The following is a 51,045-nucleotide window of genomic DNA, read 5'->3' on the forward strand; positions in this document are numbered from 1 at the left end:
TGTCAGCTCGTTCTCCTTTCCTAGATGTCTCTAAATTCTTCAGCTTCCTAATTCTACAATTGTCTCAGCTTTCCCAGCCTCTTCTCTGACAAACTGAATTCAGTTCATTGCTGACAGTCACCTGTGTTCAGCCTACAATATGGACTACTTCATTTGATTAAGATTAGTGTAATAATTGCCAACTAATGGGTCAGAGAGATAGTTACAGCAGGTAGGGCACTTGCCTTGCATGTGGCTTCCTGGGTTCAATCCCTGGCACCACATACGATCCCAAGCCCCACCAGGAGTGATCTGAGTGCAGATCCAGGAGGAAGTCCTGAGCACTGCTGAGTGTGTGCCAAATATAAAATGTAAGATGGAGGAGAAAAAGAATTTTCTACTTATTATAAAGTCTTACAGGAATCTACAGTTAAAATCATAATAAAGATTTTTTTCTTGATTATAAAAGTCTCAGATGTGATGATTCAATAGTCTACTTAGAATTGATCAACTGTATTCAAACAGTATGTTCAAAGGGAATCAAAAGGTACCTCCTACCTAAAACAAAGGTCCAAAACATTCACATGATTAAAAGTAGAAAACAAAACTTTATTTGATGAAAACTTCTTAAAAGTTTCAGTATGAAGTAACAAAATCAACAACCTACAAATCGGTCAATCCTTCGCATTCCAAGCAAAATACTGTCTTCAGGAAAAAAAGACCATTTCATTATATATTTCTCCTTCTATAGGCTAGGCATGTCTGAATGGAGATGGATATAAAATTCAAAGAGAATAAAATGAAAATATTTAAAAAATAAAAATCTGAACCCTCTCCTTGAGGTGTATTGAGGTACGCTCACCACCATACCCAGCACCTGGTAATCATCAAGTTACTGACTTGAGTCTCAGAAAAAGATCCTTAAATGAAAGAACAAGAGATCCTAGTTGTCTGCGAATCACAGGGAGAAAAAAAACGATGGTACTAGTAAAGTGTTCGGTCATTTCGGCTCACCATCTACATGAAGAAAAAGCTCAGGAAGTTGGGAGAATGACTCTGGAGGAAATTTCTAACTCATCTTTCATGCTATTATCAACACATGACCTCCCATTGAAGGCCATCAGATAGCAGAGGATCTCATTTATCAGAACACCTGGGGTAGAGAAACTTGTTCTTTTACTCTGCTCCTAAAAACTAGGTCCATTCTGAACTTGACAAGCCTTTGAAGTCCTAAAATTCTTGCCAATATCTGACTGTAGCATACAAAGTCAAGAAAACCAAGAATAGCTTGAATCAGTGCTCCAAAACCACCCATTTGCACAATGGAAAAGATCAGTTTCTGGAGCCTTTCTCTCTCGCCTCTTTATTAAGGATCCTGAGAGACTTAAGCAGGACACAGTGAGGCTGGCGAGAAACTGCCGCAAGTAAAACAATGAGTAGACTAGCTAAACAATTTCAAATGAGCTTTCACCATGAGAGAAAATGAGAACAGCCCCATTTTCTGAAAAGGGCCGAGGGTGCTTTAATACATCTTGAGCTTACAAATGAAATCTAGGCAACAAGTGGGAATCGAGCCGTAGGAAATCATGCTGAAGGATTTCAAATTGCAATCTATTAAATGAAATTGTGTTTGACTGATCTGTCATTTACTGGAGTTTGTGAAATTGTCCAGAATATCTACATACTCCAAACTTTAAAAGGACGATAATCTGTGCTTATCTGCTCATATATCTGCAGTCACATCACCGTCACCCTATACAAGCTTATTAACCGGAGAACTACAAGGTTATGTTTCATCCCGCATGATCTGTTCCTACTGAAGGTAGCCTTAGTTAGCTCGCCTACTGTCTTAGCATGGTCCAGGCCAGGACCATTGTGGACATGACAACGGTTGCTCCGTAGCAGCAACTCCATCATTTGGTCAGCAGCCGGTAGGCTCAGTCAGTCATTGCCCTCATAATCACTGTAGCCCTGGTAAGCACTGTTCCTCCGCTCGTGGATGCTGGACATCTTCTTCCACGCCGAATCCTGATGGAAACTCGCGCTGAAAGAGCGGCCCAGCCGCCCGTGCGGCTTCTTGGAGATGTTGTCTTCGCTCTCCGACTTGGCCATTCCCTGGCTGTGTGTCGGAGGTTGTGACTCTGCTCTGATGGTTCCAAATGGAAAATTCCAAAGGCCAAACCGCTGCCAATGAAGTTTCTGGAATGCTATGATACAATGCAAATTTCCGCCAACCTGACAAGGGGAAAAGAATTTTGGTAAAGAAAATGATAGGAAATGAGCTATACTATTAAGTAGAGTCCTTTGATTGCATTTGTTATTTCCTCCTTGCCTCAAGAGTAGTGTGTGTGTGTGTGTGTGTGTGTGTGTGTGTGTGTGTGTGTGTGTGTGTATAGCAAGGTAGGTTTTAGTGAAGGAAACTTGATTAGAAAGATGTGAGAGGAGAGAAAGGGGAAATATGTGTTCAAGAGAAAACACAGGCTTCTTTAGTGTGAAAAAGAGCAAGCAAGGAAACAAACAAGTGAAGTACATGTGCAAGCAAGAATGCAGCTTCAAGAGCATCTCAAACCTCCAGGACTCTGTTGGCTTTCACACCTACTATCCCCTCCTCATCGGCTGGACCCAGAACTCAGATCATTGCTCATCCTCTCCACTGGACACTCTGTGTATGTCGTGGGATCATATCAGCTAGGCATTTACTCGGTGCACAGACGCGTTACTTGACCCATGCTAGGCCAGAGCAGAGGCCGAGACAGACCTGCCTTGGATTAGAATGCCTCTATGGAAGGAGACAGCATGTGCTGGATGGAGATTTTCAGGGAGTAAATAACCAGGCAACCAGGTAAGCACAACACAGAACACCAGATGAATGAGGGTTATATGGCTCCTACTGCCAGGGTGTGACCTGCTTCTAGTCCCGTAGGATTCCAGACTCTACTCCCTGCCCCTCCCTGATGAAGGTACCCCAGGATCCTTAAAATAATTTCCCCTTTCCTTCTAAGGTCTGAACTGGGTTTCCACTATTTACCACTGAACAGATACAGACTAAATGACTTCATTTTGGTCAGACTGGAAATGCTTCCCATGGTGATGCTCGCACTGGTGTTCTTACCTTCTTTGTTTTTCGGTATTGTAGCCCCCTCTCTAAGTGCCGGATATCTAGAAATTCTGGATTCTGAGTGTTTAGATCAGTAACAATATCCGCCCATCTATAGTTAAGAAGTAAAGATAAAACACAGTTTTTCATTTAAGTACAAACTTCCATCACATTGGAACTTCTCACACAAGCAATTTGCTATAATACTACCAGGAAGTAATTCTCTAATCCCTGGATTGATTCTTCCACCTATAAACTCTAATGGAGTCTTGCTGTTAAGACGATTCTACATATCCAAGGGTCTCAAATTTTAAAATGGTTACTTTTCTATGAAATAAATATAGACTTGCTAGATGCCACCTACAAGTAGAAACATCCCATATTTCCTTTTAGAATTAAATACATTTTCCAAATATTTGGTAGGCAAAATCTATATTCACAGGCAGTATGACTGTCCAAAGAAATTACAAATTTTTTCTACTATTACTAGAATTGATAGGTGAATTTGATATAAATGTAATATTCAAGATCTATAAAGAAAAATCTATTGTATTTTTTGTACTTTACAAGAATGTAATTGGCAATTATTTTTTAAATCAATTGATAAGGGCATCAAAAAACATACCACACTTAGTGGTCTATACAGCAAAATCATTATATTGTATATTATAGTGTACTCAAAATTTATTGAGTAGGTTCTTTTCTTTGGAGTGGGGGGGCAGGGGGCACACTCAGAGATTCTCAGGGCTTACTCTTGGCTCTATGCACAGGGTCACGCTTGGTGATGCTCTGGAGAACCTCCATAGTTACAGGAATTGAACCAAAGATGGCTACATACAAGGCATATGTTTAACCCTGGTACTGTCCCTCCAACTCCAGAGAGTAGATCCTAAGTGTCCTTACCCACACACACACAAGGTAACTGTGAGCTGTTTAGCATATTACCAGCAGATTGTGGCAATCAGTTTTCAATATAAACACATCAGCAAATTTAGGCTTTAAATATACATATTTTATCAAATATAGCACTGTAGCACTGTCCTCCCATTGTTCATCGATTAGCTCAAACAGACCCGGTAATGTCTCCATTGTGAGACTTGTTACTGTGTTTGGCCTGTCGAATACATCACAGGTAGCTTGCCAGGCTTTGCTGTGCAGGCAAGATACTCTCAGTAGCTTGCTGGGCTCTCCGAGAGGGGTGGAAGAATCGAACCCGGGTCACCTGGGTCGGCTGCATCGGCTGCGTGCAAGGCAAACACCCTACCTGCTGTGCTATCACTCCAGCCCAGTATACCCCAATAAAACTGAGATAATAAAATTTCAGTAAAACTGTTAAAAGAATGACATTATCAACACTATAAAGATGAAGAAAACAATTGGAACATTCATTCATTGCCAGTCAAGATATAAAGTGGTACAACCACACTGGAGAACTTTCATTTTCTTAAATATGCAACTAGTCTATAAATTAGTTCATTTCTAGGTATCTATCCATCGAAAACAAAATCTGTACATACATGTCCTCAAAAGACAAAAAGAAAAACATGGCATAGCCATACAAAGAAATATCCTGGCCATCTAAAGTATTCTTTTTTTTTTTAAGTATTCTTAATCACAACATGAAGGTATGCTAAAAACATTGTTCTAAGTGAAAAAATAGAGACACAAAATGCCATATATTGTGTGGTTCCATTACCTGAAATATCCACATTAGGCAGACCCACAGAGACAGAAAGTAGATTAGTGGTTACCAGGGGTTGGGGGAAAGACCATCAAGAGTTTCTGCTAATGGGGTCTGGGGTTTGCTGAGGGATGATGAAAATGTTCTGGCATTAGAGAGTAATGCTCAACTCTCTGAATCTACCAGAATCCATGGTTTAAAAGACTGAACTTTATGAGATAAGTCAAAGAAATTCAAATGCTTGTAATAAATAACACGCTACACAACTCAATTTTGATTCTACTCACACACAACTCAATACTACTTAGCAACTGCATTTTTTTTTTCAAAGTAACTATTGGTACATATGAAACAGTAGGTGAGTCTCACAGACTGTTTAAACAGAAGATGTCACACACAAAAAGAATATTTCATGATTATGAAATTCAAAGAAAAGCAAAGCTGCTCTCTGAGAGGAAATCACACTCCATGTCCCTCCATGAACACTGACAGGCAAGGAGCAGGTGTTCTCCATGGTCCTGAAAATGTCACGCAACTCAATGGCATGTTACTCACTTATTATGATCTCCCCAGGTAAGACCTGTGATTCACTCTGCGCATCAGATTTAACAAAAGAGAAGTCAACATACTTTTTGCAGTGAATAGCAGGATGTTTTCGACTAGATTCTCCAATTAGGATCCAGTATTCTACTTCCTGCGATGAGAGAGGCCCCCTGCTGAATATGAAATGCATTCACGGTAAGCTTGACCAGACAATTCATTCCCTGGGACATTCTGCTTTGAATATGTTAATAAAATATGTACTTAAGTCTACTCAAATAAACATGGTACCTCTTAGTGCTAGAATCGGCTTTTGATTGAGCTGATTTCTGAAGGTCATTAAAAGGAAGTAAAAATTAAATTTATACTTATATGCCCAACTATTACAAAATTTCAGGCTAAAAAATGTATGAAGTTTCTAGCATCTAAGAAGAAAAGGAAAAACTCTTACCTGCTTCCAAGGTCACTGTCTAGTTTTCTCCTTTCAAGTGCATTCAGGAAGGTCAGAATATATTCTAAAAATAAACCCTGAAAGCTGTGTTTTGTCTGGGGAACTTGGAATCATTCTGATACCTGCATCCCTTCTCTGAGGACTACAGTTTAAGTAGGTCTGGAATCTGCCCAATTTTCAAAGCATCTTGGAGATTTGCAGGTGCAGGCAGAGGTGTAGAAAGTAGCAGGACCTACTTTCTCACGATTTGCATTTTGACAGATATTCAGAGTAAGGGGGGAGCGTTAGGATGAAACTAGAGAATAAAGTGTGCAAAGAGGAGTCTAATATGATGTAAGGAAAAGTAAATAACAATAACGAAGTCTTTGAATGTGTAAGTGACTGTTCCCTGAACACTTTCCCCAATACATTTTCCTGATGTTTTGCCACTCAAAACCCAGAAACACTTACCTGAATGCTTTATTTGCTTTAACGGGAGTTGCTTCAAAGCCAATGGGGCAGAAGTAATGGTTCTGGCAATGATAGATATAAGCCAGAGATTCCTCTTTCAATCCATGTGTTAACTTGGACAAGGCGCCTGATGCTACAAAAGAACAAACCCACACACTCAGGAACCAAAAACACCACCTGTAATCCCCACAACCCCGCTGCTTAGGACGGAAGGACGGGCGCATTCCAGGGGGTGGGGGGAGACACTGACAGTTTGGGGGAATGAGACACTACTGCACTACTGACAGATTTGGTGGGGGGGGGGGGAGGAACTAAGGAGTTTGCTTTTCATTTGACCCTGGAGACTGAAGTTCAGACCCACCTAGTAACAAACGGAAGTGCCAAGGCTGCATCCTTGCTTACCAAAACTCCCAGCACACACACAGTCATGAAATGTCAGCACTGCAGAAAGCCCAGTGCCCTATGCAAGCGACTACGTCACCAGCTATGCCACTCTGCCACTAGAACTTTCTGAGTGAGCAATTTTGCCCCTTCATTATGAAAATGTATTAGGGGACTAAGCTGCCAACATGAAAGATGTACATCGACACAGTGGAATACTATGCAGCTGTTAGAAAAGATGAAGTCATGAAATTTGTTTATAAGTGGATGGTCGTAGAGAGTATCATGCTAAGTGAAGTAAGTCACTTATTTCACTTAGAAAGAGAAGAACAGACACAGAATGACTGTACTCATTTGTGGAATATAAAATAACGTAATATGAGACTGACACCCAAGGACAATAGAGACAAAGGCCAGGAAAACTGCTCCACGGTTGCAAGCCTGCCTCATGAGTTGGAGGAGAAGGCAGCTGGAATACAGCAGGGATCTCTAATTCAATGATGGTTGGAGGAATCGCTCAGGATAGGAGATGTGTGCTGAACTTAGATAAAGGACCAAACATGATGGCCTTAGTATCTGTATTGCAAACCATATCTTAGTATCTGTATTGCAAACCGTAATACCCAAAATGACAGAGAGAGTATTGGGAAAATTGTCTGCCACAGAGGCAGAGGGAGGGATGGGATGGGGCGGGGGCCAAGGGGAACTGGGGACATTGGTGGAAATTGTGTACTGGTGGAGGGATAGATGTTCAATCATTGTATGATGGAAACTCAAACATGAAAGCTTTGTAACTGTATCTCACGGTGATTCACACAAAAAAAAAATCATTAAAAGAAAAAAAAAGATGTATAAGAACTAGGAATCGTTTCATTAGATTCTCAAAGATGGATTTCTTCCCACTCCAGAGACCATCCTGCAGGGTTCCCAGAATGCATGACCCCCACCCACAAGGCAATGAATACTAATATTGACAGATATAAAGAACCCAAGTTCTCAGAACACAAACTGGCCCCTGCCCCCTGAATGCACACACCAAAGGGAGAAAATGCTCTAGAGACACAGGCTGGCCAGAGACGCCTCACACCCACCCTCCAGTCCTGTGTCTGCACTACTAAGAGCCATGGGCTCTTCCACAAAGCCCTGCCCAGAGCAGCAATCCACGATTCAGGTCATGGGCGAGGTTTCCTCAAAAAGCATCTCCTGGAAGAAACTAAATTATTCATCATCAATGAATAATGGCCCAGGAAGATTAGAAACTAAAAATAGGGCAGCGCTGGCAAGTCTGAGTGTCTCTGCAGGCCACAGTCCCACTGACTGGACTACATACCCACCTGACAGCACCCACCCACCCCCCGCCGCTGAGCACAGAGCCAGGAGTCAGCAATGAGCACAGCCAGGTGTGACCGGGAATCGAACCTGAGCATCCCAGCTTGCAAAGCCTGGGTTCAGGCCTTTCGGCTCTTTTTGACTTTTTGGATCACACCTGGTGATGCTCAGGGGTTACTCCTGGCTCTGCACTCAGGAATTACTCCTGGCGGTTCTCGGAGGACCATATGGGATGCTGGGGATCAAACCCAGGTTGGCCACATACAAGGCAAACTCCCTCCCCACTGTACTATCGCTCCGGCTCCCCATGCAATTTTCTTTAAAAAAAAAAAACTATTTCACACTTCCGTCCTTTCTTAAGTTCAGTGGAATCCAAAATCACATATGTGACATAAAGGGACAATGGGTTCATTTATTCATGGGGGGAGGGGCAAACTCTCAAGTGAGGCTCAGGAGGTCCAGTGCCACCCACTGGTGATTCTCCATCAACTTCAGACACTTCTATACAAGGGGACAGGGAGGCCTTGAAGCTTGTGTCCCAGAGTGCTGGGGATTACCGCGGCCACCAGGACCACACCTAGCAGGGCTCAGGGGAACAGGTAGTGCTGGAGTCAAACCCGGGTCAGGGCACACTAAGAGCTGGACAGTCACTCTCAAAGGCCTGAAGCGGGGCTGGGGACTGGGCGGGGTGGAGGGGTGGGGCCAGCCCATGCCACCCCAGCAGTCACAGACCCCCCAGGTGCCACCAGGAGTGAGTGCCAAGTGGCACACTCAATATAGCCCATATTACAAAGTTTATATACATAGAATTAGCAAAAGAACAGTCGTGGAGTATTTTCAGGGCTTAGGGGGAAGCTGAAGTAGGTGAGAACATTTTCTCTCACCAGAATTCACACCCCTCTGCAGCTCACAGGCTTGTTTCCTAGAAGTCAGGAGGCAAGTTTTTCTTCCACAGTGTCCTGTGTGTGAACTCAGTGTGACTCTGGGAATTTTCCCTCTTTTATTTCAAAGCACCTGGGCACTCTGAGGCCAGGTGGCCTTTCCTTAAGGGACACCTTAAGGACACCCTGTACGGGCCGGTGGCCGCAGGTCTCAGGCCTGTGTGCCCAGCAGCGTGGACGCTAATGCACCCCAGACAAAAACTCACTGCTGGCCGTGGGCTACAGTTCGCCAAACTCTCGTTCACATCAATCATTCCTCCACCCCAGCCTTTCACACAGGTCTGCAGGAAAGCACATAGGACACAGGCCATGGAAAGGACCCACGCAGAGCTGTTCTGGCTGGGAAGAAAGGAGGGAGTTTAGGTCTCAGCTTCTCCACCAGCAGCCCTGGGGCACCAGCTCCAAATCCCAGGTTACCCTGTGCCCCCTAAAAATCCCAGACTCCCCTGCACCCCTGAAAATCACTGAACTCTCTGCCCTGGGAGAAGGAAGCAGCTCCAGATAAAGAGGCTGGAGAGTGCCGGAGTGGTAGCACAGTGGGGAGGGTGTTTGCCTTGCATGTGGCCAACCCGGGTTCGATTCCCAGCATCCCATATGGTCCCCAACAATTCTTAGAGTAATTCCTGGGTCCAGAACCAGGAGTAACCCAAAAAGTACAAAAAAAAATTAAAAAAGGAGGTGGCGCTTTACAAAGTTCGCGGGAGAACTGGGCAGCAGTAGAAGGCGGGCAGCAAATGACAGGCCCAGTAGGTCTGTGGCAGAGACAAATGACCTGCGAGTGTTAAGGGAATGGAGCGGTAGTACAGCGGGTAGGGCAGTTGCCTTGCATGTGACCGACCCAGGTTCGATCCCCAGCATCCCATATGGTCCCCCAAGCACTGCCAGGAGTGATCCCTGAGCGCCGGGCCATGAATAAGACCAGACATTGCTGGGTGTGGCCCAAAAACCAACCACAAAAGAATTTGAAAGTCTAACAAGCTTCAAAGTGATGCTGTTGGTGCTCTAGAAACCACATTTTAAGGGCCACTAGTGTGGATTTACGAGGGGCAATTCATTTAATGCAATTCGGTAAGAAACTGCCAGGCACTTAACTGATGATGCTAAGAGCTACTGGAACCCCAGGGAAACCCCAATATACAGTATCTCAAGCTGCCCTTCAAGGAAGGAAAGCCAGGGACCTTCCCTGCAGGGTAGAAGAACACAGTGTCACAAGAGAGGGAACATAATTCAAAGGAGCAAGAGCACATCAGGTCTGAGGAATCCGGAAAGGTGCATCCAGGACGGAAGTCGGGGGAGTGGCAGGAGCCAACAATCTGGACAGAGGGAACAGCATAAAGAGGGTGAGAACAAAATTGTCGGGGGGAAGGGAGAGTCAGGGGACAGCCACGTCTGTGGAGAGTAGAGGGTGCGAGGGCAGAGCGAGGCCTACCGTAAGGCACCCCCTGAGTTTCGGGGCAAGGGCAGAAAAGAGATGGTCCTCTGAAATAAAAGACAGGAAATGCAGGATTTAATAATAATGAAAACAGACACCCAAGGAAGTAGTTCTAGTCAGGTAAAGGCATGTACAGATAGAACCTAAGTTCAAAATAATATTCAGTCTCAATCAGAGTGAGGCTTAAGTGACAGAGCAAACATTCCCCACTGCAGGTTTCTGAGAGGCTTCCAGTCAGGTGAGGAATATATGTGTATGTTTAGCAGCCAGTACAGAGAACCCTGCTGCCTTTGCTATCATTTTTTTTTTTTTTTGCTTTTTGCTGTTTTGCGTCAGACCTGGCGATGTACTGGGGTTACTCCTGGCTCATGCACTCAGGAGTTACTCCTGGCGGTGCTTGGGGGACCATATGGGATGCTGGGAATAGAACCGGGGTCAGCCACATGCAAGGCAAACGCCCTACCTGTTGTGCTATCACTCCAGCCCCATGCCTTTGCTATTATTTCTCACCCTATGTTAATATTACTAACATTCTGATCATCTTTGAATTAGCTGAGTATGGACTGTTACTTAAAGCCTGATCTCCTATGAAAAAAAATCTACGATAATCTCTTGAATATATTTTTACAGCATCCAATAGAACAGCCAGCGCCTAGGATCCTAATCCTAACAGGGCCTGAACTGACGTCTTTTAATGCACTCGGTACAGGTGAGACGACTTTGGAAAGTCAGAGGAGGTTGGCTGTGGATGATGCTAAGGAAGGAAGCCCCCGAGAGCTCCTGGGGAAGAAGGGCGTCTGTCTGCACAACATGAACAAGATGAACTGGCCTTGTGTTCAAGTCAAGAAAAACGAGTGGACGGGGAAAACAGACTACAAATGCCTAGTGGCCCTGGGCAGTGGGCAGTGGCGCAGTGAAGGTCCCTGGGGGTTGTGCTGGGATAAGGCAGCTATTTTCTGTACATCAAAATTATAATGAGTGATAGCACCTAGTACAATTTTTAAAAAAATCAATTTTATAAACTGCAGTAGATGTTTCAAATGATTTTTTTAAATAGGGCCTTCCCTGTCACAAATGTCAGCAAATAAGTGCACCACTAGTTCGAAGTCACACAAACAATGAAAGTTCATCTTAAAAAGTAAATAAACCTAGGGCCAGAGTGATAGCACAGCAGGTAGGGTGTTTGCCTTGCACGCGGCTGACCCGGGTTCGATCCCCGGCATCCCATATGGTCCCCCAAGCACCGCCAGGAGTAATTTCTGAGTGCAAAGCTAGGAGTAACTCCTGAGCATTGCTGGGTGTGACCCAAAAAAAAAAGCAAAAAAAAAAAAAAAGTAAATAATCCTGTGGAATATAAAGTAATATAATATGAGACTAACACCTAAGGACAGTAGAGACAAGGGTCAGAAAGATTGCTCCACAGCTTGGAAGTCTGCCTCACAAGCTGGGGGAGAAAGTAATTGGGATAGAGAAGGGATAACTAAGTCTATCACAGTTGGAGGGATCATTCGGGATGGGAGATGTGTGATGAAAGTAGATAAAGGACCAAACGTGATGGCCTCTCAGTCTCTGTATTGCAAACCATAACGTCCAGAAGTAGAGAGAATGTAAGAAGGAAACTGTCCACCATAGAGGCAGGGGGTGGGATGGGATGGGGGTGGCAGGAGGTATACTGGGGACATTGGTGGTGGAAAATGTGAACTGGTGGCGGGATGGGTTTTTGATCATTGTATGACTGAAACTCAATCATAAAAGCTTTGTGACTCTATCTCACAGTGATTCAATTAAAAAATTTTTAAAAAAAATTTTAAAGTTAAATGATCTTAAGTGAGGTAACAGTTTGAGAATCATGTTAACAATTTCTAGCACAACTTTCATCATAATTTTTTATAAAAAGTCAACTTGGGGTGCAGTGTGCAAGGCCCAGGATTTGCATGCAGCCAACCAGCACCCCCAAGTGTCCCCTGAGTCTAGCACGAGTGACCCCTGAGTGCAGAGCCAGAAATCAGCCCTGACCATCGCTGAGAATGGTCCCAAAACAAACAAAGAAAAGACCACTTAATGCACAATAATAGCTGTGTTCACTTTTCCCCCACAGGGTTTTGTTTTGGTTCTGTGAGTCAGCTCACTTTCCACTGCAGCCCTGACCCACTGGACGTCCGCAAATGAGTGACCTGCACAGCTGCCCGGTCACAGAAGGGGGCCCACCAGGAAACGAAAGACCCAGAATAGACACGAGAGCCCAGTCAGTCTGTAAAAACAATTCCGACTAAGAAAGAGGCACTGAAAGATTTCCAACAGCAACAGCTCCCGCTAAAGAAACTCCCAGAAACACAGCGCAGTGCCTTTCTCTGCCTTCCTAAAGGAAAGAAACCCTCAGCACAGTGCACACAGACCCCGGCAACCCTTGTTATACCGGGTTCTGGGTTTCCCGTTCACAGAGAGACCAGCTCCACGAGTGAGAATGCAAAAGCAAAGGAACCTTTATTGCTAGCTCGAGCTCAGGTCCAGGCCTCATCCAATGCAGCGGGAGTCTTGACCAGGACCTTGACTCCTGTTCTGGAGGACATTATAAAATATATCGTTCCATAAGCAATGTTGGCAGTTTTCCCAAGAATTGCCACAATTTATTCAGTCACAAGTCTGTGATCTAATTGGTCTTGCTCACCTGCTATGCCCAGAGATATCCTGCTTATCATCCTGGCTAGAGGTGTCTAGGGGATTTCTATCTTCAGTCAAGGACAAACTCAGGGAATTCTTTGGGGGGAAACAGAAACTTAGGCCCACTGCTTGTTTTGCTCAAGTGCAGCCTGTCATGGTGCATGTGAGGTTCTACTCAGTCTCATACCCTGAGATGCAGTGGGAGTACAAGGGTCAAGGGCATCCCCCACAAACTCCCCGTGCCCTGAGAGCTGGACAGACCTTATCTGCCCTCAGGTAGCCCAGAGATTCTTCCCAGGAACTGCCCGCCCCACCCTGCGCCTCCTGTGCAGTTACCTGCAGGGTGAGCTGCCCAGGCCAGTCATTTCTAGACCAAAGCATCTTTCTTTGTGGAAGATGCTATTTACTCAAAATGATCTTACTTTCAGTTTCTTGGGACATACCCAGAGGTACCCAGGGCTTACTCCTACCTCTGCGCTCAGGGATGACTGGCAGTGCCAGGGATTGTACTGGGGTGGGTGCAAGACCAGCAGTACCCCTACTCTCTCTCCAATCATGGGAGTCAACACCCTTGGCCACTGCTCTGCTCCTTCTCAGCAAAGTTTCTCCCCCTGGCTGTTCACCGCACTTGCAAACACGCTGTCTTCCTCCTCCTGTTCTGTCTTTTTGTTAAAGAACCAGGTGGAAATCTAAGACAGGTAAAAGTGAATTTCTGCCTCTCCTCCAAGAATCTTAAGGAGAACAGAGGAGGTGAAGCAGGGAAACCAAGGGCTAAATCACTTCTATGTAACCCTGGGTCAGAAGTACATTCATTCGACCAAACAAGACCCAAGGAAATACATCTGTCTAGATGGATAACAATTTTGGACAGAAAAAATTTATTTCCTCTGAAAATTTATCATCATAAGCTAGTATAAACTATCCCACCTATGATTAAAAATAAAAGTCCCCAGAGAATGTAAATTAAAATATCCCAGTTCTCCCAGAAACAGGCAAAAAAAGAAATGCAAAGTCTCTCTTAAGATTCTTCCTTTTTCCCTTTCTGGTATTTTAGGCTGCGCCCAGCAGTGAGAAGGGGCTACCCCAGCTCTGTACTTGGGGTCATTCCCAGCTGTGCTCAGGGAACCATGTGGTGTCAGGGATTTGAACCAGAGGCACAAATGCAGCAGCTGCATGCAAGGCAAGTGCCTTTCTTCCTATACTATCCCCACAGTCCAGCAAGCGGCTTTTAAAGCAAACTGAAGAGAACCTGGCAACTTCTGGAATAAAACTGTGAATGAATGAATTAAAACAAACAAACAAAAACTAGAAAATTAGCATTCTGGAAAACATCCTCCCTCCCTCCCTCCCTCCCTTCCTTCCCTTCCTTGCCTCTCCCCTTCTCGTCTTCCCTCCTTTCTGGCTGTATGCCAGGGATCATTTGTGGCAGGGTGGGGTTAACTTCAGAGCTAGGAGTGCCCTCTGAGCACTGCTTGATGTGACCCTCAAAGTCAACAAATAAAATAAAGATGAAGTGTTTCCAAAATAGGATGACAACTTAGACCAAAGGTGGTGCTTGGTACCAAACCCAGGTCGGCTGCGTGCAAGGCGGGTGTCTGGCCCCACCCTATCCTTTCACAGCCTTCCCCTGATGGCCGATGACTGAGACAGGTGTGTTAACAGTCTCACTAGAAACAGAAAAGGAGGAGACCCCCCCACCCCATGAAAAGGCACAGAAAGCAGCCAGGAAAGAGGGAGCATTAACTGCATGGACCATCTGTGTCCAACAAGGCCAAAGAGTGGTTTCGATGTCTCTCTTCATCTTCAGTGACAAAAGTAAGGGGAGACAAGCAGAGATAAAGTTCTTCTGGGGGACTCAGCCAGCATCCAAATTTCCAGGTAACATCACCAGGAAGTGCGCACACTGAGGTGTGAATTCCAAGTTTGCCTGACTTGCAGCCACCCTGATACCTCAGGTCTCAAGATATAAAACCTGCCCTGAATTCAGACCTTAACAGCCCTCTCCCTCTTCTGTTGACAAAAACTGCGCTCAACAAGATTCTATCTAGTCACTTCTCCGCGGGCCTCACCTCGGCTTCTGCAATCATCCTTGGCACAAGCAGTCTTAGCGAGCATCCTCCTCAATTAGGATGAAGTCAATCCCTGCTACCTTGGTGGCAACTTGTTGCACCAGACTCCCCCTTCCAACTCTCTAATACAGGCATGTGGAACGTTTTAACAAGGACCACAGGTTCTTTCCAAGAATGCTGTATTACAATTTTTTTTAATTTGTTGAATTATGATTATTGGGCTATTAAGAAAAACGGGTGCTGTCAAATAATGCAAATACTTAGTGCAAAACTGAAGAAGTTCTGGAGTGAGCTCCATCCCATTATGAAAAGGACCTAGAACAGAACATTCCTCTCACGTGCCTGCATCCTGCTATCAGGTGATCAGGTAGGCCTGGCATCACACTGTTGTGGGGACACACACAGACCACAGCTGTAGTCCCAAACAAGAAAATGAATGCTTTAAAGCAGGATTTCTGGCATGCACTAAATCTCCAAGAGCAATGACGATAAAAGCCAATCAACTGTTCCTGGAAATGCCCTAGAGATTAATACAATGATTTTTCCCTTGATAAGAGAAACTAAATTAAGATTAACAGATTGTGTTTAGGACTTTTATAATGCCCCATGAATCAAAAGAGTCACTCTGAGATGAAACCTAAAGTATGTATGTGCATGTGTGATGTGTGGATGTGAGAGTGTGCATGTGATGTGTGTATAAATATTCTCAGTAACTACCTACCTGTTTCTCCAGCTGTTTTATTCTTCCCGTGGGGCTTATAGAGAACATATGAGCACCCTTTCACATGGAAGTGGTCATTAATTTGTCTGAACCACCTGAAAAATGAACAAGAACAGGGCTGGAGCGATAGTATAGTGGGTAGGGCATTTGCCTTGCATGTGGCCGAACCCGGGTTCAATCCTCGGCACCTCATAGGGTCTCCTGAGCACCGCCAGGAATGATTTCTGAGTGCAGAGCCAGGAGTAACCCCTACGCACCTCTGGGTGTGACCCAAAAAGCAAAACAAACAAACAAACAAACAAAAGAATAAGAAGACAAGAATGGGGCTAATCCAGTGGTGGAGAGATTCATGCAGAAACCCTGCCTGGGTGACCATGAGATACGAGGTTTGCTCTTGAGAGGGCCGGAGTGACAGGACAGCAGGGGGGCACTTGCTTTGCAAAGTCTCTCACCATCCCATGTGGTCCCCTGAGCCTACCAGGAGTAATCCCTGAGGACAGAGTCAGGACTAAGCCCTGAGGAAAGCCAGGTGTGGTCCAAAAACCAAATCAAAACAAAATTAATTAATGAAAATGAATTGAGAAACCAAATATTTTCTATCAACTCCCCAGAGCATTATTTTGTGGATCTAGAGACCAGGCAATGCCTGTGACCAAGGGCTTTACCTCATCAGCGTCGTGTTTCCCGTGAAAGGACCAAACCGAATATCCTCAAACGGGGGCTGAAAGCCCAAAATATGCAGAGCTTCTTCTTGAGTAATAGGTGGAAGGCTAGAAGAGAAAGAGCTCCCTTCAGTACACAATGCTCACCAGAAGCAAGTAACCATTCTTTCTTGATGGACATGGGTAATTTTGGTTTGGAAACAATTTTTGCCATTTCTTAATTTATAAAAAAAAAATAATAATACATGCATGTATTTAGAGCTAAGTGCCCCATCCCAAAAAACAGCAGCTTTTGTTTTGCAATTCATAAATAATCTATTCTTACACAACCCAGATAGCTTTCCAATTGGGGATACTTGTAAATCGACAACAGCACACTTACTTTCCAGTTCCCATTGTGCTGTACAAGAAATTCCAGCAAGAGACTAAAGACGAGATCCCACAGGAAGTCTTATACTGTGGCCGGCTGATGCAGTACCTGGGAAAACAAAACACGTGTCTTGATTTGAAAGAACACAAAAAGACAGAGAATGAACACTGCAGCTGAAATCGCTACCAGAAACGTGAACCTAGATTTTTTTTTTTTAATCGAATCACCGTGAGATAGTTACAAAGCCTTCATGTTTGAGTTTTGGTCATACAGCGATCCAACACCCATCCTTCCACCAGTGCCCATTCTCCACCACTAATGTCCCCCACACCAATCCAACCCTCCCCCTGCCTCTATGACAATCTACACCATACTTTCTTTTGGATTGCTTGTCATGAATAGCTACTGGAACTCTAAAATTTTAGATAATTAGGGTCTGGAAAAATCTCTGCAGCGTGCTGTTCTGTTCCAAGATTTCTTTTGTGTGTCTCTGGACCACGGCCACTAAGGAGCTTCAGTAGCAGCCAGAGGCAGTTTGTGGGTGTGACCTCCAGGGTCCCAAAGGGAAAGGGGAGATGAGAAGGATGAATTCATCCCCTATCCCTTGAGACCTGGAGTTTGCCATCACTGAGCCTGTGTACCTGCACTTCTCACTGAGTTCTGAAAGTTGGCGGCCGCTGGGATTCTTAATGGGCAGGTGGAGGGACAGTGCCTGCTTCTGTCTGAAGCATTCCTATGAAGTCGGCCTGGCGCAAAGTCCGGAGGCATCTCTGCAGCAAGCTGCTTAGTTCCGAAAGTCTTTTGTGTATCCCCAAACCCTGATCACTAACCCCAGTGTAATCTCTTTTGGAGGAGAAGGAGATGGTGCTCAGCGAGGACTCCTGGCTCTGTGCTCAGGAGTCACCTGGCAATGCTTGGGAGACCATTCGCGCTGCTGAGGCCCAAACCTGGGTCAGCTGCATGATGCACTGGCCCTCCTACCTCACAATCAAAGGTTTCTATTCACTGGACATATTTTATTTAAGGGCTAGTGCGAGAACTAAATGGGCGGAAGTACCAGCTCTGCTGAAAACTCATCCATGGGGGCAGAGAGAAAGAGCTCTGCATGCTGGAGGCGCAGGGATGCATGCCAGCCAGCACTGCACGGTTCCCCTGTACCACCAGGTTTGACTCAAAACACAGAACACACACACACACACACACACACACACACACACAGAAGCAAAAAAATCACCAGTGAGGGTTAACCTGGGGGAATGGGGGACAGGGCCTGACCTGAATCCTTAGCCTACACTCCAAGACATAAATCATGACTGATAACATGAAGTGAAATTGGGGGAGTCGGAGAGATAGAACAGTAGGGAAGGAGCATCCCTTGCATGCAGTCAGCCTGGGTATGATCCTGCGAACAGGTGTGATCCCTGAGCACAGGAGAAAGCCCTGACTGAGCACAGCTGGGTGTGTCCTCTCCATCTCCCCCAAAAGAAAAAGAAAGTTGAGTCTGGTTGTAGTGTGCGACCATAGGATCTGCTGTCTGCTGTGTGAGGCTGGGCAGGGTTCTCGGCTTCTCTGAGCCTCGCTCCAGACACACAGGTCTGGACCTCTGACAGCAGATTACTGCCAGCTGTCTAAAGACCTTGAGACAGGGCCAGAGCACTAATACCGCAAGTAGGGCTTATGCCTCGCACGAGGGTGACCTGGGTTCGATCCCTGGCATCCCATAAGGTCCCCTGTGGGAAGCTGGCCCTTTAACTGACCAAGGGCCTACGTGCCTGTGCTATGTATGGTCATCTTGACCTACGTGACCCGCAGCAGGCAAAGCCTGTGCTATGTATGGTTATCTTGATGTATGGTTATCCTGATGTATGGTTATCTTGAGAAAACATCTGTCATGGCTGTCAGTAATAACAAGAAGTAACTGACAGTGATTAACCTGGTATGTGAAACGTATAAACTTTGTAAATCATATGGACATGACCCTTTGTGTAACTACCTCGTGTCTGGTACGTGAAATGTATAAACTTTGTAATGCATGGTATGTGAAAACGTATAGACTTTGTACCTTCCTAACCATATATGGACATGACCCTTTTTGTGTAACTGCATTGTGCTTTTCCTGTACTGATAGGTATTTAAGCCCCTGCTGCCCTGAATAAAGTCCTGTCCTGTCCTATCCTGTCTGCTGTCCTGTCTGCTCTGTCCTGTCCCTTTTTCTCTGCATTATGTCTCTTGTGTCTTGTGTTCATTTGGTCGGTCCCTCCCTGCACCTACGGACCCTAGGGCCACCTCCATGGTCCGGAGGATTGGTCTGGAGGGGCCCCCCACAGTCCCCTGAGCACCACCAGGACTAATTCCTGAGTGCAGAGCCAGGAGTAACCCCCAAGCATCACAAGTGTGGCCCAAAAAGAAAAAAATAAAATAGCTTGTTCTTCCTATCCCCAGTGCCCACCCCAATTCAGACACGGCCAACCCCCCCCCCCTCCGATGCGCTGGGAAGGCCCCACAAATACTGGGGACAACTCACAGGGAAACACATCAGGCCAATCTAGAGCCCTCTGGCCACGTCTGTGTCAGGGCAATCTAGAACTCAAAAATGGGGCGGAGGAATAAAGGCTGTTCCAGGTGAAGCCAGACGCGGGGCTCGGAGATGGGAGCAGGGCAGGTGGGCAGAGCTGGGTCCCAGAGCTCCCCATCCTCTGAGGGGTTCACATCACCTGGCATCACCCCAAAGCAGGCACTCAGGAAGCAGTGCTCACACCGTCACAGAGAAGAGGCTGGTGGGAGGAGAACCCCAGGCAGGCTTACCAGCGTCTGACGTCTAAGACTTTCCGTTGCTTAATATCCTCGACGGGAGAATGCTGGTGCCAGTCCCTTGGGTGTCTTCCCTTTTTGTCTGAGGTCTTTTTCTTGGAAATTTGTTTCTTTGCACTGCCTGGAATATGAGAGTGTAAAATAGGCCAAAGAGGATGAAGCGAGCTGCAAGGCATTCAGGGACAAAAAGTTTCAAGTCACCAAAGCAGGTGCTTCAAGTGCTCGACAAACACATGGAAATACTCTTCCAGAACATGCTTCTACCTTCAAGGGAGGCGAGAAATTCAATTAACCAGCCGTGAATTTGATTTCCTAGAGGATTCTCCTCTTCTCATTCCTTCAGCGAGTTACTTAGCTAGTAAAAGAATCAATCACAAAATCTTTGGCCACCATCGAGGGGATCAAATTACCGACAGTATAAAATATTTAGCTCAGCCACTGTCCAGAAGAAAAATGAATCCTCTCCATAGAATCGCATTAAAGCATGACTCTGTTAAGAGAGCAAATGCGCTCCATGCAATAATGCGGTGAGGTGGGGCTTAAAAATATCCCCAGGCCCACAGGGGCCACAGAATGGACTTTAAATGAAGGACTGTGGATGTGATCTGAGACTGGCTTCAGGTACTAGCATGGAAAGCAAAGATCTCTTTTCCTCGAATATGCATGTCTGTGTATGTGTGCACAACACACACACAAGCACACTTTCCAAAAACACGCTTTAAGTCGAAGAGCAGTCAGGAGACAGATCAAGGGTGATGAAGGCTACGCTGTGTGCTATTTTATTTTATTCTCTTTTATTTAGTTACTCGGCTGGAGCAATAGCACAGTGGTAGGGCGTTTGCCTTGCACACGGCCAACAGGGGTTCAATTCCTCTGTCCCTCTCGGAGAGCCCAGCAAGCTACCCAGAGTATATCGCCCGCATGGCAGAATCTGGCAAGCTCCCCGTGGCATATTCGATATGCCAAAAACAGTAACAACAAGTCGCACAATGGAGACATTACTGGTGCACGCTTGAGCAAACTGATGGACAATGGAAGGACAGTGGACAGTGTTTATTTAGTTATTTTGGGTTTGGGGCTGGCTCAGCTGTGCTCAGGGCTGACTTCCAACTTAGTGTTCAGGAATTACCCATGGCAGGGCTCAGGGGATCACATACGGTGCCAGGGAGCAAACCTAGGTTAGCCACATGCAAGGCAAATACCTTACCCACAGCACTGACTGTCCAGCCCATGTAGTTGATTCTGAACCATGCTAATGATGTAAATTAAAGTATTAACCAATAACATACAGGCGTCAGTTCACCAAAACGCCATCCACATTTCTAAGAGTTAAGCAAGAAATACTGTAAAATGTTTTATTTTATTTTTGTTTTTGTTTTTTGGGTCATACCCGGTGATGCTCAGGGGTTACTCCTGGCTCTACACTCAGGAGTTACTCCTGGCAGTGTTCAGGGGACCATATGGGATGCTGGGAATCGAACCCGGGTCGGCCGCGTGCAAGGCAAATGCCCTACCCGCTGTGCTATCTCTCCAGCCCCACTGTAAAATGTTTTAAGCAAAATAAATGTGCTATAAAAATGAAAAGAAAAGGAGCCTGAGAGATAGCACAGCTGATAGGGTGTTTGCCTTGCAAGCGGCTGACTCGGGTTCAATTCCTGGAACCCCATATGGTCCCCCAAGCACTGCCAGGAGTGATCCGAGAGCACAGAAGCCAGGAATAAGCCCTGAGTGCAGCTGGCGGTGCCCCTCCCCCACAAAGGGGCAAAAACTAAACCATAAAAAAAATACAATCAAGATTTAAGATGCCCTGAGGGCCAGGGTCTGTCCTTTACTCCAAACCAATGAATGGATGTCAGAACAGAAAGTGAAGGAGCACACCCAGCACTACTGAAGCGGTATTTTGGAGCCCAGCCACCAAACTCCAACATCCCCAGAATGCAGCATGCAAGAAAACATGATGTCATAAAATAAAAAACATGACACATTCTCAAGAAAACTCTACAGCCAAGTCTGGATGACCCGATTTTGAAGATGAGGGTTTTAATGAGTTGGAAAACTATCTTTATGAGAGAAAAATCTGACTGGTGGAGACTGTTCACCCCAACCCCAATCCCCGGCTCACACAGAGCAAAGACTGCCACAAATACCACAGATCGGGGTGGGGGTGGGGGGAGGGTGAGGTGGGAAGGCGCTTGCCTCACACTTGACCCAACCCAATTTGAACCCTGGCACTGCATATGGCTGGTCCTTCATCAACGCCAGGAGTGATCCCTAAGCTCAGAGCCAGGAGTAAACTCTTGTGGGAAGCTGGCCCTTTAACTGACCAAGAGCCTACGTGCCTGTGCGGCTGACCTGACCTACGTGACCCTCAGCAGGTGAAGCCTGTGGTATGGCTATCTTGATCTACGTGACCCTCAGCAGGTCAAGCCTGTGCTAGGTAGGGCTATTCTGACCTACGTGACCCTCGACAGGTAAAGCCTGTGCTTTGTATGGTTATCCTGAGAAAACAATTGTCATGGCTGTAACTGACAATGATTAACTTAGTATAAGCCTTGTAATGCATGGTATGTTAAACTTATAGACTCTGTAACTTTCCTAACCACATTTTGAGCACGACCCTTTGTGTAGCTGCCTCACTATATATACCCCCATCACCCTCAATAAAGCCTGTCCCTTTTTCTCTTTGTTTCTAAGCTGCATTCTGTCTCTTGTGTCTTGTGTTCATTTGGTCGGTCCTTCCCTGCACCTACGGATCCTAGGGCTACCTCCGCGGGCTGGAGAGTGGTCTGGCGGGGCCCCCCGCAAACTCTGGGAACCACTGAGAGTGGCCAAAAAAAAAAGAAAACAAAACAGAAAACAACAACAAAAAACACAAAGAGGAGGAGGAGAAGGAGGAGGAGGAGGAGGAGGAGGAGGAGGAAGAGGTGGAAGAAGAGGAAGAGGAGGAAGAAGAGTAAGAAGAAGAGGAAGAGGAAAAGGAGGAAGAAGAGGGGAAGGAGGAGGAAGAAGGAAGGAGAGGGGAGAGGGAGGAAGAAGGAGGGGTAGGGGAGGGGGAGGAGAGGAGGAGGAGGAGGAGGAGGAGAAGAAGAAGAAGAAGAAGAAGAAGAAGAAGAAGAAGAAGAAGAAGAAGAAGAAGAAGAAGAAGAAGAAGAAGAAGAAGGAAGAAGGAAGAAGAAGAAGCAAAGAAAGAAACCCCTCAGATTCATCACATGGTTAATTTTGCTAAAATAAACATCAGGCTACAGAAATTAATAGTACAGGATGTATAAGGCGCATGCCCTGCACGCAGCAGAACTGGGCTCTATCCCACCAACCACATCTGGTTCCTCATCCCTCCTAGGACTGCTCCCTAAGCACCATCGGGTGTGATCCCAACTTTGGAAATAGATAAGCAAAATCTAAACTCATTGACTAGTTACAGCTATCTTTAAGAGATGCTCTTTGAACATAGAAAGAGGCTGGGGAGGAGGAGAAGGTGGGGAAATATTTGTATCAAGTAAACTCTAGTTACTGGGCCCGCTCTAGCAAATCGGCAATCAACGGGAGGGCCTTTACCTTTACCTTTACCTAAACTCTAGCAAGGGCTGGAGCGATAGCACAGTGGTAGGGTGTTTGCCTTGCACACAGCCAACATGGCCGACTCGAGTTCGATTCCTCCGCCCCTCTCGGAGAGCCCAGCAAGCTACCGAGAGTATCTCGCCTGCATGGCAGAGCCTGGCAAGCTACCCGTGATGTACTCGATATGCCAAACACAGTAACAACAAGTCTCATGATGGAGACGTTACTGGGCCCACTCGAGCAAATCGATGAACAACGGGAGGACCATGAAACTCTAGAAAAAACATTTTCACATGTATCTCAAAGAGTTCTAACGGGTAGAATAAGGGGCATTTGAGAATAATAAAAGTCAATTCACAAAGAAATAAAAATGCTAAATGCATGAGTGCCTAATAACAAAGCTTCAAATGAAAACTAGAGAATTAATGTCTTCTGAAAAAGCAGGACAAGTCTGCAATCACAAGAGGTTTTTAACAGCCTGTTTTCAGCAATGAGTAAAACAAGACAAAGTTAAGCAGGAAAATGGATGCCAAAAACACACTGAAATACTTTGACTTAATAAGCATTTCTGGAACAATATAACCAACAACTACAGAATCCAGCTCCTTGCATGAGAATGCACAGTGCTTTCGTCAACCTCACGGTGTGCTGCGTCTGAAGCTGACCCTATCCACAACACAAAGAAATTAGAAATCGCTGCTTATGAAAACCCCAAACATCTGAAAATTACCTAGCATGCTTCAAAATGACCAGAGACCATAAAACCCAGCTCCCGAAAGCGTGCGGCCACATTTGCGGCTGCGCGACATCTTATCATCTCATTCCTACTTTCAACAAACTGGCAGGCTACCGAATGTAACCTGCCCACACAGCAGAGTCTGGCAAACTACCCGTGTCATACCCAATATGCCAAATACCAGTAATACTGATGGGTCTCATTCTCCTAACTCTGAAAGAGCCTTGAATATGGCACTTTTTTAAAAAATCTCCAGGCTAGAACGAAGGAGACCTTACTGGGGCCTGCTCGAGGCAATCGACAAATAACGGGATGGTTGTGCTTGTGATTGTGATGCTTCAAAATAATGCATGGATCAAAGAAGAACTCACCAGAGAAATTGGAAAGTGCGTCAAATTACACAATCGAGTGGGCCCAGATGTATGCATCCAGCAAGAGCAGGAGTTCGAAAGAAGCTGTTCTGAGCATGAGAGGCCCCTCACGGGAGAGTCTGGGATCAATCACCAAAGCTTCCATTTGCAGAACTTAGAAAATGACAAAGCCAACTCAGAGCAGGAGGAAAATAAAAGAGTAGAAGGAAAAAAAAAAAAGAAAAAGAAAACAACTGAGGAAAATGAGAGAGAAAAGCTGGTTTTTTTAAAAGATGAAGAAAATTCAATGCCCTTGCTAGACCGATAAAACAAAAAGAAAAGAAGGACATGAATTACCAGGACCGAGAAAGAAAAAGAAGTTATCAGTAAAGATGGGTCAGATATTGGGGCTGAGTGGTCAGAGGGGAGCTAAGGAGGTTCATCTGCACGCAGCTGCTCCCATTACGAGGAATGAGCCCCAAGAGTGACCCCAAGAAAGGGCAGCTCAGATAGAGAAGGAAGCACCAAATAAAGGGTGTTTGGAGGATCCTCCCAGGAGGGGAGATGCATGTTGAAAGTAGACTATGGACTGAACATGATTGCCACTCAATGCCTCTTTTGCAGACCACAACACCCAAAAGGAGAGAACAAAAGGGAATGCCCTGCCACAGAGGCAGGGTGGGATGGGGGATGTGTGGGAGAGATACTGGGATCCATGGTGGTGGAAAATGAGCACTGGTGGAGGGATGGGTATTTGATCACTGTATAATCGAAACCCAAGCACAAAAATTTGTAAATCTACAACTGTGCCTCATGGTGTTTCACTAATAAAAATTAAAAAAAAAAAGAGTGACCCCAAGCACAGACAGAGGAGTCAGCCCTTAGTGCCACTGGGTGTGGTATAAAACCAAACAAAAACAGAAAAATAGACCCCACTGGTATTAGGACATAGAAGGGTACAAAGAAACTCTCATAAACAACTGCATGCCAAGCATCACCACCATCCTAAAGAAACGGACAAACTCAAATCCGACCAAATTCACAAGCATCAAGACCATCTCATCAACATCGAGATCTTAATGGGTAAAACAGGAAGAGAAAAACAGTTCCCAGGCTGTCTGAGAAACCAAAATAACACTGACTCTAAAATCAGAAAAAGACATTAAACATTCCCCACCCCCCGCCAAAAAAAAAAAAAAAGACATTATCAACCCCTCATAGAGATAGGCACAAGCTGAAATTCCCTTGCCAACCTGAGACTTACTAATGCACCTCACACGCTAAGAGACAGGAAGACGTTACAAAGGAATGAGCCGCCATATGGAGACATCAGCGTATCTGCGAGGAACAGCTGTCTAGATGTGCTCAGCCGGGTACTGCTCTGGGACTCGGAGCTTCGCTTAGAAAACAGGACTCAGGGGCTGATGTGATAGTCCAGAGGGGAGGGCATTTGCCTTGCACGTGGCTGACCTGGGTTCAATCCCTGGCCAACCATATGGTCCTCTGGACCCCCAAGAGTAATTCCTGAGCACAGAGCCAGGTGGAAGCCCTGAGCAGCACTGGGTGCGGCTCAAAAACCAAAACAAATAAAACTAAAGGTTTAAGAACAAAAAAGAAGTGGCAATGTTGTACAGTCGAAAAGAAAACCAGATCTTCAGTTAGAAAACATGAATTCATGTCCTTGCAAACCTATGCAACAGTATTATGTCATCCTAGTCAGCTTATGAACCACGTCTGGGGTGCCATCTGGAAAGCCTGGATTTCACGGCATTGGGGGCTTGCAACGCTCTCAAAACACAAGGATTATGGGGCTAGAGCAGGGAGGGAGGTTGTATCACATATGGCCGAACAAGGTTTGATCCCAGACATCCCATATGATTCCCCATGCACCGCCAGGAGTAATTCCTAGGTGCATAGCCAGGAATAACCTTCAAGCATCACTGGGTGTAGCCCAAAAACAAAACGAACAAACAAAAAACTCCAAACCAAACAAACCAAAAGATAGAAATGTTATGAGATCTACAAAGCAGCCCTTGAATGAACAGCTATGTTGAAGGTTACTTCTATTTTATTTTTTTCGATATGCCAGACACAGTAACAACAAAGTCTCCAATGGAGACGTTACTGGGCCCGCTCGAGCAAATCGACGATCAACGGGAGGGCCTTTACCTTTACCTTTTACTTTTGAGGCCACACCTGGAGATGCCCAGAATAAAGGGACTGTTCCAAGTTTTGGACTCTGAGGCTACTCCTGGCGGTCTCTAGCATGCAGAGCAGGGATCCCAGTCTGTGGAACCCTCTGCCCATCCAGATTACGCACTTTTTTTTTCTTGGTCACACCAGCAATGTTCAGGGTTACTCCTGACTCTGCACTCAGGAATTACTCCTGGAGGTGCACGGGGGACCATAAGGGATGCTGGGGATTGAACCCGGGGTGGCCTCATGCAAGGCAAACACCTTCCCCGCTGTACTATCACTGCAGCCTCCGGTTTCATTTTTAAATAGAGGGCAGGCTATTTTTAACTAATAGTACTGTTCCTACCTGAACATCCTAAAAGGCAAACATGTTTACTAACTCACTTAAACAGGATATGGGATTTACCTTATTATTTCTACACCCCATCTTCACGGCCCCTTCTTTACCTGATTTGTGTTTCAAGTTCGAAGTCACTCCATCAAATTCCGACTTATCAATTTCCCATGCCAGAGGTAGCTTGCCCAGGCTACTGGATAAGTTTTCCAGGCTGTTTTCTTCATTGTGGATGATTCCCGGCGTATTGGCGGAGATGCCGACGTACCGTGAGCCATTATTTCCAGCAGAGAGCGAGGTACTTTCAGGGAGGCAAGAGGAGGGGCTGGGATTCGGAGTTTTGTAGATTGAGGTCGCCTGGTTGAGGAAGGCATAGTCTGAGCAGATGGCGTAGATCTTCTCCCGAGTGTGGGTCACTGGACAGCTCCATGGATAGTGACCATCTCCCTTGGGACCCAAGGGTGCTCCCGAGGCACGAGAACAGAAAGACTGCAGAGCACTGGGGAGATTCTCTCCAGGAGACTGACTCTCAGCACAGTGCTCACCATGGCCAGAATCACTTGCTCTTTCTGGTTCAGCCACGTTAGGCATTGAACGGACTGGTCAAGGTTCTCTTAGGAGGAAGAAGCTGCAACTCTCTGCTATTTGCCGAACAAACTGAGCGCTGTTTATAGCATTCTACAAACACTCAAGAATGACAAAGGGACTTCTGGCAAAAAAAAAGGAGGAGGAGAAAAAAGAAGATCAGCAATTGGCTAGACACTACAAACGGCCCTAAAAGTCTACAAGGTGTTTCCCTGCCTTTGATTCATTCAGCTGTAATCTATTACTATAGATCAGTCAGGATCTGCAGGATCAATAAAAACTGATTTTTAAGATCAACAGCATTAGAACAATAAAAAGACAACCCACAGGCCGACAGCATGAGGGTAAGATGCTTGCCTGGCATGTAGCTGACCCAGTTTTGGTCCCCATCACCACCAGACATGATCCCTGAGCAGAGAGCCAGGAGTAAGGCTTGAGCACAGCTCATTATGGCTCAAATGACAACAATAAAAGCAGGACAGAAAGATGGCACAGTACATAGGGTGCTCGCCTTGCAAGGACCTGACACATGTTCAATCCCCGGCACCCCATATGGTTCTGAGTTCTGCCAGGAGTGATTTCTGAGCAAGAGCCAGGAATAAGCCCTTAGCACCACTGGTGCCCCAAAACAAAATAAAACAGAATATGAAATTAAAGTTTTTTTTCTTTTCGTCCTGTATTCTCCCATTCAACCTGGGCTGCCACCATATGACAGGCAGAAAGCAGAAAGTCACTTTTTTTTCTTGCATCCCTGGCACCCCTTATAGTCCCCTAGAGGCCACCAGGACTGATTCCTGAGTGCTGAGCCAGGAGTAATCCCTGAGCACCTCTGGGTGTGGCCTAAAAACAAACAAATTCAACTCTTTTTTTTTTTAAAGACAACTAAGTTAAAAAGTGAGAAAAGTAGCTGAAATCATTTCTCCAAAGATGATATAAAAATGGACAACAGGGGGCTGGAGAGACAGCACAGTGGGTAGGGCATTTGCCTTGCACGCAGCCAATCCGGGTTCGATTCCCAGCATCCCATATGGCCCCCTGAGCACCGCCAGGGGTAATTCCTGAGTGCAGAGCCAGGAATAACCCCTGTGCATTGCCAGGTGTGACCCAAAAAGCAAAAAAAGAAAAAAAAAGAAAAAATGAACAGGAGGTGCATGAAAAGATTCTCAACACCCTTCGTTATCTTCGTTATCAAGGAAATGAGCATAAAACTGCAATGTACTAGTACCTCCTACCTGCCAGAATGGCGAGACTCAGAGACAGATTAGGGAGCAGAGGTAGGACCGCATGAAGGGCATTTGCCTTGCACAAGGTCAACCTGGGTTCAATCGCAGCAGCCCATACGGTCCCCTGGGCACCACCAGGAGTAATCTCTGAGTAGAGACAGGAGTAACCCCTGAGCACTGCCGGGTGTGCCGGCCCGCACTCCCCGCCCCCCCAAAAAAGACGGATTATAACAGGTAACTGGTGGGAATAAGATGTAAGGACATTCTGCAGACATTGGTGACTGAAAGAAAAATGACTCAGTCACTTTGGAAGAGTTCCTCAAAATTTTAAATATAGAATTAGCATATGATCCAGCAACTTCACTCCTCAATAAAGACCCGAGAAATGGAGACATATGTTCACGCAAATGTTCACAACAGCACTATTCACTTTCACCAAATAAAACCAGCAAAGATCATCAACAGAAGAACATATTGTATACTGACTCTCAGTAAAATCCGGGATAAGTTTGGAGTGGCATAAAAACTTTCTATTTTGAATCACTATTTCTGGAAACTTCCCTCTGAAAAATGGCGTCATCCTACCATATCATAAAACAGCATCCAATAGGAATAACCAAGTCGTTAGGCCAGAAAATACTTTTTGATTATCTAAGTAACTAGAGTATACAAAAATAGGGCCAAAACATCAAAAGATAATATACAAGAAATGAAAAGGACCCTAACTCCTGACCTGAGATTGCACATGTGCATTTTTTGTTGTGGCCCGTCTGGTAGAGTCTGATGCGACTGTGCTCTCAGGCCTTCTAAAAAGCAACTAAGCACAAGTCAGGATGGAGGAGGATTCTCCTCGACATCCACGCCAGCGTCCCTTGCTGTTGTAGCCTATGGAAATGACAGATTTCCAAGGGTTCTGGTCCCCATCCGTGCCCCCGTGAGCTGGACAAGTCATCCCCAATGCCTTCTCTCCTCTTGGCTCACCACCCCAGTGCCTACCCCGGTGTCTTGGAGTTTACATTTCTATTCCTATTGGTACACAACATTAGAAAAATAAATCTAGGGGCTAGAGTGATAGTCCAGTGGATAGGGCTTACCAGGTATCCCAAGTAGTCCCCAAGCACCACTGGGAATGACCCCTGAGCACAGAGTCAGGAGTAAAACCCTGAGTATTGCCAGCTATAGCCCCAAAACAAAAAATAATACCTGTATGCCTACAGGAGCATACAACTCCCATGCTTGACACTCAAGTGCCACATTCTTCTCTCCCCAAGTAGGGGTCTCTTCTACCCTGCCTCTCCTCTCTCTGTACTGGGACCCCTGACTGCCTTACCCCTCTCCCACTAACGCTCCTCTCCTAGTTCACCCCTGGCGTCCGCAGAGCCCAAACTGGGGGCTGCTTTCTTGGCAGCTGGAGCCGATTCAAAGCTCTTGCCAAGGGGCAGTTTTTCATCCCGAGTGTGGTGAGCACTTGTGACTAAATGTCAGTTTTCTGCGACTCGGGATTTCCCAACCATTGCATCCCCTAGTATGTGTAGAAGCCCTACTGACAAACACTATTTTTAACTGCCTCCATCATGCAGGTCTCTCTGATGCCCCTGTGGAGGTTCCCGGCTTGCAGAGAACTTGACCTAGAGTGGGTTTGGCACCTCAATGGCGTGTGCCCCCAGAAACCCAAGTCTGCCCTGCGGGGTTCTCCACAGTGAGAGCTCAGGTTCCCTAGTGCTAATCATCACGGTTGATCTGGACTTATTTTTACCAGGAAGAGTGATAGCAGGACCTAAGGCTCAGTTTAATAATTTATTGGGGGGAGGAGGGGAAGGCTTATGTCCTGTCCCACCCAAGTATTCCCGGAATGCAATCAAAATGTTAGCAAATGCACTACTACCCTGACAGAGAGTTTTAAGTCTAGGAAAGGAATAGATCTATAAGGCAAGGATCCAGGTACAAGGCCTAGCATAGACATGGAAGAGTTACATTCTTTTGCGAAAAAAAAAATTTTTTTTAACGTATCTTTTCCAAATGATCAGTTCGGCTTACAGAAATAATAATAATAATAATAATAACAACAACAACAACAAAATAACCTCTTTCAAAGTCTGTACAGTCCATCCACCCTCCTAGAACAATTATGATGATGTTATAACCTGCACAAACGGTCTCTGAGAAACTGGGGCAGGAAACTGACTAAGGCAGAGATGCGCCAGCCCTGACCAGCGCGCAACGCAGCGGCCGGGCCTCCTCGTCCCGCTCCCCTGCCCTCGGGGCCGCTTCCCGGGTCACACCTGAGCAGGGGCAGCGATCCCAGGAAGGATGCGGGAGTCTCCGGCGACAGTCGCTCAGGCCGGTCGCCGCCGAGACGCTGCGTCCCAGCGCTGGGGCAGCCTCCCCGGCCCGCGCCCCCTCGGGAGGGTCCGGCGCCCCCCCGCCCGCGCTCAGCGAGGCCCCCACCGGGCTTCCTCTCCCCGCTCCAGCCTCCAGGCTCGGCCCGAAGCTCCAGATGGCCGCGAGCCGGAGCTGGTCGAGGACCTGGGGAGTGACCGCCTCCTGCAGGCCAGGTCCCCGGGGGGGCGCGCCGGACTACGCCGCGCTGGGCTGCAGAATTACCCCTCCCCCCACCGCCAAAGGCGAGTCCCAAACCGAGCGTTTGAACGCACCAGTCGGTTTCTTGGGTAGCCAGGACTGCAAAACCCAGGACGCAGGAAAACCCGGGCCTGCAGGGACCAAGGCTCGCCAAGTCGGCGGAGCTACCCTGCGCATCGGGGGCCACCTACAAGGTCGAAAGAACTAGGGAGGTCTCAGTCTGGGTCTGCCTGTCTCTCCGGGTGACCACCGGCGCCCCCATCCTCCGGGGTGCTCGTGCTGGGACTCGGGGGGCAGCCAACGCGCGCTCAGGGCCTGAGGCCTGCGTAGCGCCCACCAGCATCCGCGCACCCCCCCAACGTCCCCCCTCCCAGAATCGAGCTTTGTTCCCGAGCCCGCGCGTCCCTTCTTCCCCCTCGAGTGCCCCCAGAACTTCGCCCCACTTTCTCGGGATGATGGGCACCGACGCAGGGGCCTCCACTCGGGCAGCCGCGGGACTCCAGGGAACGGCCAGCGCCCCCGCCGTCCTCGGCGTCCTCGGACACCGGCGGCCAAGGCACAGCCAGGCCCGGCCACCCCGTCCGCCCCGGCCCACCGTGCTGCCCACCTCTGGCCACGCTCTCGGGGGCGGGAGGCCGCGGCTGCGGCGGCGCCGGGCCCAGGCTCCCGATGGCCTCTGGTCACCCAGGGACCGGCGTCCGGCGTCCCATCGGAGCGCGCGGGGATAGCGCCCGGGACGGCTGCACCCGGCGAAGGGCCGGCAGCTCTCATGGACAACGCCTTCCTCTCAGGGCGTGGGGACCCCGCGGCCCCCGGCACACGCGGGTCGGGGGGCGATCGCCGGGTCTGCGGGCGCGCGCGCCCCTCCCCGGGGCATCCGGAGGGTCCTTCTCGCTCCCTGCCGGGCCGGGGCCGCGCCGAGGAAACCAACTGGGGAGCCCGGAGGAGCCCCCGCAGGACTTCCGCTCGGCCGGCCGCCGAAACTACAGGTCCCAGGGAACCCCGAGGGGGACGCGTGTGCGCCCCGCCAGCCACTGGGAACGGATCTTACTCAGCCCGGCCCCGCGCAACGCCCAATCCGCGCGCCCCGCACCCGGGGCCGCCGGCCCCGACGCCCGCGCCCCCCGAGGATGCTGCGGCCGCCAGCGCCCCGCAGACTCCTCCCGAGCCGCCGCGCCTTCACCCCCGGGTGCAGTGCCGCCGCGGGCATCCCTCACGGCCGCTAGCCCACGCCCGGGTGGTCGTTTCCCCTCCCTGCGGGTGCTGCAGACCTCTCGGATCCCCGCCGTGGTGGCCGCCGCCGCGGGTGACGTCCACCGGCGACGCGTCACTTGCCGCCCGGATCCTGCGGCCGGCCCGTGTCATCCATGTCCCACCTGGTGCTGCTCTGCTGCGGGGTCCTGGGGGCAGCGTTGGCGGGGGCTCGCGGGGAGGACCCGCTGAGCCCCGAGAAGACCCAGGTATGGGGGCCCGGCTTAAACGCAGCCGTGGTGCTCCCCGCGCGTTACTTCTACATCCAGGCTGTGGATGCCTCGGGAAATCGGTGAGCTGACCATCGCGCCCCCAACTTCGGGGGGGGACACAGTTGAAAAGGGAGGGGGAGGCCTCCCTTCGAGTTTTATCCGCCCGAGAACTTATTTCTCCATTGCACTTAAAAAGCCAGGATCTCTGGGTGGGTGGGCGGGCTTCCCAAGTCATTTCCCTCTGTAGCCCTAGATTTTAAATCAAGTCTTCTCCTGGTTGTTTGGAGAGAGATCCGGCATCTTTGCATCTTTAGGAAAGGTGCCCCCTTTCCTGCCTAGGGGTAGAAAGGAATTTCCAACGTGATTTTCCCAATCTTGGTTGGTTTCATCTTTCTCTGGAGCCGCTATTTGGGGGTTTATATCTACTGGTAAGCGTGTTTGAAAACTTAAAAAGAAATAAATGAAAAATGGCACATATCTTTAGAGGGCCTGGGTCTAATGTGGATCTTCTGTGTGTTTGGAAGACAGATGCTAATGTCTTCCGTTGAGTCTGGCCATTTACCTTACCCTTCAGACTTTATCTTGATCCTTCACCAGAGTTATCTTTTTTAAATTGGTGAATGCTGACTTCAGAGATTTTGTAAGGAGAAATTGTCTTGGGAGTAAGACGTTTTCCAAAACTAGAGAAAAGGAAAGTTAATATGTTGTCATTGGCTATAAATAGTTCAATTGAGGAACTGGAATACCGTCATAAAAATCCTAAGAGCCAGGACATGGATCCAAAGAAAAATTTCCCATGATGTCACTCAGATGGAACCCTCCATACTGGCTTTCATCCATGACTGTGAGCATGATTTGTAATGTGGATTTTTAAAGGAATAGGAAATCTTTTCCAAAGGACCATTAATTTGGGAGGAAAGGTTCTCGGCTCTGTTCAGGGGCCACTCCCTGTACAGTGCTCATGGAACCATGCAGTAACAGGGATAAACCTGAGGGGTCCCACATGTGCTCTGGCCCTTTGAACTATCTGCCTTGCCAAGAGACCATTTTCTTTAGAAGGAACATTTGATCACAAATTTCCAATTGGTTTATGCCTGAAATAACTCATAGATTAAAAATATTATTTTTATGTACTGAATGCATATGGGGATGAGCAGTCCTTCTTTCAAATAATTGTTTATTGCATATATACTAAGATTAATTAGAGATAACTCTAGGGCCAGAGATGTAGGACAGCAGATAAGATGCTTGCTTTGTACCCAGCCAACCTGGGTTCAATCCCTGGGACTGCATATTGTCCCCTGAGTCCTGCCAAGAATGAGCACAGAGGCAGGAATAAGCCCTGAGAAGGAAGGAGGGAGGGGGGAGGGAGGGGGAAAGGAGGGAGGAGGGAAGAAGGAAGGAAAGAAGGAGGGAAGGAGGGAGGGAGGGAGGGAGGGAGGGAGGGAGGGAGGGACAGAGGAAGGAAGGAAGGAAGGAAGGAAGGAAGGAAGGAAGGAAGGAAGGAAGGAAAGAAGAAAAAGTAGCTCCTACCCTCAAGGAAATTGTTTTAAATTTTTGTTTGTTTACTTAATTGTGATGACCACTCTGCAGTATGCAGGAACCACCAGGTCTCACTCTGCAGTGCTTCATGGGCCAAGCAGTGCCAGAGACCAGCCCACTCACACATGCTACACACATGCTCGGCCACTTGAGCAACATTCCCAACCCTGAAGGAACTTTCTTCTGAACGGAAACAGGCGTGTATGAAGGTCACTGGGCATGATGAAGACAGGGCTCTGGAGATAGTCAGATAGCGGTGCCCTGTGCAGGTGCCAATCACTGAACGGTCAGTTTTAATCATGACCATATCGTGTGGCCAGTGGAGGAGAGATGAAGAAAAAGCATATTTTTAAAGTAACAAGAAGGCAGGTAGAAACGGGTGTTTTTGGATAGAGGAGCAGTTGAGAGCAGATACAGGACCACGTAAAAGCACAGACTTACATGAGCATGGAGGCCAAGGCAGATGTTATACAGGAAACTGAAGCCAGGGGCAGGGATGGTGCTGTAGACAGAGGTGGAAACAATTTTCATGTTGTCCCTTCAGTTTGTTTTTTAATACTTTATTTCAATACCATGTTTGCAAATTGTTTATAATACAGTTGTTAGTGGCTTTCAACACTAATCATACCAACACTAATCATACCAGGAGAGTGACCTTCCCACCACCATTGTCCCCATTTTCCCAACCACCCCCTAAGCTGGCGTCCTTAGCAGGCACACGGTAATTAATTTTATAGTACCTGTTACAACTAAATAGATGATGGAGTTATCAAAAACACTTCAGTAAAATAAAATGCATGAAAATTGTTATATCTGATTGCGGGTTGTTGCTAGTTGAGCCTTCAGTGTTAATTCTGTCTGTTTGTCGAGTTCAGCTGGCTTCGGTGTCACTTTCCCATCTAATGTGGTGTGCTCCTACTGGAATATAAGTGCTGTGGGATTTGGAGGTGTGGTGCAGCCACAAATGTGGCCACAAGGTCCAGAGACTTCAAGATCTATGGTCTGGGCCAGTGAGTTGACACAGCAGCACTAGGGGAGGTGGACATGGCTGCCGGGGCTTTCAGAAGAATGGTGGGGAGTGGGTGGCTGGTGGGGAGACTGCCTGGCCCCCACTCTAAGAAGACCCCAGAGTTCTCAGCCCAACAGTAGAGGGCCTGGGGTTTTCGCAGCTTGGTATCTGCAGGGACGATTTGTGAAGCAGTGAGATTGGGCTCTCAGTGTTAGTGCATTTGGGGGTGTGGTTGTGGCTGCTGGCCTTAGCAGGGCTGGGATCCCTTGAAGAGTGCCCCAGAGTTTTCAGCCAGAAGACTAGTGTGTCCAGAAATTTCAGCCTCTCGGCTAGCCTCTCCTTGGAGATTTTGTTCATGATTCTGAAGAGTAGAGCTGGTGGGAGGTGGCCGTGCCATTTTCTAACAAAACTTGTTTGTTCATCTGGCCCTTGCCATGTTGTTTATGGTGATGAATGTTCTCTGAGCCAGCCTAGCCATGCTGGTCCCAAAGCAGAAGCCCATGTGGGATACAAAGACTCAGACTGGGGCAGAATCTATGTGGGTGTGATGCCCACAGTAAGTTCCTTTTGTCTCCTTTTAATATCCTTTTGCCCAAGTGTCTCATTCCTCTTGCCATCCAGATTGACATCTTCACCTGGTGAAAAGGTGTTCCAGGTCAAGATCTCAGCACCGGATGAGCAGTTCACGAGAGTTGGCGTCCAGGTTCTGGACCGGAAGGATGGCTCCTTCATAGTGAGATACAGAATGTACGCAAGCTACAAAAACCTGAAGATAGAAGTCAAGTTCCAAGGTCACCATGTGGCCAAATCTCCATATATTTTAAAAGGTAAATATGTGGAACAGGGTTTGGGGGCAGGTAGAGTGCATGCCTTGCACACAGCCAGCCAGGGTTCAATCTGCCCCCTGTATGTGCCCCTGAGCACCACCAATAGTGAACTCTCAGTGCAGAGTCAGCAGTAAGTCCTGAGCACAGCTATGGGTGGCCCAAAAACCAACACACACACACACACACACACACACACACACACACACACACCTCAGTCAGTGTATTATGTTGGTACTGGTGATGACTTACTCTTTAAGGAAAGTAACTGGGACCTTTTGAGACCTTGCTTGTATAAGAGAGTTTAAAAATATTCATTTCAGGGCCAGAGTGCACAGTGGGTAAGGCTCTTGGCAGGCCATGCACACAACCTACCCAGGTTCTATCCCCTGCATCAAATAGCACTTCTGAGCACCCCCAGAAGTGATCCCTGAGCACAGAGCTTGGAGTAAACTGAACAGAAGTGGTGTGGCACCAAAAAAATGGAAGGAAGGAAGGAAGGAAGGAAGGAAGGAAATATTTCATAATTGTCTTTCATAGGTATGTTTCTCCAATGCCTTTTTACTGATGTTTGATTATTCTTAAATTCACAAGGCCAAATGAATAACAGTCACCATAGATTTTTTTTTTTAAATTGTATACTCAGTTGCCTTCTCTGAAGTTTCTACAAAGTGGAACATACCACTTTACCGTACAATGCTTTTCAGATAGAAGGTTATCAGGTGAACACTGGCAAAGCATAGGTGTCAGAAAAATTGTATGCCTGAAACCTTATCACAAATAATTTTGTAATTTCACAGTGACAAAAAAAAATAAAGAAAAAAATAGAAAGCTGGCTTAGTCATGGTGTGTGAGTATAAAAGAAGTATTTTTATTGTAAAAATTTAATTTGTAATGAATGCGCCCCCGTTCTAAGGATGTAAAATGCAGGAAGCCCCTTTTCTGTTTGTTTGTTTGTTTGTTTGTTTGTTTTGAGGGCCTCACCCCAAAGTTTTCAGAGCATACTCTTGGTTCTGCCTTCAGGGGAGTGTGTTATGTGTTGGGGATCGGACCCGGGTCGACCACGTGCAGGACAGACACCCTCGCCGCTGTGCTGTGGCTCCAGGCACCCTGCATGAAGCCCCTTGCAGGAGGTTTGCAGCATGTCCCAGTGCTGACAGCGTCATTTGTCCCTTTGTTGCCTGTGTGAGTAGGGCCGGTGTACCACGAGAACTGTGACTGCCCCGTGGAAGACAGTGCCGCCTGGCTCCAGGCTATGAGCTGCCCGGACTCCATCAGTCAGATCCAGAGAGACCTGGAACCTTTCCCGATTGTAGATCCTGAAAGGATCGCCACAGAAATCCCGAAAAGATTCGGACAGAGGCAGAGCCTGTGTCACTATACAGTGAAAGACAACAAGGTAGAGCCTGTGGCCATGGGTGTGTGTGGGATTTCAGTTTCTCCTCCTCAGGACTGTTTGGCTGCTCCTCACCACACTCTTTTTTTTTTTTTTTACCTTTCATAATTTATTTTTTGAATCCACAACCATGAGATAGTTACAAAGCTTTCATGTTGAAGATTCAGCCGTATAATGATCGAACGAACACCCATCCCTCCACCATTGCACTTTCTTTGTTGTTGTTGTTGTTGTTTCTGTGATATACTTTTTAGTTTATTTTTTTTTAATTTTTATTAGTGAAAAACCATGAGGTATAGTTGTAGACTTACAAATTTTTGTGCTTGGATTTCAATTATACAATGATCAAATACCCATCCCTCCACCAGTGCCCATTTTCCACCACCACGGGTCCCAGTACCCCTCCCACCCTGCCTCTGTGGCAGGGAATTCCCTTTTGTTCTCTCTCTCCTTTTGGGTGCTGTGGTTTGTAAAAGAGGCATTGAGTGGCAATCATGTTTGGCCTATAGTTTACTTTCAGCATGCTTCTCCCATCCTAGGAGGATCCTCCCAACACCCTTCACCACTGCACTTTCCACCACCAGTGTCCCCAGTATATCCTCCACCCATATCCCAGTCCTCACCCTGCCTCCAAGGCAGGCAATTTCCCCAGTACTCTCCCTCTACTTTTGGGCATTATGTTTTGCTCAAATTTTCCTACCACCATGCAAGCCTGCCTGCCAGGGGAGGCAGATGCTAGATCATTTATTGTCCATTGCACATTTTGAATATCATGGGTACTGCGGCCATGCTTCTGGAATCCTAGATTGTAAATGGTTGGATTCCAGAGACATTTCTGGAGGGCACTAATCCATTTTGGGATTCATCTGGGCGTCTCTGGACCAGAGCTATTGGTGCACTAAGATGGCACCCAGAGGTACACTGTGGGGGGTGACAACCAGGCCAACAAGCGGGCAGGGTGCTGGGGACGGACAGCCCAGTACCTCTGCCACCATGCAGCATGGAGATTTAGTCCTGGAACCCGTATCCCTGGGCCTTGCTTGTGGAAGCTCTTGGTTGCCAGGATTCCATCAGGAGTAGGCGAGGAGACTACACCTGCTCCATCTAGGGTACTCCGGTGAAATTAGATCAATTTGGGGCTTGGAGAGATCTCCGGCGCTGTGGTGTCTTCTGAGACTTGGTGCTGTGCCTCTGGACCAGGGCTGTTGGGTTGCCACACTCTTGACCAACCCACTCACTTCACTTCGCTTGCAGGTCTACATCAAGACTCATGGGGAACATGTAGGTTTTAGGATTTTCATGGACGCCATTCTGCTTTCTTTGACTCGAAAGGTAAATGCTGCTTATCTCTTGGCTGCTGTAGACAATTTAAGCCCAGGTTTTACAGTGCAGTTGTTCAGGGTAAGAATAATATTGTATCTGGGGCTGGAGTGATAGTACAGTGGGTAGAACATTTGCCCTGCACATGGCCAACCCGGCTTGGGGTTCGATTCCCAGCATCCTATATGGTCCCCCAAGCACTGCCAGGAGTAATTCCTGAGTGCATGAGCCAGGAGTAACCCCTGTGCGTTGCTGCGTTTGACCCAAAAAAAAAATATAATATTAATGATGAAACTGTACCATAGTTCATCACATGGAATAGTAACTGAAACACAATACCTACAACATAAATATTGACTGAATTAAGATCATTGAATTAATGTATTTGTAAATATGTCTCTTGCATTACCAAAACATTCAGGGAAAATGAATGCTTACAAACTCTCAAGGGTCAGGATTTGTTCTGTGAAGATTTGTGCACACCTTAATTTTACATTATTCTTTTGGAGTGAAGAGAACAAAGAACCCTGTTCATTACTCTATTTTCTTAGACACCACGGAGGAAATTCTAAAGTTCATTTGACCCACTTGTAATACAAAAAGAAATTTAAAACAAAGATTACTAAACCAGCAACAGTTTTATTCCTCCCACTATTTCCTTAGTCCTCTTTATAAAATGTCAATAACTTATGAACAACAACAACAAAAATAACCAATATATTGATATTTGCTTATATTTTATTAAAGTTTCCATAATAAGAGAATAAATACATGTGTATATTGTAAGAGACTTAGGAAATTTAAATGAATAAGTTTGGAAAAATTGATTTTATTTAATTCAGTGTATTAAAGTATTTTATGCTTCACTTAAAAAAACAAAGAATAATACCCATATCAGAGCCCAGAGAGATAGTGTAGAGGGATGGCACTTGCCTGGCACACAGCAACCTCCGGAACCGCATGGTCCCCTGAGCACCGCCAGGAATGACACCCCCAGCTGTGGCCTCCCCAGGCCTTTCATTCCCCATCACCACCCATCAAAAGAACATATAAATATACACACACACACAGGCACAAACACACACACACACACACACACACACACACACCTAAGTATCCAGAATATTCTTCTGAAAGCTTAGCATAAAACATTCTGTCATGTATGGTAGCTGGATTAGGATCCGTGGGGTGCTCTCAGAGAGACACCAAAACCAAAAAGAAAATTTAAAAAATTCTTTGCGGAGGAATTTTTATTGACGAATCCAGCTGTACTCAGGGCTTACTCCTGACTCTGCCCAAGGGTCACTCCTGGTGGGGGTCAAAGATCAAACCCTGGTCATTTGCATGCAAAGCGAGAGCCCTAGCCACAATGCTATCTCTCAGGCCCTGAGAGTTTCTTTCATTGGAAGCAAATTCATCTGGGCAGGCCAGGGGGTAGGGAAGAGAGTTAGACCAACCCCATCAGTACTCAGGGGCTACTCCTGGCCAGGCCCTGGGAATGTGGAATGCCCCCACGGTCCCGTACAGCATTTACTTGTCAGCATCACTCGTGCCAGCAGCCTGACTGCATGCACCCCCTCTTCCTGCAGCCATCGAAGCACTCAGCACTGTCCGGGCCTGGGGGGAGGGGGTGACTCTGGGGTCCAGCCAGCAGGCGTGTAGTTGAGAGCCACCAAGCGCGCGTGAATCTGAAAGAGAGACCCCCATCCTGGAGGCGGCTCCCCCAGCCCCCAACAGCAGAGTCTGTGCACTCTCCGCTGTGGGCTCACGGGGCCTGGCAGCCTCCTCGTGAGCCCAGGTCCCCGTTCCACCAGGCAGGGAGTTCTGCTGCCGGGAAGGTGAACAAGCCCGGCTGTCCTGTCCCAGGTAAAGATGCCGGATGTGGAGTTCTTCGTTAACCTGGGAGACTGGCCCCTGGAGAGGAAGACGTCCCAGGCTCACCTCCACCCCATCTTCTCCTGGTGTGGCTCTACGGACTCCAGGGACATTGTGATGCCCACCTACGACCTCACTGAGTCCGTCCTGGAGAGCATGGGCCGGTGAGGCACAACCACCGCTCACCCCTGTGACCTGGCGCGGCCGGCCCGGCCAGCAGCCCCCATCACGCCACCATACTCTCTGCCTTACAGGGTCAGCCTGGACATGATGTCGGTGCAGGCCAACACGGGACCACCCTGGGAGAGCAAGAATGGTACCGCCGTGTGGAGGGGCCGCGACAGCCGCAAGGAAAGGCTCGAGCTGGTGAAGCTCAGCAGGAAGCACCCGGAGCTCATCGACGCCGCCTTCACCAACTTCTTCTTCTTCCAGCACGATGAGAGCCTGTACGGGCCCATCGTCAAGCACATCTCCTTTTTCGATTTCTTCAAGGTATGACACGTGCCCACCCTGTCCCTTCTGTTCTTCCTGGTGCCTTTCGGGAGCTGGAGAGAGTGAGGAAACCCCCAGCTTAGCCAGCACTGGGGCTGCAGGAGTGGGATCGGGTCTGGGGGTAGATCCTGCCTGGGGATCAGATTTGGGGAGTGGATCCTGCCTGGTGATTGGGTCTGAAGGTCGATCCTGCCTGGGGATCGGATTTGGGGAGTGGATCCTGCCTGGGGATCGGGTCTGGGGGGTGGGTCCTTCCTGGGGATTGGATAGGGGAGTGTGGATCCTGACTGGGGATTGGGCCTGGGCCTTGGATCCTTCCTGGAGGTCAGATTTGGGGAGTGGATCCTGCCTGGGCTTGGATGGAGGGGGGTTGGATCCTGCTTGGGGGTTGGGCCTGGACTTGGATCCTTCCTGGAGATCAGGTCTGAATAGTGGATCCTGCCTAGGGATCGGGTCTGGGGAGTCCGGCCTGGGGATCAGGCCTGGGGGGTAGATCCTACCTGGGATTGGGTCTGGGGGATGGATCCTTTCTGTTGATCTGATCTAGGGGGTGGATCCTTTCTCGGGATCAGATCTGGGGGATGGATTCTGCCTGGGGATTGGATCTGGGGGGTGGATCTTGCCCGGGGATCAGGTCTGGGGAGTGGATCCTGCCTGGGGATTGGATCTGGGGAGTGGATCCTGCCTGGAGATAGGGTCTGGGGGGGTGGATCCTGCCTGGGATCAGGTCTGGGGGTGGATCCTGCCTAGGGATCAGATCTGGGGGGGTGGATCCCGCCTGGGGATTGGGTCTGGGGGGTGGATCCTGCCTGGGGATCAGGTCTGGGCAATGGATCCTGTCTGAGCATCGGGCCTGGCCATCGCTTTGGACCCTGCTATGTGGGGCTTGGGGCTGGGCTGCAGCTGAAGGTTCCCAGCTAGCCGCAGCACGCACTGTGGGGGTGAATCCCTCCATATGAATAAATGCCCCTGAGAGCTACAGGCTCAAGCACTGAGCCTTCTGGGGGCACATGGGAGCCCCTTGCGGGCTTGGCCTATGGGCAGCCTGGGGCTAGTTCACATCTCCCAGAGGGATCTTCTCCCCCCCGCCCCCCCACACCTACCTTCCTGTTCTCTTACCCCACTAGATGGTGTTTGAAACCCCAGTAGTGGGGAGGATGGTGAGGAAGGCCCTCTGTTGTCTGTCTGTGGGAACGCAGATCCGGGCTAGGGAGAGTGTAACAAGCCCCAAGCCACTAGCCTTGCAGCAGCCGACCCCATGCAGTCCCCTGAGATCCACCCGCAGTGATCCCTGAGTGCAGAGCCAGGAGTAACCCTGAGCACAGCCAGGTGTGCCCTAGAGACAGATGGAAAGAAAAGAAAGCAGGTGCTTTGTGCCGAAGATGCATAAAGAGGCCAGGGTCTCTTTATGCAGCTGAGGGCACCCTCAGGGGGCCGTTCCCGGCCAGACTCTGCCAACCCGAGCAGAGGGCCTTGCTGGCTGCGCCCACTGCATTGCCCCTTTGTGAAATCGGAGTGTCCACACGGTGTGTGACTTGGGGTCAGTGGGAGATAGTTGTGCTGCTAAATGACCAGCGAAGGGCAAAGCCCAGCTGGTGTGTGTCTGAGGGCGGAGGCTGTACTGTGGGATGGAGAAGAATAGGGAGAGCAGCGGGAAGGAGGGTATGGGAAGTAGGGGAGAAGGAGGGAGGGTATGAGAAACAAGGAGGAAGGATGGAGGGTATGGGAAGTAGGGGGGAAGGAGGGAGGCCATGGAAGTAGGGGGTGGGAGGGAGGGAGGGACTGGGACCAGGGGAGTGGAAGCTGGGGACATTCTGACGCTCCGCTCTCTGGCAGCATAAGTACCAGATCAACGTGGATGGCACCGTGGCCGCCTACCGCCTGCCCTACCTGCTGGTGGGTGACAGCGTGGTACTGAAGCAGGACTCCATCTACTATGAGCACTTCTACAGCGAGCTGCAGCCCTGGCAACATTACATCCCAGTGAAGAGCAATCTGAGCGACCTCCTGGAGAAGCTGAGATGGGCCAAGGCTCACGACGAAGAGGTGAAGCCACCAAGACTGGCCCCTTGTCACCCTCCTGTGCCGGGCTTGGCACGTGGGGTCCTCAGGAAAGCGCATCTCTGGAAACTGGATCCATCTCCCCATGAGTAGTGCATTAGTCCCCATCCAGGTGGAAAAGCCGCACCTTATATGGGAACTGGCTCAGAGGGTCAGCACACACGCCTTGCATGCCAGAGGCTGGGGTTCAATCCCCAACACTGCTCGGTCCCTCCAGCCACACCATGAGCAACCCTTGAGCACCAAGCTGGGAGTCCCTCCCAGAGAAACAAAAGAGGGTCAGTGTTAGCCTTGACCAAGTTCTGTATCTCTGTCAAGGTGATCCGGGCCTTAAGCAAGGGCATAGCTTTCTTTTTTTCTTTCTTTCACTTTTTGGGTCACACCCAGTGATGCCCCGGGGTTACTCTTGGCTCTGCACTCAGGAATTACTTCTGACCTTGCTTGGGGGGCCATATGGGATGACTGGAATTGAACCCCGGTTGGCCGCGTGATTGGTTGCGTGCAAGGCCAATGCCTTTCCCGCTGTACTATTGCTCTGGCCCCAGGCATGGCTTTCTTAGGCATCTGAAGCCAGTTCGTCAGGAGGGAAAGTGGTTTCCTGTGGCTTAGAGTACGGGGCTGCGCAGAATACACTTAAGAATAACCACTGAGGAAGGGAAGGCAGTGTGCTTCAGCCTGCACTACATTCACTAAGCCGGAGTCCTAACAGTTCCCATTTCCTCCCAAGCCGACATTAAACGTTCCCGTTTCCCTCCCAAAAACAGTCCTATAAAGGCCAATGAGGCGCCTCCGACTCTCAGATCTCATCGGACTCCATTATGTATTTTGATGCCAACCAAAGCTGCCCCATCTACGCTCTCTCCCATTCTCATCTGGCTCTAAACTGATGCTCGAGATCAGTTTGCCTGGGGGAGAAGACATGGGTAAAGAGTATTTTTCATCTTATTGTAGGCAAAGAAGATAGCCAAAGCAGGGCAGGAATTCGCAAGAAATAATCTCATGGGTGATGACATATTCTGTTACTACTTCAAACTTTTCCAGGTGAGTCCTTTTTTCTAAGACAAAAGCCAGACAGCTTGTAACAAGAGCTTTTGGGTATGAAGAGTATTTCGCCTATTTTCCAAGACTGTATAGCATGAGACCTTTGCGCAACCCTAGAGCAAACACTAGGGACAAATATTAGTTCCAGGAAAGCCAGGCCTCCCTTTGGGAGAACGCTTCCCTGCGGCCTGTATCTAGGAGCTTGGCCCCTGGGCTGCAGCGCTGCTCTGTATACACTGACACCATCTGGAGTGTCGCAGCCACCTTCACAGTTATTTGTTCCAAATGGCCTACCCCCCCCCCCCCCCCCCGCGCCTGGCTGTCCTCGCCAGGGCCCCTTGAATGGGGGGGGAAGTTGAGTTTCCCTCCCCGCCCTGAGCAGAGCCCCGGCAGCCAAAGACCTCCAGAACCAGACACAACCATGCTGAGACCACTCTCCACACGCATGAAGGTACCAGCAGAGGAACAAAGGCATGCGGGTCCCGGGGCTGAGATCTCCAAGCCTGCTCAGATTGGGGCTGAGCATCCTCCACCCAGATCCTCCATCTTCCAGTAGGCAGGGGTCACACCTGCCCCCTCCCTGCCCCCCCGCACCGTGTAATCCCATCAAGGGCCAAGACCCAGAGACTATAAAACCCAGCTCCTGGAAGCGTGCAGCTGCATTTGCAGCCGCGTGACATCTTATTATCTCATTCTTACTTTGGACAACCTGGCAGGCTACTGAATGTAACCTGCCCACACGGCAGAGTCTGGCAAACTCCCCATGGTGTACCCAATATGCCAGATACCAGTAATAATGATGGGTCTCATTCTCTTAACTCTGAAAGAGCCTTGAATATGACACTTTTTAAAATCTCAGGGCTAGGGCAAAGGAGACGTTACTGGTGCCTGCTCGAGGCAATCAACGAACAACAGGATGATCGTGATTATGATCGTGGCCTGTGTGGGGTGGAGCACATGGCTCTTGTGCACAAGTCCCCGGGTTGGCCCCACCTTGCCTGACTGCCAGGGGGTCCCGCAGCACCCCCAGCCCAAGTGGCAGTGTGTCACTGGCCTAAGCAATGAGCCATCAGTGTCACTAAAAGTGGCTCTCAGGCTCTGGCACTGCACCCACCGTGTTTGGGCCTGTTGAGCTAACCGCAGCCCAGCCTGATTTTGCTTAAAGGATGTTTTGCTGGACCTGAGCATTTAGGGATTTATAATTAAAGCATTGCTGATGATTTAAAGGATTCTCTTTTTTTTTCCTTTTTCTCTTTCTCTTTCTTTTTTTTTTTTTTAAGAAATGTATTGTTTGAGAGGGAGAGCTAGTACAAAGGTTGAGGCATTTGCCTTGTATTCAGCCGACCCCAGTTTGATCCTCAGCACTACAGAGGGTTCTCGGAGTCCTGCCAGGAGTAAGCCCTGAACATCACCAGGTGTGGCCCCCCAAAATAAAACAAGGCAAATCAATACTGAGGAACTGGCTTAAATTTGGGGGAGGAACTGGGGACTGAACCAGGCCTCAAGCATGCAAAGGTTATTGCTCTGCATCTCTTTTTACGCTCGCACTCCATGGAGATGCTTGAGGTCTCAGAACTAAAGCTATTGGACCCCATCTCCTGGGCTCTCCTAGGGAGCAAAGTTGACCGGTTCGGGGTCAGCACTGGCCCCTCCCTCTTCTTATCCTCCATCTCCACCCCAGTTTGACTATAGCACTGAAAGACTTGTAGTCTGCAGGCTTCTGGAAAGTTGCAGAGTAAGGTTTAAGTTTGTGGTCTGCATGCTTCTGAAAGGTTGCAGGGTAAGGTTTAGATTTGCGGTCTGCAGGGTTTCTGAGAAGGCTGCGGAGTAGTTTATTGATTCAGTTCGTGTACGTACCCTAGAGCATGGGCACCAGTGCATTAGAGATGAAAACGGTGTATGGAGGCGGGTAGGACAGAGAGAACCTCCTCAATTTCAGTCTAGAGAAATCATGGGTGTGAGGATTCACCGGGAGGCAGAGAGTAGTGGATGGAATCACGCAAGTTCTACACATGGACAGAAGGAAAAGAGGAATTGTCAGCAGCCCTGTTCTCGGTATTAACAGGGCGTGGCAGGCTTGGCTTATGCAAGTGATGGGCTCCACATTCCAGGAAATCCCAATGGCCCTGATCCAGTAAGGTTCTTGTGTTGTCTAAGAAGTGCTTTTGTGTCATTATCTCTGCAGGAATATGCCAAGTTACAGGTGAGCGAGCCTCAAATCCGAGAGGGCATGAAGCAGGTAGAACCACAGACCGAGGAAGACCTCTTTCCATGCACGTGCCATAGGAAAAAGGTAACCAGAACCGAACCCACGCCAGCCAGGCACTCACCTGGAGTCACCGAGTCAGACTTCAACTCTCAGCTCCAGCTGGAGCCTGCAAGCACCTCTGTCCGCCCTGGAGACTAATGTACAGGGAACTCCAAGGCACAGGGCAGTGCCAAGGGCAGTCAAGCGAGCACCCCTCCCCAAAAGAAAATGTGACAGTCTCTTCATGAAAATTTGGATCACCTGGCTTTCTGGCAGATGAAGACTGAAAAGGCTTCCGTCGGTGCCCTTCATAACTTTATCTCCCTGTCAGATCGGGTTAGCCAGGTTCATCATCCAATTTAGGGCAGGGGGAGAAATTAGTAACTGACTATGCATGGCATGAGATCACTCACCACTTACTGATCTCACACACACGAGGCCAAGATTTCCATCCACACTGTGAGGGCTGACAAGGAGCTCCGAGGCTGTAAATATCTTCATTTTTATTTAGCAATACTGAACGCAGGAAAGAACTTAGCTCTGAATTATAGAGCTGGCTGATAACCCAACAAGCACCAAAGAGAGTTTCTCCTCAGCAGATTGTGTGTTGGGCCAGGAAGAGAGGCTTTGATTGCAGTTGTTTGGGTCTGAAGGAAATTATATGCATAAGATTGTGATATCTAGAAAGAAACCCAAGCGTGGCATTATTTTAAGTAATATCATTAGCTCTCCAAATAGACATGCAAAATTGGGTGATTGTAGCCATAATACATTCTCAGGGTGCGAGATGAGGGTTCCAGAGCTTAAAGTGGCCACTTGCCTCAGTGGTGTGGTGAAACCAGGTCTCAGAGCTTTGGGGCTGTGATATAATCCAGATATAGTCAGGAATTCTGCACACTGGTTACATTTTTGGCAGTTTGTATTGGTACCACCATGAGCATCAATGTAAACTACAAACCCATGTTTTGGTTGGTCCTGTTTCTGCTGTTGGGCTTCTGCCACTAACCAGTTGTCAGAAGTCGTACAGAATCTGTGTTCATCCCTATCCTTGCTGCCAAGGCCTCAACATTGGTTAAAACATTGGTGACGAAACAGAATTGAAGGAGACACCTCACCCAAGGCTCACATGTGGGTGCAGGATTATCTCTATGAGTCCCAAATGAAACGGGACAGCTTCCTGTCTCCAGTCCTTCTTTTCATTTTCCATCTTCACCTAAATGATTTGGAAGGTGCCAAACTCATACCTTCCCTTGGTCAGTCCAAGGAAGGGACCAGAGTTAAAGTTTTGTGTCTAGCTCCTAACTTGTGCCCTTCAAAGACCATCGCTAAGACCAGGCCCTTCACAATAAAAATGTTGCAATGATCAGGCTCCCCCATCAGCAGTCCATAATACACAGTGACTTTACCCATGGACAGTTCCAGCAATAGTCCTGGACCCTGAAAGCCTCTTGCAGTAGTTTCCCTTTTTTCCATCTTAGAGAGAAAGTAGAAGTAGGCTAATTCATGTCAGTCTTCCTGGCTTGGGAAGGATGTTTATGTCTCTAAATATTTTGCTTCTCCATTGCAGACCAAAGATGAACTCTGACTGCAGAATACCTCCCCTCCCCTTCAAATAATGGTGCTTTGAAGACTCTCCTTATTTTGAAAAAGGATTGTTTTTCAAATATGAATTCCATGGACAGTATAAAATCTACTCTGGATTATGAAGACAGTTCTGATCAGTATTCCCATCATTGTCCTTGGAAGCATATATTTTTAGAATTTTATAATAAATTTGTTTTTTATCTGAAAAGTCTGTTGTGCTCATGCTAATTCCTGGCTGTGTTTCGACCAGGAGACATAAGAAACAGAGGATTCTGGGACCTGGACTCCATATGTCTCAGTATGATAGCTCAGCACCTGCAGATACTGGGCTTATACCAATAGCAAAATCATCCATCTTCTGGGGCTGAAGAGACAGTACAGTGGGTAAGGCATTTGCCTTGCATGCAGCCAACCCAAGTTCAGTCCCCAGTTGCCCACCGGAAGTAATTCCTGAGTGCAGTGCCAGTTATAAGTCCTGAGCGCAGCTGGGTGTGACCCCAACCCCCCAAACTAGTGAAATTATCTTCACTACAGTGTGACAAGTTGTGTGTGTGAGTGTGTGTCGATTTGTATTTCTAATGGTAACCACATTATCTTTTAAATTGTGGTGGGGGTTGAAGAGATAGTACAACAGATGAGCTCTTGCCTTGCATGCAGCTGACTTGGGTTCAATCTCTATATCCCATGGGGTTCCCTAAGCCCCACCAGGAGTGATACATGGGCTTAAATCTAGAAGTAATCCCTGAACACCTCCGGGTTTCCCCCTAATCCCCCCAAAATAAAACACTGCCAGAAATATTCAGAATAGTACTTGGGCACGTGCGCACACACACACACAGATAGCATGATGTTGATTACACTTGGGCATCTTGGCTGTATTAACAGCCAAGTTGACACAGTTAATCATCACAGATGAAGTGATTCTACAGCTATTTAATGAACACCTAATAAATGCATGGTAGTAAGTTCTAGTGATAGTATTCTGGGAAAATGAAAATAGGACCAGAGAGATAGTACAAGGGTTAAAGCCCTTGCTTTGTGTACACTTGTTCCCAGTTTGATCCCTGGCATGTCCTGACGGGAGTAGCCCAGCACTGCCAGGTTGGCCCAAACACCCCCCTCCAAATAAAAGACTAGGAAGATAAATTAAAAAGAAAGGGATTTCAAAAATAAAACGGGGTAGGTGGTATTGGTTATTTTAAATCAGGTGGTTCGAATTGCTAAGATCTTTCCTTGGATACTTTATTTTATTTTATAATATCGATTTTTATACTCAGAGACTATAAAATCCAGCTCCCGGACAAGAACAGTGCAGTCTTCTGCCCCCGCGCCTGGCATACGCGGCTGCACGACATCTTATCAGGACATCTTTTTATGACATCTTATTATCTCATTCCTACTTTGGACAAACTTGCAGGCTATCGAATGTAGCCTGCCCACAGGGCAGAGTCTGGCAAACTCCCCGTAGCGTACCAAATATGCCAAATACCAGTAACAATGATGGGTCTCATTCTCCCAAAGAGCCTTTAATATAATCTCAGGGCTAGGATGAAGGAGACATTACTGGAGCCTGCTCGAGGTAATCGACGAATAACAGGATGATGAAATGAAATGAAAAATCGTTTTTTAAATTTTAATGTAGAAAAAAACCACAGCTGTTGATATAATTCTATAATTGAAATAGATTAGATAACAAATTCCAGTATTAAATTCCATAAGTATAAAAAAATGTATGTGAAAATTGTTACATCGGATCTCAGGGTTGCTTAGAACTCATCTTTAGAATTCATCAGGCTATTTGTTGCTTTAGGCTTACTCAGGATCCGGGGTCTGGACCAACAAGCTGAGGTGGCTGTGGGAGATGGGTATGGCCGCCAGGACTTCTGGAAGTCCAGAGGAGCAGGAAGCTGCCAACCCCTAGTCCGAGAAGACTCCCCCCACACACACAAGTTCTCAGCCTGGGCACCAGGTACCTGAAATTATTCACAGTTTGGTGTCTGTGCAGAGAATGTTCATGAAGCCGTGGAATTGGGCCTTGGCATGGCTGCAGGGTTGGGGGTAGGTGCAGCTGCAGAACCTGAGGGAGAGCTGGTGCTCAGTTCACGCCCCTCCTGGGGTGGGATTGCTGATTGCATAAATTTAGCTGCTCAGGGCAATCAGTGCAGGGCCGGTGAGCGAGTCAGCACGGGGCGGGGAGGTAGGCTCACATCTTTCACTGTTGAGAAAATGTTGGCAGCCCATATCAGAATAGTAAAATGTTCCTGTAGGACTAACATACGGAGAAGGAAGGAGGTACAAGGTGATGCCCCACAATCTAGTGTGTGTGGTCTCAGCAACCACCACAATTAGGAAAAGATTTTAAAAATGAAGGGAGCAGGTTGGAGCGATAGCACAGAAGGTAGGGCATTTGCCTTGCACAAGGCTGACCCAGGTTCGATTCCCAGCATCTCATACGGTCCCCTGAGCAATGCCAGGAGTAATTCCTGAGTGTATGAGCCAGGAGTAACCCCTGTGCATCGCTGGGTGTGACCCAAAAAGAAAAAAAAATGAAGGGAGCAGGAAGAGAAAAGGAAAGCAAATTAAATGTTATCAAATGCATTTTAGATGTCTATTTAAATGATCATGTTTTAATTTGATTTTCTTAAACTAATCCATAATGAATTATATTAACAGTATTCTCATTCTGAAACCTAATTCCATGCTCATCATCATACCTGACCTGATTACCAGTGCTAATAGTTAATTCAGAATATTATAAACTATAGTCCATTGGCCAAATACGAACCAACACCTATAAGCTAAGAACGATTTAAAATGCTTTTAAAAAGTATAGTCGAAGTGACATCTGCACTTGTTTGTTCATTGCAGCACTCTTTACAATAGCCAGAATCTGGAAAAAACCTGAGTGCCCGAGAACAGATGACTGGTTAAAGAAACTTTGGTACATGTACACAATGGAGTACTATGTAGCTGTTAGAAAAGACGAAGTCATGAAATTTACATACAAGTGGTACTACATGGAAGGTATCATGTTAAGCGAAATGACTCAGAAA

At 47.7% G+C, this 51,045-nt stretch overlaps 2 protein-coding genes across 3 annotated transcripts; one reads left to right on the forward strand and one right to left on the reverse strand.

The window, feature by feature from the left end:
• Window positions 1–567: 567 nt before the first annotated feature.
• Window positions 568–32,148, reverse strand: BIVM (basic, immunoglobulin-like variable motif containing). Of its 2 annotated transcripts, none has more exons than XM_056109716.1 (10): window positions 31,745–32,148; window positions 26,863–27,458; window positions 19,570–19,696; window positions 16,777–16,872; window positions 16,398–16,502; window positions 15,733–15,827; window positions 6,199–6,331; window positions 5,387–5,470; window positions 3,092–3,188; window positions 568–2,214 (listed from the first exon to the last, which is right to left on the reverse strand). In XM_056109716.1, the coding sequence occupies exons 2-10, from the start codon at window positions 27,338–27,340 to the stop codon at window positions 1,921–1,923; spliced, it is 1,509 nt and encodes a 502-aa protein (XP_055965691.1). In that variant the 5' UTR covers window positions 27,341–27,458; window positions 31,745–32,148; the 3' UTR covers window positions 568–1,920. The 2 variants fall into 2 exon arrangements, with proteins under 2 accessions (XP_055965691.1, XP_055965690.1); XM_056109715.1 differs by having other exon boundaries at window positions 5,387–5,473; window positions 31,745–32,138.
• Window positions 32,149–32,439: 291 nt separating this feature from the next.
• POGLUT2 (protein O-glucosyltransferase 2) lies at window positions 32,440–48,194 on the forward strand. Its single transcript, XM_056109203.1, has 10 exons — window positions 32,440–32,680; window positions 35,773–35,978; window positions 37,169–37,374; window positions 38,626–38,703; window positions 40,558–40,730; window positions 40,821–41,058; window positions 42,895–43,104; window positions 44,071–44,160; window positions 46,346–46,453; window positions 47,976–48,194. The coding sequence occupies exons 1-10, from the start codon at window positions 32,505–32,507 to the stop codon at window positions 47,991–47,993; spliced, it is 1,503 nt and encodes a 500-aa protein (XP_055965178.1). The 5' UTR covers window positions 32,440–32,504; the 3' UTR covers window positions 47,994–48,194.
• The last annotated feature ends 2,851 nt before the right edge of the window (window positions 48,195–51,045 follow it).

Source organism: Sorex fumeus, unplaced genomic scaffold (assembly GCF_029834395.1).
Source record: "Sorex fumeus unplaced genomic scaffold, SorFum_2.1 ptg000008l, whole genome shotgun sequence".
In the NCBI taxonomy this organism is placed as follows: Eukaryota; Metazoa; Chordata; class Mammalia; order Eulipotyphla; family Soricidae; genus Sorex; species Sorex fumeus.

Excerpts from the sequence above, each read along its gene's own strand:
- BIVM (XM_056109715.1), bottom strand. The coding sequence starts at position 27,340 with ATGCCTAACGTGGCTGAACCAGAAAGAGCAAGTGATTCTGGCCATGGT. Across the intron at positions 6,332-15,732 it reads TAAAACAGCTGGAGAAACAG|CATCAGGCGCCTTGTCCAAG; the intron begins GTAGGTAGTTAC and ends GTTCTTTTGTAG. Across the intron at positions 5,474-6,198 it reads AAAGCAAATAAAGCATTCAG|CAGGGGGCCTCTCTCATCGC; the intron begins GTAAGTGTTTCT and ends TTTCATATTCAG.
- POGLUT2 (XM_056109203.1), top strand. The coding sequence starts at position 32,505 with ATGTCCCACCTGGTGCTGCTCTGCTGCGGGGTCCTGGGGGCAGCGTTG. Across the intron at positions 37,375-38,625 it reads ATACAGTGAAAGACAACAAG|GTCTACATCAAGACTCATGG; the intron begins GTAGAGCCTGTG and ends CTTCGCTTGCAG. Across the intron at positions 38,704-40,557 it reads TGCTTTCTTTGACTCGAAAG|GTAAAGATGCCGGATGTGGA; the intron begins GTAAATGCTGCT and ends GTCCTGTCCCAG.